The 72,089-nt window shown below is 41.0% G+C and overlaps 1 protein-coding gene across 1 annotated transcript; it reads left to right on the top strand.

Moving 5' to 3' along the window:
• The first annotated feature begins 25,305 nt into the window (after positions 1–25,305).
• Positions 25,306–44,870, top strand: LOC118259871 (nuclear factor 1 B-type). The gene is made up of 3 exons (XM_035569732.2): positions 25,306–25,536; positions 31,558–32,089; positions 44,755–44,870. Exons 1-3 carry the CDS (start codon positions 25,507–25,509, stop codon positions 44,763–44,765), a joined length of 573 nt encoding a protein of 190 aa, XP_035425625.1. The 5' UTR covers positions 25,306–25,506; the 3' UTR covers positions 44,766–44,870.
• The last annotated feature ends 27,219 nt before the right edge of the window (positions 44,871–72,089 follow it).

Here is a 72,089-nt window from a genome sequence, read left to right as displayed (position 1 = left end):
AGAAACCGGAGAACAGTATCTCATTTCATGACTACAGTAGGAACTAATGCTCTCCCTTTTGCTGGTTGCACACCTATACAAGCCTCCTCTGCCTAAAGAGACATGACGATGAGGAATTGCACACTCTGGGCCTTGTGGCGGTGACGGTATCCCAGTGCTAGCTCCTCTCTTTCACAAAATGGGATGACAATGGCAACCTGGCTGCCATCTGAAAGAGGTTGCATGGCTGAGGTAGATGGTAACTATGATGACCTTTGAACAGCCAGTTGATGTTCCATTTGAGCTGGTGAAGAAGTTAAGGGGGAAAAATGTAAACGGTGTGCAGAACATGATATCTCTTCATAATGGCGTATCTTTGGGGAGTACATGGAGCAAAGAAAATGACAGCTCTGCAGAAATCAAGTTGTTGGTAAGCCTGCCAGGATGATGCCACAGAGTGTTTCTTTCTTTTCTTAATTTTTTCTTTTTCTTTTCTTTTTTTTTCTTCTTTCTTTTTTTTTTCCTTTCCTTTCCTTTCCTTTCCTTTCCTTTCCTTTCCTTTCCTTTCCTTTCCTTTCCTTTCCTTTCCTTTCCTTTCCTTTCCTTTCCTTTCCTTTCCTTTCCTTTCCTTTCCTTTCCTTTCCTTTCCTTTCCTTTCCTTTCCTTTCCTTTCCTTTCCTTTCCTTTCCTTTCCTTTCCTTTCCTTTCCTTTCCTTTCCTTTCCTTTCCTTTCCTTTCCCTTCCTTTCCTTTCCTTTCCTTTCCTTTCCTTTCCTTTCCTTTCCTTTTTCCTTTCTTTTCTTTCTTTCTTTTCTTTTCTTTTCTTTTCTTTTCTTTTCTTTTCTTTTCTTTTCTTTTCTTTTCTTTTCTTTTCTTTTCTTTTCTTTTCTTTTCTTCCCTTCCCTTCCCTTCCCTTCCCTTCCCTTCCCTTCCCTTCCCTTCCCTTCCCTTCCCTTCCCTTCCCTTCCCTTCCCTTCCCTTCCCTTCCCTTCCCTTCCCTTCCCTTCCCTTCCCTTCCCTTCCCTTCCCTTCCCTTCCCTTCCCTTCCCTTCCCTTCCCTTCCCTTCCCTTCCCTTCCCTTCCCTTCTCCTCTCCTCTCCTCTCCTCTCCTCTCCTCTCCTCTCCTCTCCTCTCCTCTCCTCTCCTCTCCTCTCCTCTCCTCTCCTCTCCTCTCCTCTCCTCTCCTCTCCTCTCCTCTCCTCTCTTTTCTCTTCTCTCCTCTCCTCTCCTCTCCTCTTCTCTTCTCTTCTCTTCTCTTCTCTTCTCTTCTCTTCTCTTCTCTTCTCTTCTCTTCTCTTCTCTTCTCTTCTCTTCTCTTCTCTTCTCTTCTCTTCTCTTCTCTTCTCTTCTCTTCTCTTCTCTTCTCTTCTCTTCTCTTCTCTTCTCTCCTCTCCTCTCCTCTCCTCTCCTCTCCTCTCCTCTCCTCTCCTCTCCTCTCCTCTCCTTTTCTCTCCTCTTCTCTCCGCTCCTCTCCTCTCCTCTCCTCTTCGCTTCGCTCCTCTTCTCTTCACTTCTCTTCGCTTCTCTTCGCTTCTCTTCGCTTCTCTCTTTTTTCTTTTTTCCATTGAGAGGTACCATTAAGTGGTACCATTAAGAGGTACAAAAAGAGGGCAGGCCACTCAGGAGAACTATAAGGATGTTGCGAGGCTGTGCAGGGACAAAATTAGAAAGGCCAAAGCTCATCTGGAGCTCAATCTGGCTACTGCCGTTAAAGATAACAAAAAATGTTTTTACAAATACATCAGCACCAAAAGGAGGACTAAGGAGAATCTCCATCCTTTACTGGATGCGGGGGGAAACTTAGTTACAAGGGACGAGGAAAAAGCTGAGGTGCTTAATGCCTTCTTTGCCTCAGTCTTTAGCGGCAAAACCAGTTGTTCTCTGGATACCCGGTACCCTGAGCTGGTGGAAGGGGATGGGGAGCAGGATGTGGCCCTCACTATCCATGAGGAAATGGTTGGCGACCTGCTACAGCATTTGGATGTACACAAGTCGATGGGGCCAGATGGAATCCACCTGAGGGTACTGAGAGAACTGGCGGAGGAGCTGGCCAAGCCGCTTTCCATCATTTATTGGCAGTCCTGGCTATCAGGGGAGGTCCCAGTCAACTGGCGGCTAGCAAATGTGACACCCATCTACAAGAAGGGCAGGAGGGTAGACCCGGGGAACTATAGGCCTGTTAGTTTGACCTCAGTGCCAGGGAAGCTCATGGAGCAGATTATCTTGAGTGTCATCACACGGCACTTACAGGGCAACCAGACGATCAGGCCCAGTCAGCATGGGTTTATGAAAGACAGGTCCTGCTTGACAAACCTGACCTCCTTCTATGACAAAGTGACACGCTTAGCGGATGAGGGAAAGGCTGTGGATGTTGTCTACCTTGACCTCAGTAAGGCTTTTGACACCGTTTCCCACACCATTCTCCTCAAGAAACTGTCTGCTTGTGGCTTGGACTGGCGTACACTTCGTTGGGTTAAAAACTGGCTTGATAGCTGGGCCCAAAAAGTTGTGGTGAATGGAGTCAAATCCAGTTGGAGGCCGGTCACTAGTGGAGTCCCCCAGGGCTCAGTACTGGGGCCAGTCCTCTTCAATATCTTTATCGATGGTCTGGATGAGGGGATCGAGTGCACCCTCAGTAAGTTTGCAGACAACACCAAGTTAGGTGCGTGTGTCGATCTGCTCGAGGGTAGGAAGGCTCTGCAGGAGGATCTGGATAGGCTGGACCGATGGGCTGAGGTCAACCGTATGAAGTTCAACAAGGCCAAGTGCCGGGTCCTGCACCTGGGGCGCAACAACCCCAAGCAGAGCTACAGGCTGGGAGATGAGTGGTTGGAAAGCTGCCTGGCAGAGAAGGACCTGGGAGTACTGGTTGATAGGCAGCTGAATATGAGCCAGCAGTGTGCTCAGGTGGCCAAGAAGGCCAACAGCATCCTGGCTTGTATGAGAAGCAGCGTGGCCAGTAGGTCTAGGGAAGTGATTGTCCCCCTGTACTCGGCTCTGGTGAGGCCGCACCTCGAGTACTGTGTCCAGTTTTGGGCCCCTCGCTACAAGAAGGTCGTTGAGGTGCTCGAGAGAGTCCAGAGAAGGGCAACAAAGCTGGTGAGGGGTCTGGAGAACAAGTCTTACGAGGAGCGGCTGAGGGAGCTGGGATTGTTCAGCCTGGAGAGGAGGAGGCTCAGGGGCGACCTTATCGCTCTCTACAGGTACATTAAAGCAGGCTGTAGCAAGGTGGGGATTGGTCTATTCTCCCACGTGCCTGGTATCAGGACAAGGGGGAATGGGCTAATGTTGTGCCAGGGGAGGTTTAGGTTGGATATTAGGAAAAACTTCTTTACTGAAAGGGTTGTTAGGCATTGGAATGGGCTGCCCAGGGAAGTGGTTGAGTCACCATCCCTGGAGGTCTTTAAGAGATGTTTAGATGTCGAGCTTAGTGATATGGTTTAGTGGAGGACTTGTTAGTATTAGGTAAGAGGTTGGACTGGGTGATCTTGGAGGTCTCTTCCAACCTAGACAATTCTGTGATTCTGTGAATAAACAGTTCTCAACACTCACCACACCTTGGTAAACCAAGACCTGGTGTGGATTATGCACCCTTAATACAGATTCGTGCCTACAATCGGTATTGTGCAGTACTTACGAGACGGGGAATTCGAGTTTAAGTGCCACAAGACCAGAGTCGCTCCAAGCAGGGCACAGAAACCTGGTCGCTGCGCTCCTGGGCCGGGGTTGGGCAGGCTGGCGTGTGAGGGGCAGCACCCGGGGTGGATGCTGGCGGCAGGGCTGGGACCGACCCGCGTCCCCACCGCGGGAGCGCGGTGCCAGAGGCGCCAGGGGGCGCGCGGGGGCCGCGCTGTGCTGCGGTGCGGTGCGGTGCGAGGGTTGCGGTGCGATGCGGTGCGGCGCTGGCAGGCAGGTGCGGAACCGGTGGCAGTCCCGGCCGCAAGGCAGTGGCACCTCGGGGCTCTGACCGAATGGGAAGGTTTCTCCACCGAAAGGGACGAAACCTGCCAAAAATCACCGCAGCCGAGGCGGCGCGGCTTTGGGGTGCGGCTGCGGGGATTTGGGGTGTCCCCTGTGCAGCCCCCCCGGGCAGCCGCCCCCTGCCGCCCGCCTCGCTCGTAACCGCTCCACCGGATCCCTCGACGGGTTTTTAAAATTCGCCTGAATTTAAGTGTAAATGAGTAAAAGCCACGAAACGGTCAATAAGGGACGGGGGAGGCTGCGCCGCTGCCTGTCCGGCGCCCACCCGCGCCCCTCGGGCTGCCCTCGACGTGCGGGACCCCCGCGGGCGGGGACAGGTGCAGCGGCCTGGGGGGCCGGGGGGGCCGGGGGGACACGGGGGGATCATCCGCGGAGCGACGGGGTGGTGGGCGGCCGCCGGAAGGGCTGCGGACAGGCTGCGGGGGGTCGGGGGTGCAGCTCCCCACGCGCCGCAAGCCAGAGGAGAACACCTCTCCTCTGGCCCGTCACCCCCAAACTATTTCTTGCCTCGTGTTCTTGGGCTTCCCGCTTTGTATTTAGTCTTTTACGGAGGGTTCATTACCGAGCGAGGCTGGGAATGCGTTTCCGAGGAGCGCTCCGCTGCTCGCTGCCCACTTTATTGCTGCTCTCCTCGAGCCGCGCTGCCTTGAGTTTGCAGCCTGCGGTTCGTGCCAGCACGTTTTTTATTCGAGCGGAGCTGGCGACCGAGAAAGGGCTCGTGGAAAGCCTGCAGGACACCAGCTGGCTGCGCGCTGCCGGTGGAAGCGGAGACTCGCCACGCGTGTGCGTGGCGTTGTCTGCTCGGGTATAACAAAAGAAATCGCTTGTTTTAAATAAACCAGTCCGCCTGGGTGTTACAATAAAGAGATAAATAGTGATACAAATAATAGGTACAAAGAGAGAGCTCCTAACCTGAAGAACAATACCACCGTTGCACCACAGTTTTGCAGGTTTTCCCGTATATGTCTAAGTGATTTTATCCCCATTCTTCAAGGGCCAGGAAAGAGCAACTACGATGCACTATAAATATATAGGAATTAGGAAGTCTAATATTTGAGTGTGCTAGATGTGACCGTATGAAGATATTACTGCAGTTAAAATAGGTGTTGAATTTATTGACGCGCATATACAGAGAAAAAAAAAATAGTCTTTCTGTTATTTCTCCCTGCGTTTTCGGAGTGTTAGACAGTGCTGAAATTAGGGTAACTGGAAAGCAGTATACTTAATTAAGAGCAAAAAGACAAAAATGATGAGACAGGGAGGTTGCCGGCACACAAAACATCACGAAGACAGCAGACTTGTTAGATGTCGAGAATGTTTATCTGGATGGCTGCTCATTCAGTTTCTTCATAACAAACACCGTGTTTATAACAAAGCAGTTACTGCTTCTTGTCATAACAATAATCGCTATCCAAACAGGATTTTGCCCCCTTCTCTCGTGCATAATGATCTTGTTCTGTTGCTGCCAATGTAATGATTTGGAGCTGTAAAACTATGCGTTTCTTCTTTTCTATACGTGCCCCATAACACGAATTTCATCCTCCCTGTGCAAAGAAGCCTAGTTTGCACTTATTTTATTCATTTGGGTTGGTTCAGTCGCTGACCTCTGGCCACGGAGGGCACTGTACTGAGGATACCCTTGGCAATGTCAGAAAATCATACGAAGAAGATCGCAGTGATCAGGCACTTTATTCCATGCAGTATTTTTACTAACGTGTGCGGGTGTCCATTCACAAGTGGTACGGGAACTCTCCAGATCTATGAAGTTGAAACCCCTTGTTATCATTGCTGCACCTCAGACCGTACCTGCGTGCATTTACAAATGCGTATGTCATTGTAACCTCAAGGGCGCTAGTTTTTAAAGCCCGGATTACTGTAATTCGGTCTTTAGGAGGCATCACTTGACAGAGACTTTTTTTTATTTTTCTCTCTTTCATTTCCATTTACTTTGTTGTGTCCCTTCATAATGTTGTTTGCATTCATGTTGGCTAGCGTTTAGCTAAACACACAGCAAAGTGTTTCTAAAATGGACACATAGGTAGTCGTAGTGACAGCTGAAGCTCTCGGACAACGGGGGGAAAGATCACTTTAAAATATTCGATTACTGGAACAGTAGTAGCAGTGCAGAACTGCAACAATGGGGGGCGGGGGGGGGGAGGGAGGGACGGCAGGGATATTTAAATGGTATTAAAACCGGACCCACATTTTACTACTGGTTATGAAGTGCATCTGGAATTCCCCCCAAAACCGTTCAACAAATGCTGACTAAATGTATTTGTCAAGGGGACAAGAAGGCATAGCATTGTTTTAGTCAGATCTCATTTATTTTGATAGGTGGGCACACCGTTAAGGTGAATTTTGTGTACAGTTATCATAAGGGTAGCACCTACAGAGTAGATTTACCTGTTTATTATTTGGGGTATTTCCCTGCAACATTTTAGAAAGGTTTCTTTACTTACGCAAATGTTCTTGTCTACTTTTTTTTTTTTTTTTTTTTTAAGAATGATTTGCCAGGCTAAGGGAGCCATTTCCTATAACAGGTAGTTTGACAAGGAAAACCGATGGTCTTAAATATCAAAGCGTAGTCAAACCGCAATGAGATTCAAAGAAGGGAGTGTTGGTATATTTTGTTCCAGCAAACGAGCTAAAAATAACAGCCCCCACCCATGCTGGAAGGAGGTTGATTTGCCCACTTGGAAGGGACGATAGGAAATAGAAATTAAATTATTAATGTAATCAAACAGAGAAAAAAAAATCTGCCCGGAGACGCTAAGGGTGAAAGGGTTTTGTTCTGAAGTGTCGCTGACTTAAACAAGTCCGCGCGCAGAGTCGAGGCTCGGAGCGGGATTTGATGTGTTGTTCGGAGCTTTAACCTCATTTTATACCTTCCTCACGCCGCATCAGAATGCGTTTGAACAAGGTCATAATCGTGCCAAACTGCACAGCGCAGTGTAACCCTGCTGCTGTCGCCGTCCTGACACTCGAAGCCCAAAGTGAGCGTCTCCTTTTCAGCCCCAAAGAAAGCTCCTTCCACACTTTCACGTATTATACTTACCTGCAGGGCAGGGTCTCTAAAGGTGTCGGAACTACTTTGACATTCATTTCAGAGATTAGTGTAAACGTGGAGCACGTCAGTGAGGAAAATGCTTAACATCACGATTACAAAATCCACGTTGGTGCCATTTTGCACCACGCATCTCCCCTCGCAGTCCGCAGGAGAGAAACAAAACAAAACAAGAAGCCCGTAACTAGAAAAAGGGAGAAAAAGAAAAAAGAAAAATCACGACACACACACACGCACACAACGAGCCCCGTGTTTAATCCCCCGACCTCCCCTTTCTGCACGGAGGGCAGGCTGTCGCCCCCTGCACTAAGCGCGTCCCCCTCCGGTCGTTACTGCCCTGCTCTGGCGGGCGGCGTGGGTTTGTTTTAGGATCGGACCGCCGGGCGCACAATAGCGACCTCGTCGGAGGAGCAGCCCTCCGCCGCTCCCCGACAGCGCCGCGCAGCCGCCCCCGGCCGCCCGCGGGGCCCCGGCTGCCCCCGGCCCCTGCCCGCAGCCTCCTGCCCGCAGCCCCCCGCAGCTCCCCGGGGCCGGCGCCGACCCCCGGTGCTGCCGCCGGCTCCTGCCAACGCCGCGTTGCTTCGGTGTCCCCCCTCTTCCCAAAATCTCCCGCCCCCTCCCCGGGCCCGTGCCCACTTCCCCCGGCGCCCACCTACCCCTGCCCCGCTGAGCTGAGGGTTTGCTCGCCCCGCCGAGTCAGCGGGGGCCGGACCTCCCGCTGTTACCTCCCGCTCGTCCGCCGGCAGAAGGGGGGTTCCGCACCTTCCGCAGCCTCTCCCCAGCCTCCCCAGCGTCCCGTCTGCGGGACTCGGGCTTTTTTCCCCTTCTGTCCTCCCGCCCGTCTGCGTGCCTGCCTGCCTCCTTTTTATTTCCCCTGCCAGTGACTTAAGACCAAGCCAAAGGAGGCAAAAGGAAAAATACAGCCCGGGGCTCCAGGTCTATAAATACAGCTCAGAGCGAGCGCTCGAAAGTTTGGAAAGACAGAAAGGAAGGAGGCAGCACATGGAGACAAAAGCTAGAGCCGCTCCGCCAGCGGGGAGCGCGGAGGCGATGCTCCGGCTGCGCCGGGGCTCCGCGGCTTGTTCGGGTGGGCAGGGCGGCGGAGGGAGAGGGTTCAGTGCACTCATCATTCCGCGCTGAAATACAGGAATATTAGCCAAAAATAAAAATAAAAATAAATAAATGTTAGTCGATCGATAAGTGAACTTTGTATAGCAGATAGTGAGAGTGGAAACTTTCCTAAAACGTCTTGAGCTGGTAGTGGAGAAGAGCTGGCAGCTTTTTTTCTTTTTTTGGTTTCTTTCTTTCCTTTTATTTATTTATTTTATTTATTTATTTATTTATTTTTTTTGCTAGCGGGTGAATCCTAATTGGCTCAACGTTTCCTTGTTCTCTCTGTGGCTTGTGTGCCCACCGGCAAAGGAGAGAAAAATAATTCGAGGGCTCTTCAAGGCTGCAAGGGGTAGCTGCAACCCTACGTGTTTTATGTCATTGTCCTCAAAAGAGTGTCCTTCTGGACACTCTGAAGTGGGGCTGCAGTCCGCTGTGAAAGTGACACAGAGGTGTCAGAGAGGCAATGGCCAACATATATCTCCTGTATGCTAACTATACATTCATGTCCACTGCTTCCAAGTCTATCCTATCCTAAGGTATCAGATGGAAGGTATTATTCTTCCTTAGGATGTCAAGCAATCCCCAGTTACATCATGCATGGAGTAACAGCAGCAACAGAAGAGTCAAGGAAATGTGCATATACCAGATGAAACACAGAGAAATGACCCATTGACAGGGGTCTGCGATTTGGGATGTTGGGGGTGTGGGGAGGAAGCAGAGCTGGGGTTAGGAAATGAAGCTAGTAAGTGGAGAAAGTGACTTTCAGCCTGCAGCTCTTGAAAGCGTGCAGATGGACAACCCAAACCAGTCTGTGCTGCGGCTGCCAAGTGGGAGCAGTGAGAGGCCACAAGATGTGGTGTGGAAAGATGCTGCTGGAAGCGCCTGCCCGCTGTGTCTCCTGCTGCCCTCTGCAGAGGGAGAGGGCCTCGCCCAGGGGAGCGGCATCCTCAGGGGTTGCTGAGAGGGAGAAATAGAGGGAGCTGAGGAAATGAAGGCTGGGAGGCAGAAGGAGGTGGAAGGAGTTAATTGGAGGAAGAAACAGACTGCAGCTTGGCACTGAAGCTTTGCAGGAGTTTCTGCCTGCCTTGCACGCCAAGCACTAGGCAGAGGAAGATATTCAACCACTGAAGAGCTTTGCAGACTGCAGGTTTCAGAAAGGATGGTCTGGGGGCTCTCCTACACCTCACACAATTGCAGAAGGCACCTTTGTTGTGCACTGCTGCAAAACGGGGGCTTAGGGCTCCTGCTTGTCACCCTGCCTGCCCCATGCCACTGTCACCACGGAGGAAGGGCTGGAGATGACAGCACAGTGCAGATTTCATGGCAGGGGGACTGCAGAGCCACCTCAGCTTCACTGGTGACAGATTTCTGGTGACAGCAGAGTTATTTCTCGAGGTGGAGGACTGAGTCTGCCCTGCACCCCTCAGCCTGCGTCCCCCACCCCGGCTAGGTCGTGGCTGCCAGCCCTGCAGGAGCAGCTCGCAGCCAGGGCTGGGTCTATTTAAAGACTCGGCTGCTGCTGCAGGCTCCAAGCAGTGAGTGCCAATCCCCTTGGCTTGGCAGCATTACTTTTGGCTGCGGCTCCCTCCCACAGCGTAGGAAATACAATAAAATTAAAACAAACAGAAAAAAAAAGGGGGGGGGGGGAGAAAAAGAAAGGAAAAAAAAAAGAGGCTCCACGATTGCTCCCTGTGGGGAAAGGAGAGGAGCCCATGGGTGTCACGCATCTGCCCTGCCCTGCCATCTTGTGCTTGCTTCCGCTTGCCCGCTGCGTGCTGGCAGGTGTGGGGTGGGGGCGGTGGGGGTGGCAACATGGCCTCACACCTGCTGCCGTGGGGCCTTCCCCACTTCGGCACCCCTCCGGGGAGCATCACTGCCCCTGTGTCCCTGCTCTGGGGACAGTGATGTCCTGGGGCCTTGTGGTGCCTGTCAGGGTGGCACCTGGGATCATGGCTGCTGCGTTGGTCCCAGCCCTGACTCCAGGTTGGGTAGGACAACGCTCTCTGTGTGGACCCATCTGGCTGAGGTGTGACACTGGGTCCTGCCAGCATGACCTGGCTTCAGTCTTCACCCTCCTGCAGGCTTTGCTGGTGCAGGGGGAGCATGAGTTCTTATCTCCCCAGTGCCACTGGCACAGCTGGACCTTAAAAAAAGAGCAGTCGTGACAGAAAATATTTAAATAGATCCTATTCCTGAATCAAGGCTGTGAGACCTGTAGGCACAATGCACACCAGAAAGGAAGAAGCCAGTGCTTTCCCAGACAGCTTAATCAGTCCGAACTTCGCAGAAAACGAGAGGATGTGTTTCAGGGCGGGAAAATAAATCCACTAGGAAAACAAGAACCTCCTTGCACTGACAAAGAAGAGAACACTACATAACTTTATAGTGGGAAAACACTGCTTATGTGTTTTTTTTTTCCTTTAATCTGCCACCCTGCATTTCAACCTCTATACAGACAGCATGAATATATGCATATACATAAAAGATATTCTTTACTGAAAAATGGGTAGTGCTTCTCCTTACAAGCTCTAAGTTCTTTTTTTGCCACCTTCTTTGGCGAGCCTAATACATTAGTTTCCTTCACACACAGGAGAGTTCCATAGTCTCAGAGCTTCCTCCATGCCCTTCACACACCTTCCTGCTGCTTCATCTCGTCCTGCTTCCAACATTACTTTACTTTCTCTGGTCAGTGAGAAGCAGAAGGATGACAGGAAGGGCTAATGATAGAGATGATGGTGTGGGGGCTGGGAAGACAGAGAAAGAGGTAGAATTTGCTGTGCTTTGTTTTTGCATTAGCAATCAGTACCACTCTTTTAACAAAGCTTGCATTTGCTCATCCCAATCTGCCGGAGCTGTTGGCCGAGACTGACCTCCTGCTGCAGGCAGTTGGATTTTCCTCTGACTTTCTCTACTTCCTCTCCTCAAGAGCTGAGTGCTGTCCTGCTCTGTTACTTGCTTGCATTAAAGCATATCGTACTGCAAAATGTATTACTTCATTAATCAGTTCAGGTGGTTAACAGAAAGATTAATAGTTTTATCTTATTATCTTGAGTGCATGTGTCTCTATATTCAAAGTATTAAAAGAACTACAGGCTACGATTATGCTACAAAAAAGTTCCATTATAACCTTGCTTTCCATATGTTCAAAGCCTTCTGAAAATGTCGCCTTTGGAACTCAAATTTCCTGTGTCTAGTAAAAACTCTTAACATGCCAGGAAGTCTTCCTCCGAGCACACACCCCAGTCTCTTAGAGAATTCAGTGTATGTTTAAAGTACAAAGCAGGACTTACGTTTTGGCTTAAACACTTTCAAATATATATATATATTTTTCCGCTCTGAATTTACATGTCCTTGAGAGCCAGGATTGCTTGTCCAGCTGCAGGTACAGGCAGGATATGGGCTTCGTTTCAGAATGGGCTCTCAGAGGTTCTCTTTATAGAGTGGCTGCTACTGAAGTCCAAAACTCTCGTGTCAGGCTTTGGTAGCTCTTCAGTGCCATTTATCAGTTCCTTGGACCTGGACTGTCCACTGTTTCCTACTTGTGGCTTTCTTCTGTGCAGCAGAAATTACCTTGGGTCACTTGTGGCTTATACACGTCCTGTCACGCAGCCCATTTTTACAGTACTTGTCTCACCTCAAATAGGATGCTGAGGTTAACCAGCTCTTGACAACACCAGGCTTGGTTACCCCCTGGTGTGATCATGGCTTAGGACGCAATTTTGGTAGGCGCAAACAATCAACACAGAGAGTAAGGGATGGTCAGAGATGAAGATAAGAAAGCCTATGCTAATTTCAGGGGGTGCCATTCAAAAACAAAACAAACAAACAAACAAACAAGGACTATCAGTTTAGCCAGTATGATTTCTTGTTTCTCCTGACAATGCTCCTTGTAACGTTCACACCACTGCTGCAGTTAGGGTGATAAAACTAAAACATTGTCCCCAAGTCCAGTCCATAGATCACTATGTTCGTATGCAGTAAAAATATTCATCTAGGGCTGTGCAATTTGTCATATCTGAGGTTGTCGATTCACAGCCTCACATCTAGGGAGAGAATAAATATGACAATCTCTGTAAAACTTCAGCTTAGTCTCCTGTCAATGGCTACTAATATTCTCCCCCTTCTCTCTTGGGATATTAGTATTTACGTTTAGCATCTTACATTTTAAATATTAACAATCAGTAGGATTCTTGGCTAGAATAAATTGTCAGTATCTCACCAGCCCTCTCCCTACCATGGTATGCTTTCCACATGCTGCTGATGCAGTGACAGGTGTTTTTTTTACCTGTGAAAGTTGTTTTCTCATCAGTAACCACTCCTTATTAACAGCCTTGAATGACTCCTCCTCAGTACATTTCCCCGACTTCTCTTTCCAGCGAGTTAAGAAACTAATCTGAGATCCCTACCAAAATGCATCTTTGAGCTGGAAACCTGGTTGCTAGCAAAAAACTTACAGGCCAAAATGCAAGGATAAAGGAAGGGTCTGTGATTTTTCGCTGCATCATAGAATATAAAGGATAAGTTTGTTTGTTTATTTGTTTGTGTCTTTAATTAGAGGACAAATTATATGCTCTTCATTTTTTTCACAGAGGAACTTTCCTCCTCTTGGGCTGCGTCAATAAGCAAAACAGAATCAAGAAAATACAAGACAATAAAAAATACAATACAAAAAAGGACTCATAGATGCATGAAGACACATCAATTCTGGACAGAAGTTGGATGAACTTTTAATCCAGTGAAGTGAGGAAGAGCAATGACAAAAAAAAAAAAAAAAAAAAAAAAAAAAAAGCTATGGAAAAGGAGGATTTTATTTAGAAGAGTGGCCATATAGCTGTCTGTCCAGAACCAGAGGAGCATGCAGCAAGGCAGAAGAGAGAAAGGAGCTACTAAGTGGCTGGTCACTATTGCAGTTTACAAGCCAAGGTCTCCTTCCTTCCTTCCTCCTGAAGCATAACCAGCTCCAATATTTTACTAGTGTGCTCTTCATGCTGCCTTCTCATGTAGTCAGCACATTCTCCAGACAGTAGAAGATTTTAAGTTATTCCACAAGTGGAAATAGGTACTGCTCCCCATTCACTCTATTACCACACCATCAGTGTGGGGTCAGAGAGCAATGGTACCCTTCAGAAATCACTTGCAACTGTACGACCAGAACTTATTGGCATAGTTTAGCAAGTCTGCATTTTTAGACGTCATTATTCTAAGCAGTTGGAATGTCTGTTATGGTCCTAGAAAGGCATAGATAATATATTATTTGTAATATCTGTATTTTATTTGAATACTTTTAGAATTGTTTCATAATTTGATTAGAAAATCTTCACAGATATTCTCAGGTATGTGAATGTTCAAAAGAAAAGTCAGGAAGACTCTAGCATATTCAATTTCCTGACTGACAAAAAAAAGCAATGGAGAACGAATCTGTGGGTGCTGGAAGAGCATACAATGTCCCACCTCATTTCCACAGCTTGACTTTTTCTCTTGCACATTGAAAGTAATACAAGGGTGAATTGCAAACAGATCTTTCCATGTGTTTTTCTCTGTTTACTGGGTCATGTCCCACTGACGACAAGTACATTTTCCAGTGATCTGTTTCAGGTCTTCAGTGCTTTGAAAACTAATGGTGAGCCTTTGAGGTCTTTCTCCTTGGAGATACTGCACAGCATGCTGCAGAAGACAGGAGAAGAAATGACATTGGCCACACTTATTCAGAAGTGACTTGGTATAGGGGACTACCTTTTCTTCAGCCTGCTGTGTTCACACTTTACCACTCTCCTCCAGCTGAGTGTGTGTAATGCAGCCTTCTGCTGGTTGCAGAGGCAGCAGCATGAAGAGGGCAAGATAGGTTTCTTAAAATGACATGCACATCTTGCCAACATCCATACTCTTGGGAGGGAATTATAACCCTGCCGTTCAAACTGCTGTGTGTCAGCTCTGGGACATCATACTGGTCATCCTTCCTCTCCAGGTGATGGAAGCCTGTGCTGTCTTTCAAGCTGACATTGCTATATTTTCTCTGTGTTAGGTGAAGTGTGGTATCCACAGCGTTAACAGTGCGTGCAGAGCAGATTGTGAAGCCCGTTCTCTCAAACCTCAGCTGTTATTTTAAGCACATAAGCAATAGGAACAAGGGCATCAATCATGTCAAGAATCTTTGCTACCATAAGACCTTCTGCTGTTTTGCTGACACCAGAACGACACAGACCTGTAGAAGTCTGGTGGAAAATGCCACCGGGTGGCAAAATCATCCACTCTGGACTAGTGTTTCTGCCCTTACGGGCAGATCCTGGAGATGGGGGCCAGGACAAGTTTGTGGTCAAGTTTCCTGTGTATTTCTTTTTCATGGAGATATGCTGAATATCCCAAGACTACATGCTGAGACAATAGCTTTCTTTTCCACAAGCTGTCATTCTTATGTATCTGCAGAGAGCCCTATAGTAACTGCAGCATGCTGTAGGTGTCTGCCCGTCTGTCACATTAGCACCCGTCAGCAGAAATAAGCTCTCCTCTTTTTGTTGTTCTTGTTGTTGTTGTTGTTTTGTTTTCTTTGGGTTTTGTTTGTTTGTGTTTTGTTTTGCTTTGTTTTTCCTGGAGATTCCCATGTGAAAGTGAGAAGGTGAGATGTTCACATGAAAACAACTTTGCTGCCTTACTTAATCTCCACTGCATCCTGCTGCAATGACACTAAAGCCACATTTATGTGTGGTTGCTCCAGGTCCAGGCTGATCTAACAGGAAAGGACAGAAATGAAAGTGGGAAGCTGGAACTGCTTCCTTCAAATATGTTACTTGGGTGAAAACTCTTCTCACAGAAGCTTGGGAGGAGCAGGGAAGATTTTCCTCTGACAACTCTGAAAGATGCTCTGAAACTGAGGAGTGCTAACAGCCTTGGAAGACATGATCATAGTCCAAGCACCAAGACTATCCTAGCACCAAATCCAGTCACCTATGGAATAGTAACGAAGAGCCTGTAACATAAGTACGGGCTACATGTAGCTAGCTATTCAGGTACAAGTTCACATATGGGCTTTGTGAGCTCAGGTAAGCGTGCCTGCACCCAGAGCAAGAAATACTCTGCCACAACAATTTGTGTGCTATAAGACACATTTCAGAAACAGCTGAAAATGGAAAGCTCAGTGGAAAGAGACCCCTAACTGAAGCAGGAAGGAGACTTAGATCTGGTAGATTGGTTTGCAAAAAATAAGACACCAAAATAATTGTACTCTAAGGGCCTGCCCTGGCTCTGTTTCACAATGTTCTGCAATTTCTAAGCTTAAAAAAAAATCTGCTACAAAAATACAGCTGTTACAAAGTCAGTTAATGTGCTGCTGGTCTGTTCACATAGCTTGGCTAAAAATGCTGCAAGGCAAAAGTAACAACAAAGATGTGCACCCCTTCCCTTCCTGTGCACCTTAATGAGGTGTGAACTCAAAAGGCTCTGTATGCCATTTATATGCTACCATTAAGTCTCAGCTATTTTTTTTTTCTGTTAAAAACAATGATGTTACAGTTCCTCAGCAATCTTGTGTATCGAGTGAGGCAAGGATCTGGGGGAAGAATATGTTGTTGTATTATTAAGGACAGTTGAAGAACTGAAAGCAGCCTGTTGAAAGAAACAGACTATCTACTTTTTTAGTGCTTCACTTTATAATCTCCTAATCTTCTTTTAATTTGTTCTCATGGTGATGTGGTGGTGTGGCGATGCTGTGATTGTGCTTCCGAGGTATTTTAACAGAGGAAGAGGTTTAAACAAATAAAAGTACATAACGTGAGCCTACTAACTAGGCAGAAATAGATGGTGTGCATCAGGATTCTCTGGCTGTTTTCCTGGACAAGGGAAGTGAAATATGCTGTTGACTAAAATTGTATATGCCGTATTTCCTCTCAGAGGCATTATAATCTAGTGGATGAAACCTATGGTGCTGTATTGTCCAAGGTGAAAATTCCGGTCTGCTGCAATCAGTAACATGTTTGGTACCGACTGCCAAAGGGCCAGGGTTTTAGATGTGATTATGTGGCATACCCATTAATTCTCCTCTGCCCAATATGCAAGAGCAGGGCAGGAATGGATGGTACATGTCCCTGCCTTGGGGAGTGGGAACCCTAGGCCTTGCTTGGAAGAGCAGGGGATGACTAACACCAACCTCTGGAAATCTCCTGACCAGCACTCCCCCGATCTCTCTGCCCAGTGCATTTTACCCCAGACCGCAGAGTGTTTGCCTGGGGGAAGCAGCAGCAGAATCCATTCTGCCTGTGCCAAGCTCGGAGTTATATTTCTGGCTAGTTGCTAGGTAACTGTGCAGGAGGCTCAGTGGGGCCAGGAGTCTGTGCGGAGCAGCATGGCAAAAGTATGAACTTTCAGAAATAATGAGCAACTGTCGCGCACATGTGCAAATCCTGAGTTTTCCGTAGTGCATTGCTGAGACGAAGCTGAATAGGTTGCTGCAGGAGCAGCAAGCATCTCCTTTTTAACCACGGTGTTCTTCCCGTGAAAAATTCGAAGCCTCCAGCTGAAAGCTGGTGGGGCTACAGCAGCAGTTTTTCGCATTTGCAAGATGAAGCACGTGGCCAAATGTATCCGGCTTTCTCAGTTGGTGTGTTATGCATGAGGATGGCAGCACCTCACATGCACAGAGCTGAACTGTACCGAGACCTCGCCTGCCCTGTATGGTCCCTTAATATGATCCTTATTTGCTCCATTTATTCTGTGACTGCAGTACTCACAGACTTCATTGTTGAACCATCCATGTGCCAGACCTTCCTGCACTCATTTTATTTCCCAGTGCTGCTGAAAGCAAGACAACCTTGAAAATAAAAACAGAGGTTTTAATAGAGCAAATTATATTTATTAGCAACTTTGAAAATAAGTTCTGAAAAATGTAATCTATCTTACTAATTCTGTTATGGAGATGTCAAACAATTCTTCAGCTGTTACTTATTTTAGCAGAAATTCTTCAAGTGAATCGCTCTCCTCAGATTGTTGTCTGTCATATCCAGATGGGCAATTGAGAGTGTAACAATTAACCATAGATGAAAATTATTTACACTCTTTTCATATTTTATCCAGTGATAACATTAAAATGTATCAGGGGCTGTCAATATTTATATGCAAAAAACCTCAGAAGACTAGAAAATCCAGAATCAACAGAACTTAAGGTCAGCCTCTTACAAAATACATGAGCCTTTGATTATATATATAGAAAAGAAAGCTGTAATCAAGATATACTAGAGCAGAAATCAAAGGCAATGGAAATACTATATAACACAGTATTTGAATTTAAAAATGTGTTCAAGAAAGTTTCCTATGACAAGCAGTCTGGGCTTAAACTAAACAGAATAACCATTACAGGTTTGTGCAACACAATTTTTCTAAGACTGCAATATCCACAGCTCTCCTTTCTGCCATTACTTTTCTCATTTGTCATAGTATAGAGAGTCCCTAATTATTTGCTAAATCAGTTGCAGAGTTGGGCTTAGTAAGTGTACAGGCTCAAACAAACAAACAACAATAAATAAAACAAACAAAAGCAGAAAGCTGCAGATTGCAATGGGCTTGCCTACTAGTACTTGAATCTTTGGCAGCAATCATGACAAGAATAACAAAATTAAACCTAAACCAACAAAAAGCCTGGAAATCTATGATGAAATATCACCAAAGTTCTTGTAATAGATTCTGGTAAGTGTTGATGACCAGTGCAAATCGTTAATTGTCTGTGACTCTCTCACTCAAAGCATGAATCCTCTAACAACAACAACAAAAATGTAAAATAAATCAACACCCACAAATTCCCTCTGGCACGGAAAAAGGTCTGCTCTCCGCTCAACTGACTGTCACAGAGTTTACAAAATCTATGCTACACATAGCATGAGCAATCATTTCCCCCATTCACTGGGTGGAAAACATCGACAGTTTTTCAGTTTGGATTTCTTCATAAAACAATCAGACAGATAAAACTCCACAGTCATTGTTCTTGAGTCTAAAAGCTTGTGATTCTTTGTTATTTATTTTCATGTCAATTTGTGCTTCATTTTGAGGGCAGAACGGGGTTTTACCAGCTTAGAACGTTTTTGTTGAACCAGACAAAAGAAAATTGACTTCCTGAGGGGCCCCCGTGCCCCACCAGCGGTCTCCGAGCAATTACGAGGAGGACCCTTTAGAGCCTGCACTCGGCCGCGGTGTTTGGCAGGCAGGAATACATTTAGCAGGGACGCATGCGGCTCTGCGGGCCGGGGGCATACAGAGGGGCACCCCCGCCGCCTGGCGCCCCGTCACGGCTCGCAGCAGGCCTCCGGAGGCACGGCACCACACAGCCGGCCCGCCAGCGCCTCGCATAAAAAGTACGTGCGAAGAAAAGTTCCCGTCAAGCGCGGCCCGTGACGGCTGAGCTAAAGTATTTCGCTCGTTAATTTGGATATAACTCTCAGGGAGCTTGACTCTTCCTCCTCCACTCTCCCAGCCCCGGCCGAAGGCAGGGGCAGCGCCGGGCGGGCCGTTATAGTGCCGGCGGACCGGCCAGGAAACGGTGCAGTGGGAACCCCAACATGGCGCTAGCGGCAGCGAACCCCGCCGACCGCAGCCGAACCCAGCCGAGCGCTGCCTGGCGCAGCCCCGCCCCGCGCCGCCCATTGGCTGCCGCACGGCCAATATGCAAATGAGCCCGGCGGCCCCGCTGCGTGCGGCAGCCGCCAGGCGGAAGCGGAGAGCCGCGGCGGGGCCGGGGCAGGGGGCGTCCGTCGGCGGTGTGCGCGGGCACGTGTGGGGACGGGCACGTGTACACAGGGGCATGTATATACACCTATATACACGTCTATACATATGGGCACACATATATATATATGGATACGCACGCATATATATATACAGGTATATATATGTACATGCACATATATAAATACACACTATATATAATACATATACATACACCACACACACACACATATGTACGTACATACACACATTAAAATAAACTATTAAATCCTCAGCCTCTCCTGCACAGCGTTCAAGCCAGACCCCAAAACGTGCGCCCCAGGCTTGCAACTCTATGCGACTGGGAAAAGAGGCGGGGGGGATGAGGCGGCTAAGGAGGAGGAGGAGGAGGAGGAAGAAGTGGGGGTGCCCACCGCCTGCGGATGGTAACTTTACTGCCTCTTCCCCGGCTCCAGCCAAAAATTTTCTTCCCGTCCGCTGCCGTACAGAAAGCCAGCAACAGCAACAAAACCAAAACAAAGCTAACAGCCAAGCCTGAGAAAAAAAAAATATATATATTTTTTTCCTTGACACCCCCCCAGACAAAAGGCAGAAGGCCACTTCCGGAAATCCAAACAAAACAAAAGCAAAGCAAAACAAAAAGCACAGAGCCCTTGAGAAAAAGAACTGATTTGTAACCTGGGAAATGTGAGGCTAACGGCCCAGTGGTGTGTGTGACAGACTTCAAGATCCCGTTTGTTTAATGCAGTGCGCTGCAATGGTATGTGGCGCTGGAAATTATTTATATCCACATATATGTGTAATATATGACTTGCTTGGCTCTTGTTTTTTAATTCTTCCCGGCTGAGACTTTGTCTCTGTGGTTTCAAAGTGGATGTTATACCCTCTTCTTAAATGCTGATACTACTTCTGTTTTACAGGATGAGATATAAGTGGTGGATTGTTTATATTTTGCTATTTTGGCAGCTTTTGTATATGGGTCACACTTTTATGCCAGGAATCAGTTGATGGGAGTTTGCGTCCAAAAGTGCTGAACTTGGCACATTTCCTGCTCCAACTTTCTCCCCCTCCCCCTGCTTTTCTGGCAGGCAACTATCAGTTAAATGCTGAAAAGGATTAATGCAAATGCTGCTTTATTTGTACCTTGCAGACAGTTCTTTTTCCTTCTCTCTTGTTCATGTAGATACTGTTTCTTTCCTGTCATTTTAATGTAATATTTTCTCTCTGGCCGTGTTGGTGGTTTTGGTAGTTAATGGGCTGCAATGTTAATGTATAATGTTGAGGAAATGGCATCGCCATTGTTTATGGTCGGCTAGATAAATTGTCTGGAGCCTTGTGCTGGTCTCTTTCACACTATATTGCAGGATGCAGTGTTCGGGTGGCATTTCTGGCCTGTTTTTTAAGGTTACTTCAGAGGGTTTCTTTTTGTTATTCCCCCCCCCCCTTCCTTTTTCTTTTCCTTTTTTTTTTTTTTTTTTCCACTGCTGTTTTGTTGTGGGACCTGTGTGTGTCTTTTAATTCATTCCTTTCTCCTTCATGTCTGTGTGTATGTGTGTGTGTATGTCTGTCTGCTTTCCCTCTTGTCCTCTCTTCGCCTGTGTGTCTGGGCCACATTTTAATGCACAATATCCCATCCATTAAGTTGTGGTTGAATGCGGAGTGTGTGAGGACTTGGCAGCTCTCAGGTTGAAGGGGGTGGGGAAGCCAGTTTCGGCTCTGACACAAGATGCCGATGTGGCGTGATCTGAATTATTAGTAGGGCTGCGAACATGGCCATCTTCTCCTGCTGCTGGAAAGCGCTGCCATTGAACTTGAGACAGGACCGACAAGATCTCCAACTTATTTTTTTTTTTTTTTTGAAGTACAGTAGCTGGCAGGGAAAAGGCGCCAAAACACACAAGATTAAAGTTCTCTGAAGCAGTCTTGTGCTGCTATCCTTACGATTTTAACTTTGAATTGCAAGGAGAAAACAAAGCAAACAAACAGACAACAACAAAAGTTTTTTTTTATTCTAATTTAGACAGACATTTAAATCCAGCTTCTGTCCGTCCTCGCCCCACTCCTAAAAAACTGCGAAGTTATAAAAACCGGCAAAAAAGATGGAGGTGAAATCTTGTTCTTGCTGCTACTCTTTACGTCCAGAGCATTTAAGATCAAAAAATGTTATTTTTTAAAACAGAATTTACTGTATTGGGGTAAGAGGGTTTCCATGCCTGTGTAAGGCTGAGAACATGACCTGCAGTGAGGACAAAAACTGCACAGTTGTGTAACCCAAAACGTTGTGGTTTACACAGCTTTACACTTGAGGTTTGATGTTTTCATTTGCTGGTCTGGGAGCTGTGGAAAGCTTGAGTATTATAGTCCCCATCAAACCGTATGTGGACAGAGGTCAAGCGTGCACACACCCTTCATATATATATGTGTTTCTGTGTAGAGCCAGTAGTGGGTTTCTTTGCTTCTGCTTGTGTATACACATGCTTGTATCTGATCGTGCATTTATGCAGTTTGTATACAGAATACATTTCTTCTGATCACTGAGAAAAAAAAAAGAAAAAGATTAATAGTAAATATTATGATATATAAATTTATAGGTGTGATACTACACTAACTCAGAAGTTTTAGTGATTGCTGTTCGCATTCCAAAGGAATCATAAATACCTTACAAATTCAGCCGCATATGAAATAAATCAAGACCTCGTAAAACAGTGTATTATCAGTTTGCTTATTTAGCTAGTTGTGTTTCTTCCCTAAATGTTTGCTACCCAACTTTTTGTGTGTATATATATGCTAATGGATACATATACATCGGTATGCACAGAGGACAGAGTTCCTGTACATCGGGATACTGACCAAGGCTGTGACTGTACCAAACACAAGTGAAACTTTACTTTGTAGTTTAGTGTGATGGTACAAGAAGTCTCGCAAGGCATGAAGGCTAGTCATATAGGTAGACTCACCATTAGCTAACACTATGATAACTTAATGTGATTTGGGTTATTTTTTACACATAGTTGACACAACCTATATTTTACGTGTGCTGCACAGTATTTATATGTACACCTAAGTATTTGTGTATCTAATGGGTATGTGTGTGAGAGCTGCATTTTCTAACCATGGGTTAAAAAGAAGTTAATAGTATTGCTGTTAAACTGGATGTAAAAAGCACTGTAAAGCTTGTCTTTTAGATCATGGGGACCTTTTAAGTAAAAATTTTGGAGTTGTTTCTCTGATGTTGAATCTTTTGTATTAAATGCTGCATATCTTGATCAAATGCCCCTGATTTTGCATTGGAATTTTCATGAAAATATGATTTCTTAGAAGTTCAGCATATGCATGTTTAGACAGTCAACCCAATTGCCCACTTGTATCTTGAGAGAATCTGAGGTTACACATTTCAGTATTAACAATACCTCTCTCTTTGATTTCTGATGTATAATAATAGTCTTGTGCTCCAAAACTCAAAACAGTTGAGCAGTTGTCTGGACAAAGGGCATCAGCTGAAACTCTGCTTTAGGAAGTATATCAGTGGCATAACTGGCCTTTCCACTTTTTAACGTCATTATCTCTGAAGTTCAAGGGCAATGCCATTTCCCAGCATCTGATAACGTTTGCGAACACTGTCTGTGACTGAAGGAGGTGAAAACACTTTCAGTGCAAGTCCAGGGTACTAAAATCTCCACTGCCAGCTAAAAACTGCTCCAAAAGAGCTAGGGTGGGTGGTGGGGATCAAGACCATCTGTCCCAGGGTTGATGTGAGTAAGGACTTGGAGGCAAATGGACAGCTTTCGCACAAGGTCTCCGTGCAAGCCTAGGCCCAGACGCTACAGCTGCTGTCATTGCCACGTTAACACTGCGGTTATCCAGGCTAACCTGCTTGCTAGTGTGTGTGGGCCTCTCCCAGGGCAAACCCTCCCTCCCATGCAGGTTTCCACTGGGATTCACTGGGAGTAACCAGAGGGTTGAACCAAAGACAACCTGCACTGTGCCCACCTTGCCTCCTAGGGGATGTGCAGGAGAGGATGGTTCTGGAGCCCAGTTGGGCAGGCAGCTCCATTCCCCTCAGCATGCCTTCAGGTGTGGGGCCTGCTCCGTCTTGTCCCAGCAGCACCACCACAGGCTGCAGTGCTCGGCTCCACACTCTCTCCTGGTCTGCTTTGGGTCGGGATGCAAAATGGCTGCCACCAGTGGGGACACAAACCCAACCTCTCCGTGACTTCCCCTTGAAGAAAGCACCCAGCTTGGTGTCTTCCCTACCTCACTCCTTGCTCCATTTGCTTTGTCGCCCTCGTCTTTCCTCACTGGCGGGACTCTGCCAAGCATTTCTTGCTGTCACTGCACGAGTTTCTGCCTCAAAGCTGGCCCTTGGCCTGGACCTGGGAGGACGCGGGGCCTCCTGTGAACCCTGCCTGGGGAAGGGCAGGCTTCTGAAGCCTCTGCAGCTCTCAGGGCAGCCGACGTGGGGCTGGGGGCTCACCTTGGTCCTCGTGGAGGAGTGTGAAGGAGGAGGGGGTTGGGGAGCGCTTTTTGTGGCTTTAGATCAGGTCTGCAATAACGGCTTGTTGTGTAAGAGTTCAAGCGCTCAGAGAGGTGTGTTCAAGGACATCAGTGCATTTGTGCCAAGGGGAATGTCTTTTATGGTAAATTAACTCCAGTTAAATCGAATATTTATTCAAAGGGAAACTCTGGTATTTAAAGCTGGCGTTATCAGCTTTTTGCAGTGTCTGGGTGAAGGAAGAGATGATAGGATTTGGGGGGTATTCTCCACCAGATAGGAGAATAAATGTGCTCGCTGTCGTTAACCCCGAATTTGCCTCATCCTTTCCCGCCCGAGTGCGTGCTCTGAACTTGTCACTTATTAATGTGGTCTGCGGAAAGGAACAACTGTGGGTGCCGGCTGAACCGTGCAAATCCGAGGGGACTCTGCAAGTGCAGCCAGAGTCCGAGGTGCGGGGCGGACCCCGCAAGGGTTAACGCGTTGGGCTCTAGCTGTTTCCTTTCACATTACCTGTCTTGCACGGGCTCTCTCCTTCCCCCGCCCTTCCCCCTTCTCCTTTTGGTTTGTAAATTTATGTGAATTGCAGCTGGTAGACTTGGCAAGCTCCCCTCATTAAAAGCCCTCTTTGAAAATGGGCTGTGTTTGAGCATTTCCCTAATGAGGACAGGACGGGGTTAAAAAGTGACCATTTCATGGTTGACTTGAACCTGCCTGCTTTCCTTGATGTGTCGTCGTGAGATGCATGGCGTGAATAAACTCTCACTTCGGGAAAGAGGAAGCCCGTGGTCCCTCCAGGACACCGCAGAGCCGCCACCGGCAGAGGCAGCGCCGGTGCCGGGTGGAGGCACACGCCGCGTCCCCAGACCCGCCGTGCATTCAGGGGCGCACCGGGCAAGTTCCCTTCGCCGAGCCTCCTGCCTGGCCAGAAAACGCGTCCCGGGGCTGCAGCTCCCTCGGTGCCGCGGGGGCCGAGGTCGTATCCCGAAAGGGGGAAGGAAAGGAAACCCCCCGCAAACGGCAGCCCGATCCCCCCCTCCCTAAATCCCCACCCCGTGCCCCCCTCCCTCAGCCGCCGCCGCAACTTTTTTTTCCCACCGGAGAGGGAAGATGAGGGATGTTTGCAAAACGTGCTCGTTCCTTCTGCGGCGTTAGGTGGTGATTAATAAAGAGGGAGGGCAGGGGAGGGGGATCCGGTGGACAAGGAATGTGTTCGCAGGAGGAGGAGTGTAAGGGATCATTGTGTAATTAAATAATTAAAAAAAAATACTTAAGTCTGATTTGGGGAGGGAGCTGGAACGGGGTCCAGAGGGTGTAACCGGTGAATTTTTCAACTTCCAAGTTTTGAACAGTGAGAGGAAAAGCCAAGGGGGAGACTGCGCGCGAACAAATAGGGAGGGAGACCGAGGGGGAGATTTATCGTTTGAATTTTCAAGAGATCATTTTTATTATAGTGGGCGTTTGGAAAGCAGTCTCTTAACATTACCCACAGAGAGCGGGAGGGAGGGCGGAGGGAGCGGATACGCAGAGGGAGCAGGAGGCAGCGGCAGCCGCGAGAGGAGCCCGGAGATTGCGCGCTGCGGCGCTTTTCCACCCTTGGGGGACGCACACGCTCGCTCCGGCTTGCTCCCGCACACATGGTCGCTGCCGTGCAAAGTTTCGCCTGCCATCGCTCCGGGATTTTCCTGCGCCGCTCCGGGCTGTAACCTTGAACTTTCGAGAGCGTGGTGACAGTGCCATAATAACCCACCATAACCCACCACCAACTTCTTAAAAAAAAAAATAAAAAAAAAAAAAAAAGCCAAACAAAAAAATCCTCCCGCCCACCCCCCACCCCCCCCCCGTTCGAGTCCTGCCCCCCTCATCTGCAAAACAACCAGCAGCAGCAGCAGCAGCAGCAAAACCAAGACTCCTGCGCCGCCGACAACAAGAGGGTTAAAAGTGTAGATTGGATTTCACCCCGGGAAATCTAGCACACGGAGTGAACTTGAATCTTTGGCTATTTAAGGAGGAACGGGGTTTGTTGTGAAGTTGTGATCCAGGGCAGAGCCCCGTCCTGATTGATTTCATCTTCCTTGAGTCTCAGATGACTGTAAAATGAATAGATGAAATTATTCCTTTTTTGAGGCTTTTTCTTAGGGGCTCTTCGGGCAGCGTGGTCTCAAAGCGAAGTCATGATGTATTCTCCAATCTGTCTCACTCAGGTATAGACACATTTTGTTTCATTTCATTTATTTATTCGTTTATTTACTTATTTTCACGTGCTTTTTTATATTTGTGTGAGTTGTTAATGAGTCATTGCTAGTAGTGGTAATGGGTTAACGCGCAGTTGTAACTGCTTGTCAGATCCAAACTCCTCTCGCAGGAGGGGAATACTGGAGGATCAACTGTACCAGGCCATTGTTTTGGGGAGATCCATTCAAAGTGTCACTCGGAGACAAATGCTGTTAATTGCTAGTGCATAAGGAGTCAAAGGTTAACAGAATGGAAATGAGAGTAATTACGCTAAAAAGCAGGTTCGAGAAGTATTGATTTGATTGGAATCAAACGCACTGCGGTCTTTTCAGCCCACCGGCGTACGCGGAACCTAACGAAAGCCTTTAAAAGGAAAAGTGCTGTTTTTGACCGAAAAAAAAAAAAAAAAAAAGGCAGCGAGCGCGCTCTTGGCGCGAAGCGATCCCGTCTTAGGCTTAATTAGCAGCGCGCAGCCTGCCAGCGGCGGGGGCGAGGGGGACGCGGCTGCCTCCCGGGCGCGCAGCATCCGCGGCGGAGCGCGGAGCTCACCGGGGGGCTCACCGCGGGGCTGGCCGCCGGCAGGCAGCGGGGGCAGCGGGACGGGGCGCCGCGGGTCCCGGCCGGGGTCCCCGCGAGCGGGTTTGGGGTCTGGGGGCCGAGCGGTGCCCGGCCGCGGCCGCTGAGGGGAGGTCGCCGCCGGGGCTGCGCTGGGGAGGGGGCGCCCGGCCGGGCGGGGCGGGGGGGGGTGAAACGCCGTGGGCAGAAGGCAGAGGATAGTTTTGAGAAGCTTTTGTGAAAGTCTGTCTTAGGAGGATGTGATGTAAACTGATTAAGCGATAGCGGCTTGCTTCCACATTGGCGCAACAAATAGCTAAAGAAGGCGAAAACGTGCGAAAGTGGCGTCTCGCGCTGTACGGTAATTAAGCGGGCAGCGACGCGCTTATAGCTGCACAGCGAATAAATAAATACGATTTAAGTTATTCGACAATTAGAAAGCATTGTAATTCAAAAGGACTGAAGTATTCATAAATTGTGAATGAAGATGGAAACAACGATAAGGCTTATTCAGTGATTGGATGCAGTCCTGTAGCTTTTTGGCTGACACATTTTTTATTGTTTATATTTTGTTTGGCATCTAAGTGTGATTGACTTAGATATGGATATTTTCAGCAAGTAAACCTGAGCGTGAGCGGAGCAAACCTGGAAAAGAGTGCCGTAGAAATATTTCTTCCTCAAAAGAAAAATTACTGCATGTGGCAAGCATTTTGTCTAGCAGATACACGTACGCTTGCGGGTACACACAGAGAAATAATTGCTTACCTTTAATTAGCAAAAATCAATTCTATGTGGCCTGTCCGTCCTGTGAAATTACTGACAGGCAATGAGACCTCTGTCCTAGGATATATTCCTTACAGTACAACTTAACACAGAAAACACACACGTTTTCACTACCACCACTAGCACGGCGGGCAGTTCATTTTGTTGTTTTCTGCTCTGATGACATTTTTTTCCCATATCTTTGCCTTTTGGACTCAGATGCAATAGATTTCCTCACTTTTCGCAAATCTATGTTAAAATACCATACCTAGGTGCATACAAAAACATAACGTTATACTGCTGCAGTCACAGGTACAAGAGAACGATTCCTGGCTTTCGTGTGTTAATAACTTCTATCTTACATTTTGTAATCCTGCTATATCATCTGTTATGTAGGAGCAGTTCGCACTTAGAGGCACATGTATGGAACAGAATTGCAGCAGTTTGATTTTAATTTGGATTTTTTTCTCTATCTGTTTGGAATGATAAGAGCGGTTTTGAAATCGTCTTCCCTCTCCCCAAATTAAAAATTCAGATTATGTTGGAAATGAGAATGTATGCTTTCCACTATTAATATATTTAAAGCATAAAACTGATGAATCTTATTTTGGCTTACAACTGAGTTAAAACAATACTGCCAAATTTGTTCTCTCTATTGTTTTCTGCCTCTCTAAGGCACTACACCGATGCATGTTGACTGTGATAGGGTATGCTCAGTAGAAAATATTTTGGTAAAAGTTCTAAACACAGAACACCTGTTTGGACCAAGCTAGTGCACAAGCGCCAGTTCAGTTTGTGCCGATAGAGCACTGAAGCACCTTTCAGAAACAAGTCTAAAATTCAAAAGTGCAGTTTTAAGACAGCCCTTGGCATTTCAAATGTTACCCATCACTGTTTCAATAAAAGTTTGGTGGATGTAAAATAACTTCAAGGAAGAATGAAGACTTGGCAGAAGCACTTTAATTGGGGGGTGGAGACATGAGGGTCTTTTTCTCTGTCCCCCACGTCTCTTTCCCCCTGTTTGGGAATGAGTATAAACTACATTTATCTCTCTTGCTGAGGCATGATAGGATGCAGTTACCACATGCCTTTAAGTGCTTAGACTCCTGTGATATTTTTACCACGTTTATTTTTATGTTATGGTGGTCCAGGAAACTCAGAATATGTAGCCTTTTTCTTTTCCCCTTATAATATGTTATTTCATTATGCAAAAGGAAAATCCACATGGGGAAATTGAGTGCCTGAAGTTTTTGCTGTAAAATTTCTAGACTTCTGCCTTGTATACTTGTTGTATGATCCTAGGTCAAACTTAGATGAATTGATATAAAGTTTATAAGAGCGGAAAATATGAGAGTGGCACTGCATTTCCCCTTTACCTATTCCAAAAAGAAAAGCCGGCCTATCTATCATCATTATAATACAATTAGACTACTGGTATTTTTTCCTTTATTTACAAACTACATAGTTATCCTATAATAACTTCCATTTTAATTTAAATTGTCAGTGCAGAATGGTTCACCTGAGCCATTTGATATGACGTTTGAAAATCTTTCCTCCATAAATCACTCTATTGCAAGAGCAACTATGGCACATGGGTAAGTGCCACATAAAAATCATTTTTCAATATTGCTGTATGAATATTAAGGGGAAAAATCAAATTCTGTAGATGGCTTTTTAGGAGGTTTAGTGGAGAATGTGTGTGATTAATTGCAAATCTCCATTTAGGATCATTTTTATGGGCACTTCTTGTCAAGTAATGTTTCATTTGAAAGGACTCCAGATGCACAATGAATCTCTCACAGATATCTGATAATATTGCTTTAGAACAGGATGTTCTTTGCTGTCTTTCTCCTTCACACTCTTTCACATATATTTATAGCTTTAGGACTTAATGATATCCTGAAAGAAAAGCCTGAATACAGTCTTAAAAAGCTTTCCTTTTTTTTTTTTTCCATTCTTTCTTTCTTTCTTTCTCTCTTTGAAGAGGAAAACATTCAACCACTATTCAACCATTGGATACTGAAATTTGAAAACAGTAATTTGTCTATATAAAATTTTCATAGATATGAAATGCCATTGGTTATTATTGGTAACACAATGTGCAGCACCTGAAGGTGAAGCCATTCTGGAAGAGTTTGCCATGTCCATCTTAAAAAAGAAAAGTAGATCTGCAGTTTTTTAGTAGTGTAAAATTTCCATGTTAATTATATTGCCATTTAAAGTTATAAATGTTGGAGTCTGTTTTAGACATAGGGTAAATTATTGTACTTGGGCAAAAAACAAATTCTCTCAAAGCTCTTAATCCCCCTGTCTTTTTCCTTGCCCCACATTTAATCACAGATATTAGAATTTTCAAGATGTGAAGGAATTTTGTTTTGTTCAGTCTAAAATTAATTGTAAGGATTTTACACTGAAAAACCTTCCTCCTTATGCTTAGTTAAAATTTTATTAACATGCTCTGATTAAGATGACTTTCACAGGTGAAAAAATAAACTTTCTCTAGTAGTTCGAAATGAGGGGGAAAAAAGCATGGCATTGGAAAGCGTATGAAGATAGGGAAGTCTTATCATGGGCTGTGGTTACTCAGAGCAGTATTGCCTTCCCACACAAAGAACAGATTGTGGTTTAACTCTTTCCATGGCCTAGTTTCATGTGCCAGTATAGTATCAGAATTGTTCAAATCTCTGCTGGAAACTACTAGTCAGTTTAATTATTGCCTTTGTGACTTTGTCAAACATCGTACTGTAGTGCAATTGTTTATGTGCTGAATTATCTTCTAATATTCTCTCTCCTCCACCCCCCCCTTTTTTTTTTATTATTTTTTTTTTCTCTGTGAAGGTAACATGGGCATAGGGAAACGGCTTGCAACTTTTGTGTTGTTTTCTGTTTGATTTGAGGGTGGTGAGGGAAGAGAGGTAACCAGCTCCAGTAGGTTTTTACCATTCAGGAAATTTTAAAGTTTGTTTGAAATTTGAAGATTTAAATACTAAATTCTTGGCCTGAAGCTTCTACAATGGCAGTCTGAACTCTCTATAATTGAGACCATTGGTTATACTTTCATCATTTTTTCCCTAATGGAGTTAATCAACCTACTGATTAAACATAATTCATTCCCTGTCTAGCAACATAGCTAAAATATTAGTTTGTTAATTGTATTCTTGAATATAATTGTATAAAAAAGGTTCAGTTTTAGTTTGATTGCACCGTGCCAGGCAGTATGATGAACAATCTGCATGGTATTTAAAACTACATATGCCTACACACAGAAAGAGAGATATCTCCCCTAAGGTCTCCTTTGCAAACCAAAATACAGTAATGTTTGATAAGCAGATCGCGCTGTTTTAAACAGCGGATTTGTTCACAGAAGAGGCATTAGTTTTTGGGAAAGGCCTATTTAGATATTAACATGGATGTGTAGGATGGTACTTTAAGCAGACAAAACAATTTAATTGCTATAGGATGTGCTTGTAGACGACAACTAAGCATTACCTCCTTAATGCAATACACATTGCTGCTAGGCAGAAGATAAGAACTTTCAGGTGTAGCCAGATGATAGAAAGGGATATTTTGGAACTGTAAATAAATTGCATGGGTATCACAAAAGCAGCATTTGACCAGCTGTGCACTCGTAATGTCACTCTGCCACAGCATGCAGGAACACAGAGAATGCAAAGTTTGTGCCAAGTTGCCATTTTTCATTGTACACCTCAGATTGATTTTTAAGGGGTTTAGAATAATTGCCACACTCATGTGATCAGTTAACAAATTAACTGACTCTGTGGGGCTTCAAAACCCATAGTAGAGCTGCCAGAAGAAAATTAATGTAATTTTTGTTCTCAGCTTCGTAAACTTTTATTTTATGGAGTTTGGGGGTGGTGGGAGGGAAGCCCGAAGAGCTGAAAGTACAGAAGCTTCTGTTCAGGATTTGTGTACAACATGCTGTGTCTTTTCCCCACTTTCCCTTACTGTATACTGGTTTCTCTAGTTACCACCACTGGAATGGTGCTGTTTCAGTGCTGGAATGTTGGACGTTTGATAAGAAAATGGATCAAGTTTAATGGCGCATGCTCTTTGTGCCACCAGCAGTCTCTTGCTGAGAGCATGCTCCAAAAGCGGGAACTGTGTGGCATTACACTGAGCATGTATATGCTTTGTGTTTCTGTGCCACAGAGAAGAGAAATGAACTGTGGCATTCGCCTCAGCGTTCTGAACATTTCTGCTCAGATTTTTTAAAACCGTATAGTGTCCTCTTTGCACAATGGTACTTTTCTCGTTGTTAGCCCTTCACTCAGATATTTAAACGTTAGAAACAAAACATCTTGATAGCATCTCTTTTAAATGATGTAGTCTTTATAGCGTTGTGGGATGAAGTGAGGGGAGGCATACAGAATAAAATCTTCAAAGGGTTCTTTTAAAGAGTGAAATATAGAGAAAATGTGATTCTCTGTGTACTTTTGTCTGTTGCCTGATAGCGATAATAAATGCGTAAAACATATTACGCAGAATTTTGCACAGATTTTAACTAACTATTGAGTGTTTATTCTCTTCGTCTTGGATTTCACTTTAAGATTTTCAGAAATCTTTCTTGATGATGCTTTGATTATGAGAGCTTACTGACTCTGAGTTTTCTTCCTCTCTTCTTTTATCTTTTTTCCCTCCACTTCTTTTCACAGGATGAATTTCACCCGTTCATTGAGGCACTTCTTCCACATGTCCGTGCAATTGCCTACACTTGGTTCAACCTCCAGGCTCGAAAACGCAAGTACTTCAAAAAACATGAGAAACGAATGTCAAAGGATGAGGAAAGAGCAGTCAAGGATGAGCTACTTAGTGAAAAGCCCGAAATTAAACAGAAGTGGGCATCCAGGCTCCTCGCCAAGCTGCGCAAAGATATTCGCCAAGAGTTCCGGGAGGATTTTGTGCTCACGGTGACAGGGAAGAAGCACCCATGCTGTGTATTGTCCAATCCTGACCAGAAGGGTAAGATTAGGAGAATCGACTGCCTGAGACAGGCTGACAAAGTCTGGCGTCTGGATCTAGTCATGGTGATCCTGTTCAAAGGCATCCCTTTGGAAAGTACGGATGGAGAGCGGCTCATGAAATCCCCACATTGCACAAATCCAGCACTTTGCGTCCAGCCACACCACATAACAGTATCAGTCAAGGAGCTTGATTTGTTTTTGGCATACTACGTGCAGGAGCAAGGTAGGAAGCAGATTGTTGTGTTTCTATGTTAGTATGTCAAACTCTGGTTCTGAGTAGCCCTGTTTCCCCTATGGGCTCGCTTCCAGTGAAATATTATTCTGTGGTCTCTATACGTAATGTGGGTACATATCCATATGTAAATCAGCATGTATACATATATACACACATACACACGTACTCTTACAGACCTGTGCAAGTGACACGTATGTTTGACATATGTCTCTTCTTCTCTTTCAGGAGAGAGTAGGACATACCAGAGTAGTACTTTAGTTCTTCTGAAGCTGCCTTTTTTTAAAAAAAAATTATTTTTTATTTTTTTATTTATATTATATATATATATTTGTGATAAAGGGGCACAATATTGTGTATTTTTTCCAGTAATGACTTCAGGAAACATTCTTCTTCTCTTTAAAGTTTTTGTGTGTCCACCCCACCCAACCCACCAGTATTGTTAGTAACAGATGCAGGTATGTGCAATTGCACAATCACAATAAATAATATAAATATTTATTCTTGCATTTTCTTTTACAAATAATCAAAAATTCATCTTTAAGTTGATGATTCTATTTTAACTCTAAAAGCAATTATAGAGTTTCTCATGACTATTAAATAAAATATGAAAAAAATTTAACACAGGAACGCAGCTTAGTAAATACTTAGTAGTCAGAATTACAGCATACACTACTTTACGTTTTATTCATATTTTATATCATTAGCTCATGTTTCCTATCTGAGTTTTGAAAAACAAAGATACAGCTTGTAATATTTACAGAGAATTTTCCATAAAAAGTATATTTTCATAATCACACCAGTATAATTAATTATATTTGGCAGATAATTAAAATATGAAAAATCACAGAAAAGCTCCTTTAACTTAGTTTTGTGGAACTAAAATACAAACAGTGCTTCTGGTAATCATATCTCAGGGAAAAAATGCTATTCATTTTACATATTCACATAACAATATTCATATGCAGGTCCCCCAAAATCGTAAATGGCTGTAAGTAGATAAAGGTTTTCCTCTGATCCTAAGCTTTCTGAAAAACATTTTCTCTGCGTGCATCGTTTGAGTTCTTTCTGCTGATTATATCATCCTCTAGCCATCTTTGTATTGCTGGCTGATAAGCAGCAATAAAACATTTCTTTTTTAGCCGCAGATCTAAACTAGGGAAAGTTTGAACGGCTGCAGATGGTGGGCCATTTTACAACTTGGCCTGGTAGTAGGCAGAAATGGCCTGCAGAAGGGCAGATGGCAGGCAGTTATCTGATGCCCGATACGTAACTCTGGATCTAACCGAAAAATAAACTGAATGAATTTTATTAGTAACAAAAAAGTGAAATCGCACGTCGTTTCAATGTGTACTCATTGTTTTGAAGAACAGATACACAAGACGACCTTTTTATTTTCAATGAATTTTTCTGTTAGAAATTCAGTCATGTAAATGGTGCACTGTGTTCTTGTGAACATATAAATAGTGTTCAATTTTATTATTTATTCCTCAAGAAAAAATGCCTTTTTTTTTTTTTTACCTTGTTTGTATTTTATATATTTTCTCTCCACAGCAGTAGGCAATGTACTTAGAAATTTTGCAGCAACTTTAAGTAGTTGCACAGTGTGGTAAATCTGATCCTCAAAAGCATAGAAAATAAGTTTTCTATGATAGCATTAAACAAAATATCTTAATTACAAAATATTTTTAACTTCAAATTTCCTTTATGAAAAAAAAATAGAACACTAGTTTGAATGCAAATATTGCAAGACATAGCTTACTGATTAATTCTAACGGGTATACCTATCTGTAAAAGTCAAAATTACAAAGAGAGGCAAAACAGCTTATGTAACTCTTGAACCGAAGAAGCTGCGGTCAGGGTACTCACACTCTTGATTTTAAGTTGTTGGAAGCCAGTATCTTGAAATGGGGCAAGAAATTGAAGGGCATAGGTGATTTTACTGTTTTAAATGGATTGAGAATATGAGATTATTCAAAATATTTGTCTAAACAGAAATGAGTAAGATAAGCATGCCGTGATATTATAACTTCTAAAGTTATAAGAAGCTACTTCAGGAATATATGGGAAGATGAAGCTGGCTAATTTCTTTGTACCAAGCCACCCTTAGTAGACCCTTTTGTTTATTGTGAACCGCAAGTATTTTGTATCTCTCTTGCTGCTTTACAGTTAATCTTCTGTTAACATCTGTTGGCTCTCTTCTTGAAGAAGTCATATTAAGTTATCTTCGTATTTTTATCCCGTTTTGTCAAAAGTTGATTCTCTGTCCTCAGTGAAAGCAGGTTAATTGTGGCGCTTTGCAGTGCTCTTGATTAAGAGCACCAGGCTTTGCAAAAGATAAGCATGTAGTCAACCAAAATACTGCCTTTTACACATGCTGTTTTGCTTTTTATTTCTGTTTTGGAATACAAAAGCCGCCTAATAGTATCGTATAAAAACTAAGTAGAGAAATAGAAACAATTAAGTTGCTGAATGAAATATGAAGAAGGAATTAGCACACAAAATGAATAAAGGGGCCAAATAGTATGTTTTTTGTTGCTTTAAAAAAGAAGATTAGGGGAAAAAGGAGGAGGAAGGATGGTTTGAGTGCCAGTGATGGTTGCCAGTGGCACCAGGATTGGCATCAGACCTTCTTTGTTTAGCCTAGGATGCCTGTGATTTGTTGGTTGGCATCCGCATTGCAGTGCAGAGTAATGTTACAATATATTGACAATTTCCAGATCTAGAAGTGTCAATAATCCTTTCAGTTCCTAATAAAAAGAGCTTCTACTTCCACATCTGCCTTGAAGGATGAAATAAAGACTGACCTATCAAGTTCTGTCATTGACCAACTTCACCTGGTTCTGCTTTTCGCTCACCTCCCTCAGAATTCAGCATCTTTTTCTCCCTATTCCCTTTCTACTACCTTCTTGCGCTTTAGGAACATTTTTTTTTTAAAAAGAGGCTTGACATAGGTTGCAATGCCTTTGACTGAAATGGAGGAAGAAAATGGGAGGCACACAGTGATCAATGTTTAGACTCAAATAATTTTAAATCATAATACATTTCTACAGGGCTCTCCTTGTTTTGTGTTTCAAGTCCACCCTCCCCCCTCACTGAATTTTTTAAAAGCCCAAACCTTGAAAATGCCACAAATGTTGTTTCTAATGACAAAAATGCCCCCTCCCCCCCCCCCTTTTTTTTTTCTAGCTAGCATCAGAGACATTTTTGTTTGTTTGTTTTTCTGTCATTTGATATGAAATGCATCTGAGTCCATAAAATCATTTGATGGTATTTGACTCAATCAGTGCAGTGCTTAGGCTGTGTTCCCGTTGCTACAAGAACCGCCATTTTGTTTGTCAAGTGCCAGGAGAGGAGAAAAAAAAAAGGCAGACAATGTGCTTGATGCCAATAATGGTTGCCAGTGGCACCGAGGTTGGCATCAGACCCTCTTTGTCTAGTTGCTGAATGCCTTTGATTCGTTGGTTGGCATCCGCATTGCAGTGGGCACATTGGAAAGTTTTTGACAATCAGTGAATGAAAGCTGCAGTACTTGTTTGCTGCAACAGAACCCAGATAATATAAATCCCTTCTTCTGATAGATGTTTTGCTTAGTCTTACAATGGCTGATTAAAACAATAAATAAAAAAAAATCCATTGCTCTTTTTCTAAAACATAAAATATCTCATCGCAACGTCTTATCTGCAGAATTGCTAATCCTCATGTTGTCTCTGCTGTTTTTCTTCCTTGCAGCATAAATAAAATTCAAAGTTGATTTTAGATATTTTAGAAGATAGTGAATGAAGCACAATAGACCTTGAGAAATATTTTGGGAGCTTAAAGAACTGAAGCAATGGTAAATGTAAATGGTAAACATTTTTAAGTCTTTTAAATGTGTGCGCCTCTCAGAGTACATTTCTCAGATCAGTCATGTTGCTGTTTACACTCTCCTTTGTCCTTTTGCAAGACTGATATAACTGGGGGAGCCTGCATCCCCAGCTCTTAATAAAATCTGAAGTTGAGGGGAGGATCTTTTAAACTATCCAAAAAGGAGAGCAGAAAATAGATGCAGATGTCCTTCGTCTGGTACTGCTCAGGCTCTCCTGAGTTTTTAAAGTTCTTAAAACATCAAGACATAGTTACAGTTCCAGCTGCAGGATTTCTGCTACCACGAACTCTGCAAAAAGGCTAAATCATTTCTGTTGGAAGTTTCCTAGATAGTTAGCATTAATATTGCTTTCCGGTTAACTGCTATTATCTCGTTAATTAATAAGAAGGATTAGCAGCCCTACCCAAAGGGCTGCACAGAAGGAAGCCTGGCCTACGTGAGCCCCCAGCTCACCAGACTGTGTCCTATCTCTCCGGGGGTCACAGGAAAAAAGGGAAAAAGGAAGGATAGGAGGGAAAAGAAAGAAGGGGAGAGGCAGGGAGCGGGCTGGCTCCCCGCAGGTGAGGTAGGGGAGAACTTCTCCTGTGAGGATTCATCTGTTGGGCCGCTGGGAAGCACGCAGATCCCAGGAGAGAGAGGGCCGGTTGTGTGCTGGCAGGGAGCATGCACCACATGGCTGCAGCCGGCTGCCGCATCGAGCAGCCAACGCGGGCTGTGCCAGGTTTGTCATGCACGCCGTCACGATCCTTTGGCCAGCACCTCTACAGATCATCTCAGCCTGAGTGCAGGCATTCCCGGGCTGCACCTGCATGGATCCAAAACTGCTTCCAACCCAGCTAAACGCTGAGGAATCAGCAATCCCTTAGCGAGCAGGGATACCGCCTTCTTGCTTCGGCGGTGCTAGCGAGGTATGCGTGCAGTCTTGTGTTGGACATTGTGTCCTCTGTCCAGAAGGAACTGCGGGAACAGGCAAGCAGACTCCTGGTGGGTCAATGCCTTGATCCTGTTGTTAAACTTTTTGAATTTTGTGAGTTTATTTTTAAAGGGAGCTCAAATTTTTAAATATGTCTGTGTAGTCGTTCTTATATCACACTTCAGTTTACATATAGTAAGCATAGAAAACTGAGGATAGAGTAACATGGTGATAATACTTTTTCTCTTTTACAACGGTAAATAATGTATTTTTTTCTGTTAGTTTGCTGTAAGTATAAGGAATTCAATGTAAAATTGTACCCAAAATGATTTTTTAAACAGTCTCTTCTCTGTATAATTCCTATAATGTTCATACATCTAAATGTCACAACATCCTGAAGATTTGTGGACAGGGGTTTGCATTTCTTGTGTACATTGATGCTTCCACACACAATTAATAAATAAATAAATTAAAAAAAATAAATAAAAGAGGGCCTAGAAGAATCAATCATCTTGAATTGCTGATTGTTCCTACTTCCGTTAACTTGAATGATTTGCCTCCTTCTGAATACTTTATATGGGAACACACAATTGAACATTTAACCTGTTTTGCAGAAGGATATGTCAAGGCACAAGTAATTTGCTGGAGTTTACACAGCAAATTGTTAGCTGCACTGGGAACAACAGGAAACAGAGATTATTACTGCCTGTACCTTATAGGTATCTAGATGCTCTTGAAGCCTATTACTTACATGCTGAAATGGCATGCTGATCCCTTGCATTAAATCTCAATTTGGAATCAGAGAGCCAGTGCAGAAGTAGAGGTAGGAGTTTATGTTTTGTTTGTTCTCATATGAGAAGAGCTTTTTGTAGTTTAAGAAACTGATAGGGAACAATAAACACTTAAAAAATGTTGGATTACTTTGAGCAATTCCCATTTATTCAGGCATACAGAAAATATAATTTTAAAACACTGCTTGTGTCAGTTTAAAAAGACACCTTTTGACTTCTTTCCTAGTTTTCTAATGTAAAATGTAGGATGACAACTTTGTCAAGTACCTCAAATGTGCTGAAAATTACAGACAGAAAAAATATTTGTCATTAAAAGATGGGCGTTATTTTCATGTGTATATGGGCATGGGCATGTTTTTCAATTGACGATTATGAATATTTTGTGTATGGAGACACAGGAAAATAAAACACTTGAAAAGGTCACACATCAGTCAAACAGTAAAAATGAAGAATTCAAAATGTATTTATTTTTTGTTTTTAATTTTTATTTTTCTCAGAACAGTGTTGTGGGTGATATGACAAATTCATGAGAAAGAAATGGGAAATTTTAATATTTAATTTACTATTGCTATCAGGAATGAAATATATATGTTTTAGGAAGGAGCCTTTTACTTTTTGTTTATTCTGTTTTTTCTTACTTGATACACCAGGGACATCATTTTCACAGGGTTAAATGATATTAATTGTGTTTAAGACAAAGGAAGCTTACAGTTAAATACATTCTGTGCAACTAGTTGAAAATTTAGAATTTAGCATTAATTTATGAATCACATTTAGATCAACAGCAAGAAGCAATAAAGTAAAGAACAGAAAAGAAAACAGAAAATCCTTGCTTCACAGTAATTTCAGACAGAAGAATACTGGGAACAAAAAAAAAAGCTTCTAAACTGTAAATAAGGTCACTAATTCATAAAGGAAATACTTCAAATAACAGCAGAGGTTTATGTTTTAAATTTCTTATTTTTCGTGCATATTGGATTTGTTGTAACTGAAAACTTTATAAAGTAATTAAACACTAATACCACTGGATGTTGAATTTTAAAACTTATTGCACCAGATTGCTGTCAAATTGACATCTTTTTCTAGCTTTCCTATCTACCCTGCTTTTTCTTCTCCTCCTACTCCTGCTTTTTCTTCTCCTCCTCCTCCTGCTGTTAGTAGAGGAGTAGTGTAGAAAGCTTGAGGACTGGTGGCCCTGCCGAAGCTCTGGTCCTTGGAGCAGTACACAGCAGTGCCAGGCACAATAACCCAAGAAATTTCTTTAACAGTTATGTTCCAGCCTTAACTGCACAGTGATGTGTTGTTTTGCTTTAATCACTCAGGTGGGATGATTTCAGAATAAAAAAGGCTAATCTAACTGAACTAACCTAACTTTGATTTTGGGGTGGAGAAGAGACCCCTTATCTGGAGACACTTTTCATATGTTAAGTGAATGTGACAAAGGAAGAAGGCCTGTGCACTTAGCCAGTTTGTTTGACAAACATAAAATGAGATGTCATTCTTTATAGGGAGTCTTCATGTTTGATCCCTGTCTCTCGTTTTCTATTTTTTAATTTATTTTATTATTATTATTACTATTTAACACTAGTGGAATTTCTAGAAGTGCTTGCTAAAAAACTGGCTCAAGGCCAGTATGAAGTATGGATTAGAAGAGGGTTGAAAGGCTCAGGAACTAGTAAAGGAGAAGTAAATCATAGATTACTAGCTTTGTCCAAGAGAAAAGAGAATTGATTTAGGTGTGTACATTGTACTATCTGGAAGCAGTGAGTTGTGTGTGCAATTGGGAACAGTCTTCTTGCAAAGCTGCTAATCTTCCCCCCCCACCTTTTAATTTATAAAGGTATTAGTTTCCTACTCTCTTATCCTCCCAAGCTCACCTTACTGAGAGTTTCTTTCCTTTTCTGAGTGTATTGTGCTTTTCCTCCACCCTCCCTCCTAAATATATTTCTTTAGCTGTTTCTTAGGAACCTCAGTATTGACAAGTGACTTTTGTTCTAGATTGTTTTTCAATCAGTGGGAGATGGACACTTCAGTCATGGCTTTTGTGGGGGATTCTGTCTGAGGAAGGGCTGAAAGTCTTGAGTGTGTTTATCAAACATAGCATTTTGGACATTTCTAGCCAACCTGACTACTAGAGATTTTGCCTGCAGGCCATGTGTCACATCCTCCTGGTTCCCTGTGCCCCTTCTCATGTCACAAAAAAGTGACTTAAAACTGTACAGACACTGAAATCATTTAATGTTAGGGCCCCTTTCACTACTTATGGTGTTTAAGAAGTTTTAAATATTTTCTTTCTTTTTCTTCCTTCCTTCCTTCCTTCCTTCCTTCCTTCCTTCCTTCCTTCCTTCCTTCCTTCCTTTCTTCCTTCCTTCCTTCCTTCCTTCCTTCCTTCCTTCCTTCCTTCCTTCCTACCCTCCTTCCCTCCTTCCCTCCTTCCCTCCTTCCCTCCTTCCCTCCTTTCTTTCTTTCTTTCCTGTGTAGGAATCAAATAAAGAGAAATGACTATGGTACGACACTGGGTAGAGAACTGTAGAAAAGCTTAGCTGAAGCTCATTCAACCATTGAGTATTCTCCCTCAAAAAAACCTTGCACATTTTCACACTAACTATTTACTCCATTTACTCCAGAGAAAATTTAGGAATAACCTTAAACTGAGTGTTCCAGCGTCCTTCAGTGTTATAAAGGTACCTTCACTAAAAGCATCTCTGTGGATTTAAGGTGTCTTTTTATTGCTTCCTCCTGGCAAAATATATACAGAAGTGCAACAGAATGATTCTCCGTTACTTCTTTAGAGATCAAACAGGAAAGTCAAACACAAAAGTGAACAGATAGTGAACTCTATTTGAGAAACTCATTGTGTCTGTTGGGAAATTACAAAAATGATATTTTTTCTTATATTGGTTAATGCAAATGATGTGCACAAGTAAGTATATTCTATACCATTTGCAGTTATTAGACTTTTGAGAATTTTAAATAATTAGTTTTTTAAAATATTGATTATATATTTGCCTTTTCAATCTTCAAGTTAACATTAACCTGAATTGCTACACATAATTTCAAAAAGAATACTTTTATGCAAATGAAAGATAAGTGTAACAGATATCTTTAATCTAGCATTATATTTTACTCTTTAGTCAGTCATCTTGATATATTCTTCAGAACATATTTTCTGATGATTACATATAATTTATATATTTTTTATTTAAAATAGAAAAAAGTGTACATATTAGAATACAGTAATACAGATTCCTTATCTTTAGAGATTGAAAATTAAATATTTATTGTAATTTTTTTTTGTGAATACTTTAGCCTAAAGTGACAAGCTATTTTCAGCCTTTTTGATAAAACAAGTAACAAGGAAATGCTGGATTTCCCTAGTTGATTTTTTTGGAAGGGTCTTGTGTCTTGTAGATAGCAAGTGTATTTAGCATAGCATCAATTTTCCATTTCATGATTAATGCCAATGATAATGATGCCAGATACATTGAAAGGATGTCTATAAACCTGTACTCTGATTTCAAAGTGTGAAAACATCTCCTAGTCAAGTCAACTTGTATTTTCTTATTCTGACATCTGGAGTTTCTGGACAAATTACCTTAAATTTGTTATGCTGTGTTAAAAGACATGTTTTATGAGGCCAGCCTCAGCTCCTGGCCTTAGTGTCAAGGACCCTGCTACATGATGCAACATGTCTTGTTAGGTTTAATTGACCAAAGCCGATTTGTTAACACAATTCATTTGTGCTGTAACTCATGCCCAGGCCAAGTTGCTACCTGAATCTCTTGACCTTGAGTTGTCTGGGTCATGAAATGGCTGCGAACAGCTTGACCTCCCCATTGTTCAGCAGTGTTGCTGTTTCCTCTGATTCCCTGTGGTAGTTGTTGACAAGAAGGTCTCAGTCCCCACTTTTCACACCAGCAGCATCCATCCAGAGCTGCCCTGTCCTCTGTTGGAAGTGGCTGGACTCTCAACATCACCACCTTTTTTCTGCTGCCAGCGATGGGGACAAAGAGGTGGCCCTCCTCTGCATAAGAAGTGATGATTGCTAGAGGCTAGAGTGAAATTTTGTCCTCCCTCAGGTTGTGATGCACTTCTGTTCTTTGAGGGTGTACAGGTTCACTGCATTTCTCAAGGGCAAATGCTTGTAAGTCTTCATCAGCCTTGTCTTGCTTTGAGCATCATTCGAGTGGTATATATTGGAAAAAAGGCTCAGTTTGGAAAATATTTTGCAATCAGGGTGTAATGCACATGCACACTAGTTCAGTTTTTGGAAAAAAAAAATCAGAGTGATCTAAATAATTTATTGTTTTGGAATGGAGGGGCATCCTGTAAGTAGCTATGATTTCTTTAGTATCAGAACCTTATTTTCTCAAAGACTAATCTTGTATTCAAGTGCAATGATGGTCTCCAAAGCAAAGAACTTCCAAAGGACTTCATACATAATGTTTGATGCAGGGTCTAAACTTATTAAGAGGAGACAAAGAACAATCTTTGTTTTCTGCTTTTTTTTTTTTTTTTTTTTTGGAAACACTGTCTCTAGGGAAAACTGCTTTTACTTTGGCTTGACTCTTGGTGAGAGGGGAAGTCATCAGCACTGTATCCTGACAGGCTGCCTACCGTGAATGTCCCTGATTCTAATGTCAGCTCCTTGATTTAGGCTTTGTGCTCTCTGTAATTGCTTACAATTTGATTGTTAGGACAGTTTAGTTTTTTGAGATGGGTATTACATCTAATCATCTGCTGCATTGTGCTGCAGTTTTAGGAAGCATTGCCTTTTGAAATCAGTGACTGGATCTGTTTGAAAAACTGATGGCATGATACAGCCTCGATGATTTAGGAAAGCTCATATGACAGTACTGGTACCGTTATAAAACAGGTAAATTTGTAAGCCAGTACTCATCAGATCATTGGCATGTTCTTAATTTAAGGCCTTAGCCTGAAAACTTTTCTCACTTGAGCAAATTTATTCAAGCAAATCTACTTCACTTAAAACATACTTTATTCCTGGTACAATGCGCTGACTTTACAGCATGTGATCAGGTTTATTTCTGCAGTCTGGTTGATTTCTCTGTCAACTCATTTATTTTTTTTGGAAAAAAAAATCAGATAATATTTGCACATACAGTGTTCCCATCAAGTTGTAAATGACCATACTTTTTATTTAATTCAGTGGAGGTCTGGTTTTTGATTGCTGTTATATTATTCCTCTGAAGGAGGAGGGTGGGACTGCTGATGCATGGAGGTTGAATGGTGTCCCTGTAATGACAATGTGAAGTATAAATCAGTGCTTAGATGCAAGGACTTCAAAACCCATGGCTTAGTATCCAGTTGTGGGTGACCACAGGCAGGTTTCCTCAGGTCCCAAGAGAAGGCAACGCTTGCTGTAGTGTTGTCTCAGTGGGGGGATTGCGAAATGCCTAGATATGTACCAGCTGAAAAATTATAAACCTTCATGTATGTCACTGCAAGCAGAGTCTGCCTGCTCGTGCCCAGCCCCCAAGTGGGCTCTGAAGAAATGTTTTACCCCGTTTTCTCATGCCCAGATGGAAGAAACTTGCCCAAGCAGGGAGGGCCAGCACAAAGCATTCCTCCACTGCAAGCCCTGCGGTGGTACTCTGCTGTGGGAGAGGGCGGCAGAGGGAAACCGCCCAGAATTATCTGACACAGAAGACCAGGTCTGTGGTGGGAGCACTCTTCAGATTCACCTGTGTTTCAGCTTCCTTGAGGCTGCCGTTGAGGATGGAGCTATGGTTTTGGTGTGCTTAACAAGCTGTCTGAATTTTGCTGCCTTGTGACAGTGGAAAGAAAAATGCTTTAGAAAGAAAGATGAAAGAAACAGTAATCACAGGCAGTTATGTATGTGTTCATATAAATGACCAAGCACACAGAACGAATCTGTAGTGTCTGTAAGGGTGGCTTTTGAGTTCAGCCTGGTTCCCCATCCCTCTCACCTCTCTGATGCCCAAGCATTTCAGTCCAGTGGGTGAATAGCTCAGCCCAGAGCACACTGACATGGGAACAGGATGGATGGTCAGGAGTTTGGTCCAGGGTGTGAGATAAAACTCATGTAACAGTGCACTTGTATCTGGAACATGCTGGTCATCCTGTTTCATCTTACCGGTGATTACAGGTCTTTGTAAGGTAACTTAGACAGAGCCCATTGCTCAGATTTATTTAATAGCCTGATCTTGTTTTGTAATGCTTTATTCCAGGATATTGTCTTGAAAGGCCTATTTGTAGCCAAAGCCCCTACTGATTGTACTGAAACTCTCCAAAATACTTGATATGTAACTTGTCCTTTTTGGACTCAACATGCCAGCTACTTTTCCTTCTGAAGTCATTGTTTTCCTCATTTTCTGCTTTATTATATTTTGAGGTTGGTAATGAGCCAGATGTAACATCAACACCTACAAAATGACTGTGCCTAGTTCTAAGAGTGGGAAGTGACACTAGTCTATGCAAAGGAAAAGAAGTCCATCCATGCACTTTTCCCAGGTAGTACTGAATCAGTGCAGTTTGGAGCTAACAGAGGGTTAACATCAAAAGTTATTCTATTGTTTATCTTCCAGTTAAAGAATAACTAGCCTATGCAGAAAGGAGAATTGGAAAATTGATTGGGCTGTCTAGATTCAGACACATAATTTAAAGTAAACTATATCAACTTTTGTTTTTGCCACATATGAATTCATAGTCTGCAGTTCAGCCATCTATAAAGGTTTATGTTGAAGGAGTCATGGACTTCTTTTATTTTATTACACCTGACTTTTTTAAATTTATTTTTTAAGCTATGTGTAATTACTGCAACTGGCTTAATTGTTACTGGAGTTATTTTTCCTTGTTACGGAAACAGATATCTTATTGTTACACAGAGCATAAGAATTGTTTGTGCAGTTTGACTATAGTGAGGACTGCTGGTTAATTTTAAAACACATGCCTAATCTTGCATTGTCATACACAAATACAGTGTGTGTATATAGTCCTCCCTGGCCTCTTGCACATTCTTTACACTATACTGCTTCTGTAACTTGAATATTCTGGTACAAGAATTATAGTTGTCATGTAATCTTTTCTGTTCTATTTTCAGTCTCCAAATAAAGGAAAAGCTGCTTATAGTAAAATGAGGATCACTGGTCTTTCAGTAATTAAATAGACTTGTTATACTGCATTAATCCTTTTTGGAACATTTGGAATGACTTCTTAGCACTCACAAACACAGCATTACGGTGAGCAATTAATCTGTTGTTTGTCCTCCAATATTTGTGTGATGTAAAGCATGTGTGTTGAAAACCATATTTCAGGTTTAGGACCAGAATCCTTGCAGAGTTAAATAATATTGATCATTTGGTACTGTGGACCAAGACATAAATCTGAGTTGCTCTGAGTTGCAATAATTGTTCTAATGACTAGCAAAGCACTAACTGCATTCTACTGAAAGGGCTTATGGTGCAATGGTGTTCAATAATGTAGAGTTTTGGGTGAAAAAAGAGTAAATTCAGAAAGCAAGTGTGAATTAGTTAGAGGTAGCCAAAAGCTTTCTAGATTTCTGATTAGCCTGCCTTGTAGGTAGGTCGAGAAATAAAGGCTTAACATTTCATCAGAAAAGATTGTGTTTTGGAAAAAAATCAAATTCAGTAACTCTCTAATGATTATAGAAGTACAAACTGGCCAAAGGAGAGTGTGTAATTCTTATCAAGGACAGGTTTAGGAAGCATCTACCAACATGACACACTTAAATGTGATCAAGTTGTCCAGCAGAGAGGTGGTTCAGCTGACCTCTTGATGTCCTTCATAACCTCAGGGTCCTGTAATGTTAATGCAGTAATCAAATTTGCTCCTTTTCTGAGCTTCACAAATAGTGAACAAATAAAATCACCCAAAATTTATCTCAGAATTTTGCAGTTTTGTAATTGCTTTCCTGGATGCAGTCTGCTTAGTTTTCTTTGGTCAAAAGGGCATATTAATTCTCTTGGTACTGTGCTGGAGTCTTGTGCTGTTTTCCTGCATTGTTCAGCAGTAATTAACTTGAAGCATAGTGGAGAGCATTAGCTTCTGAGCCTAGGTTAAATCAGCAGAAGAGTCTTATGTTCCTGCAGTATATAGTCTTAGAATACATTATCCTATTGCAGAAAGATAAAGGTGTTTTTAAATATAGTCCAGCCAGTTTGACCTTGTCAGAATTCAAGCCATATTAATGGTAACTTGAGCTTGTTGAAGCCTTTCACAGTAGGATGAGCATTAACACAGAACTCCCTATTCCATCTGGTGAAGAACCTACAGAGAAGGCTATACATAGACTTTTCGTTAAATTCCATACTAAGGTATAATGAGATATTTATTATGTTTTCCACATGCTCTTGACACTTCTCTTGCCTTTAATAGGCACCCTCTGTCAGAGACCAACAGATACAGTTAAGAAGAAGCACTGTAAAGCAACACTATTACCTCATGCAGATAAGACTGCTGAATAGTAATAGTTATGGGCTGTATTTTGGAAAGCAGTGATTAGTGACAGTTTTATTGTAGCTAACATATGTATGAAGTCCTGGCTTTCATTGTAATGCCCTGGAAATGAGTGTCAGAACACACAGAAAAATTTAACGATTAATCTATTTGTTGCTTTTAAGTAGCAAATAAAGGCTCTAGAATTTAATCCAGAGGGATCTTGACAGGCTGGAGAAATGTGCTGATAGGAGCCTTATGAAGTTCAACAAGTAGAAGAGTAAAGTCCTTCATCTGGAGAAGAACAACCCCACACAACCAGCTGGTGCCACCTAGCTGGAAAGAAAACTTGCAAAAAAGCACTGGGGTGTCCTGTGTCCAGTTCTGGCTGCCCCAGCACAAGAGAGACATGGAGAGAATCCAACAAAGGCCACAAAGATGATTAAGGAACAGAAACACCTCTTCTATAAGGAAAGGTTAGGAGAGCTGGGTCTGGTCAGCCTATAGAAAAGAGTTTTCAGGGGGTTTGTAACGACATAGATAAATACCTGAAGGGAGGGTACAAGGTGTATGGAGTCAGACTCTTTTTCAGAGGGGTCCAGTGACTGGCAATAGTCACATACTGAAGCACAGCAGGTTCCTCTTGAACATCAGGAAACACTTTTACTGTCAGAGTGACGGAGCACTGACACAGGTTGCCCAGAGAGGTTTGTGGAGTCTCACTGCTTGTAGATATTCAAAAGCCATCTGGACATGATCCTGTGCAGCTAGCCCTAAGTGGTCCCTGTTGAGCAGGAGAGCTGGGCAAGATGGTTGCTAGAGGTTCCCTCCAACCCCAGCCGATATGTGATTTTGTGAATTCTTTTAAATTGTTTCTGCTGAATTTTTCATACACGGTGTCTAACACAGTGATACGTAAAGCCTACTTGGTCCTGAAAGCAGCACAGGTACAGTGATAGGACATCTTGTGGTTTTATGTACCCTGCTATTGTGGGTTCCCCAAAAGGTGCTATGGACCTATGCTTGAAAAATATACCATAGCAGGCTCATTCGAACTTCTCTCAGCTGAATGTTTTATTTTGTAATTATAATAATGTATGCATATGAGTCTGATTATGTTTGTTGACTTGTTGTTTCATAAATTTGAGTGAAAGGTTTTTGGCATACTTCCTAGTTATTATGTGTATTATTGACAAGGATGCATTAGTTTGGTTCCCAAGGCTGGTTCTAGTTTCTGTATCACTGGTAGCACGTGACCTATTTGAAAGTGACACATGCCAGCATATTTCTTGTTGCCTAGTTGGTGCTCGCTTGAGCTGTGGAGTGCATCACTGGACATCACTGTTGATGAACAAATGTGCCAGGCATTTCCGAGGTAGCTACCATTGAAAAGCTTTTTTTGGTGTCCGTCACCATTTGACTATTTGATGGCCATGGCCTGTGCGTGCATTCTTGCCAATGAAAACTACAGCAATTAACCAGCTACTTCCAGAACCTGGGGGAATACAGGGACATAAGAGAAAATAGTGCCTGCAGGGCCAGAGAGAAGAAATGGGGAGGAGGTGAAATGAAGAGTTCCCAAGTGTGGGTGTCAGGAGGGACTAGAAGATGAGAGTCCTGTGCCAGAAGTGTGATGCTCTGGGGCCTTTGGGCAATTGGGGAAGGAAATTACTACCGCCATCTATGAAGACAGACTGAAGGAGTTGAAGTTGTTCAGCCTGGAGAAGTGAAGGCTCTGGGGAGGCCTTTTAGCAGCCTTTCAGTACCTAAAGGGGGCTCACAGAAAAGCTGGGGAGGGACTCTTTTTCAAGGGGTGGAGTGATAGAACAAGGAAGGATGGGTTAAAACTAAGGGTAGACTAGATAGTAGGAAGAAAATCCTTACTCAGAGGGTGGTGAGGCACTGGAACAGGTTGCCCAGGGAAGCTGTGGAAGCCCCATCCCTGGAGGTGTTCAAGGCCAGGTTGGATGGGGCTTTGAGCAACCTGGCGTAGTGGGCAGGTGTCCCTGCCTATGGAAGGGGGCTTGGAATTAAGTGTCTTTAGTGTCCCTTTCAATCCAAACCATTCTCTGATTCTCTGATTCTATCTTGATGAGGAAGTCTGGGGTTCTTATTTGGGGTTCCTGGTGCTGACTGCATCTGTGTCTGCCATCTGCATTGTCAGTGACACTAAAAAATTTTTTTTGAAACCCCTGTGCTATACAATTGTGTTGACTTCTGAGCAGGAGCTTCTCCTTTTCAGTCTCCATGGCAACCCAAACTTATTGTATATTAAATGTTTCCAGCTCCAAGTTTTGGTGTTGGGAAAGGACAATATACATACCTAACCTGTTGATCCATTGTTGGGGAGAGAAAGAAGAAAAAATAGTCTTTTTTTTTTTTCTTTCCCCTTTCTCTGGTTTTTTAAATGCAATGGACATTCTTGTATTTTGTACATTCATATGGATCAACTGATTCTTTTGAACTCTATTTGATACAGTAGTATAGAGATCCAATGCTGAATTCATGTTGCAAGGAATGTGTTCAGATTCATATTACTTCTGTAAAAAGATATTTGGCCTGTTCAGGAGTTATTCTGATGTACTGGGATCCCAGGCAACAAAACTAGAACAGATATGACTGAAGTACTGCAGACTCTCTAGACTGTAGACCTAATCCCGCAAATCCCTATTTACATAAATCCCACTGATTTCAAAGAGTGTGCACATGAGAAAGCAGGTTTTACAGGATCAGGCCATTCTTCCTAGAGACCAACATCTGTTGCACCAACTGTGATAATCTCAGGACTGTTAAAGGAAACTCTGAGGAAGCATTTTATGTGGCCTAAAAGAAAACAACAACAAAAAAAGTAACAGTTTTCTGTTGCTATACAACTGATTATTAGCAGAAGCAAATCCCTGTGTATTCTTGTGTCTCTCCTTTATTTTCTTCCTGCATAGTTTGATTTACATGAGAGAAAAATGCTTTATGCAACTGTGTGCTGTCACTGCTGTTCTTTACCTGTGTTATCTATTGAGAATTTTTTAGACACTGAAAGAGGCCTCTGTCTAATAGGTTAATGACTGTCAGTGTCTTGTTTTTGGAGCTTTGGGAAGCACAGAAATCAATGCCTTCAATAAAATTTTGAGGCATTTTAGGTCTTGCACTTAAAGCCTATGCTAAGGTTTGGCTCTGTCTGAATTAAGTAATACTTTCAAAGAGTTTTCTCGGCACACATTTTGGAGGTCTATTTATAAGACTGCAAGGAGAAAAAATATCTGAGTAGGAGGAGATGGTGGTCGTGTTGGGATTAATACAGGCCTTTCATAGAAAGGCCCTCATGAAAGGCCATAGAGTCTAGGAATACACTTCCTTTGCTGTCCTCTAAGAAGAGAACATCTGCATAGTTGTGGTTGCATTTGCTGCAGATGGAGTTGAATATCTTTTGTGACCTTCTCTTGGATGTCTGTTGTGGAAAGGACATTAGGCTACTGCCTTATCTTGGTTGCCTCCAGTTCCTGTGGGCCTGGTATTGTTATACACAGGAGCAGGTGGAGTCACAGTGCTGGGTTCATTTGACGTGTAGTCTGTAGATTTCACTTGTGTACTTGCACTTTGCATTGGGCCATCCAGCTGAAGGTAGAAAGATGTTATTTCCTGTCACTTCCTGTCCACAGCACAGATGTTGTAATAAAACATCTGTAGAAAATTTAAGAGAAAGAGCTTGGCAGGTGAGTTGGACCACATTTGTGGGGAGGAAGACCAGCCCTGAAGTCCAAAAGAAATTAGAGTGTACATCAGTGATGAAGTGCATGAACAATAGGTCTAGACTCTCCCCTATTTTTGGATTCACTGCATTTAAAATTTACGGTCAGTCTGCACATGACAAGGAGAGTGGCCTGGGATTTCAATAAGCCATATAATGGTCACTAAGCTACTGCTACTCAGGTTAACAGACTAACACAAGAACATGGCAAGGTGGAAAACATAGAATCCTAGCTTGCTGTCAGAAGCTGCAGAGTTGGTAGACAGAGGCATGCTATTCCTCTAGACTATGGCATATACTTGAAACTTTTTATGAATGTTTCTAATATTTAAAATGATTACCTCTTCACCTTTCTGAAATCAGTCAAATAATGTTCAAAGCCCCAAAGACAAGGCTTTAGGAGCGTGCATTTTGACTGATATACAAGAGCTAGAACATAAATAAAGCCTTTGAGCAGTTCAATGTGAGAGTATTAAGATGTTCAAGGATGGTGCTTTTAGTCATAAGGAGTAACTTCACATTATCTTCTCAGTGCTTTTTTTTTTTCCTGGATATTATGAACCAAGTTTCTTTAAATGTGCAAGATGCATAATTAAACAGTCTTCTTCTTAAAGGAACAAATGTATTCCAATAGATTTTTCTCCCATGCCACCTGCAGTTATCCAAATTCCTCCTTTCACATCAGAAGTCCACATTTTGCCTGATGCTTTAAGGTGTGAAGTCATTGGGAATTACGTTCTTAATGTTTTTACTGAGTTTTTAACTGTCCACTTTGCTCACAACTAATTGCTTGTCTGACGTGGAAAATCCTTTTCAATGTATATTTTCTAGATAGAAATAGAGAATTTCAGACCTATATAGAATGTGCTACTTAAAAGAACTCTACAGAAATAGCTTAAAAATCAGAGCAAAATAGAGAGAATTAAGTAACTAATAATTGTAAGATGTAAACCTCCATGGAATAGGTCTCTTAACTGAAGGCAAAAAAATTGCACATTAATTTTCACAGACATTAATATTAAAGATTTGGGGAAAAAATAGAAGCAAAATCTCAGTAAAGTTTACTTTTTACTCTTGGAGCTCAAATGTCCTGTTCTGCAAAACTTTTGGTATTGTATTAGATTCCAGTTAAGAATGAGTTCCAGGTGTGCAACTTTCTGTAGTAGTTTTTCCCCAGTTTTTTAGTTAGAGCAATAATTTAAGGAATTGCAATATGCTGTAGATAAATTTGTCAGACAATGCTTTAGTTATTTTGTGAGAAGTGGAAGAAGGCAATGAGTACAATGGAACATCACTTTGTAGGGAACTGAGTTCAGGTCAGAGGAAAGAATGCTGCAGAAAATATAAAGAAATTTTGAAAAAAAAAATCCCTTATGTCTGCAGACATTTTTGACTGTGTTAGAGATATGAAGCTGCAGTGTTGAAGTCTTTATGGCCTTAGGTTTTGTGCCTGGCCTAGCAAGCATGTGATCTAAAACTAGTTAAAAGAACAAAAAAATAACAAGAGATATTGTCATCTTCATTTGGTAGGAGCAATTAATTCATTCAGTCACTAGATTTATTTATTTATTTATTTTAAACTGCACAGAACAAGAATTCTCAAAATAGCAAATGTATAAGATCAGTTTACTCTGGCATAATTGTGCACACTATTTCACTCCTCTTCTCCTCCCTGACTCTTAACGAATTCCGTCAGTGCTTTAGGGGCCGAATTTGTCTTTTGTTTATGTTAGGTTAAATCCAAATATTGTGACAAAAATTTGTATTTCATTTAAATTTTACATAATGGTTTTTGTTTTGTTTGTTTTTTGACATCTTAGAACAATCCCTTCTAGGATCTGGAAACAGAGCATTACAGAAGATTGTGACAACATAGGAAGAACGAGAAACTGATTCTAAATAAGAGGGAAACTAACTAGTTAGTTTTGAAGAGTAGTTTTTTTTGTTTGTTTGTTTGTTTGTTTGTTTTTAAGTACTCATAGCAAGTGATTCCATGTAACATCCTTCATAGTTTTCTACACTGGAATTTCATATCTTAAAACAAATAATGTTCTTTTTCATCAGAACCAATGTACCTCGTTAAGTCATTAAGATAACAGGATATCCTGTCATCCTGCTGTGTTAAGGGTCTCTTGCTGAACATGAAGACCTTTGGAATGCAGAAAGAGTTTCGCATGATTTCCCACTTAAAATAACATGCTGTCTCCTGGCTATCTAAGTGAAATAACAGATAATTATATAAACATGCTGTTTTATCTTGCTGTTTCTAGAAATGCTTTTACATAGATTTGAAACTCAACATCTGAGAGGATAAGGAATGCAGGTGTTAGAGATCAATGTCCTTCTGTGCCTCATTTCAGCACCAAGCACAGTAAGCTCTTCATCCCAGTTGTGATCGTGGTTTGTAGTGGTGTTTCAAAAACTTTCTATGGAGTTGATATGCTAATGGTGTACGCTGCACACTGCAGCTTTATTCCAACCTGCATTCTGTATTTCCCAGCATTTAATTATTATTGTACAAAACAAATTATTAAAGTGTTTGTGTCCATTCATTTGTGGTAATGTATTCTGAACATATATTCTAGAGGACTTCAGATATGAATAAGAAAATATTTTTTTCACAGACATGAGGAGATAGGTATATTCTATTTCACATTCTTTATTACAAACATTATTTTTGCATATTTACCTCTGGCACTAAAATCTGAAGTCAGTAGAGAAAAACTGCTCTCATGCTTGTAAATGGTAAGATTTTTAACATGTTTTTGCTTGCAATAGCTGTCAAAATATCTATCAATAGAGGAAACTTTGGAAAGTAGCTAAGGTTTTGCTTTAGAAAAAGCAGATTTGTGTGAATTGTAGTGAACACTTAAATTTCTTAAGCTTGGTAGCTGGTTGCCAAAGCTTAATACTCAATCCTAAATGGCAGAAGACTTGTAGATAAAACAGTTAAGCATTTATAACTTTACTAAGACAGAAATGAAATAATTTTGATTAAATTTTATTTCTTTATATGAAAGCAAACAGAACATATGTACAAACTTAAAGGACAAATTCACGGGTTGTGCTGGGAATGCCTGGTACTCTTGAGAGTTCCATAGATGGTGCTTGTTCTCATAATGGCATCATTGTTATTGATGCAAATAGGATAATACGCTGATCCTAAGAAATTCTAGGACCCAGCACATGTCGCCATACATTTTCATTAGATCTAACATTATATTAATAAATTCATAGGATTTAAAATGAAAATATGTTTCTTTGTTTTTGAAGTAAAAAACTCTTGAAACAGCTGTAGATTTTTGGTTTTGACTGTCAAAATGCATAAATTCATTGTCTTCAGAAGCAAAAATATCTAGAACAGTGTTTTTCAATCTGTATTATAGAGGTTACTTGTTTAAATAGTTTACTGTCAGTCCATAGAATCATATTGAACATTGTTTTTAATAGATTTTTAAATTATTTATCAAATGATCAAAGTACATGGTGGTTTATAAGAAATGGTGAAGATTAGTAGAATAACATTCATTGATAAAAAACGTTTGGGCAGCATGTTCTTCTGCCAGCAGTTCAACCTCTCAGTAGAAGCATGAAAAAAGTCACACAATTCAAGATAATATTTCCTTCAGAACACTTAAGAGTTTCATCTTGGAAACCAAATAAGTACAACTGGTGCACAGTTTTAATCCAGATAATGGTATTGAAGTGAAAATCTCTTAAAGACTTAGGAGTTGAGGACACTTTTTTTTTTTTTTTTTTTCCTACACAAGGTAAATATTTGAACATACACGGCAGGTACTGTTGTCTCAAACATCTGTTGAAAAGTGAGAAATGTGAGTCATCTAAACCAGTCCAGATTTTTAAGAAGTTATGTTTGGCCTCTGCTTTTTAATGTATTTTGTTCATGTGAATTAAACTTATGGTCTGCAACAATTAATGTAATCCGGAAGTGACCTTGATGTGCTTTCTGGCTTGATCTTTATAATTACTGTGGTTAGCTTTCCTTTTGGTGTTTTTATATTTTTTCATCTCCTTTACCTATATTGTCAAAACATAATTATTAGTAGTGTGCGTATTGACTCATAGCAGTTTATCTCTGCATGGTTTATAGAAGAAATTAAAAGCCAAAAAACTATGACTATATCCAAGCTTACAGATTAGAAGCAAGCTAGGAGAACGAAGTTAAAGTACGCTATTGATGCAGTACATCCAATAAGAATTACAGGGTAAAATCATTGCTATACATTCTTTTGGTTTTCTGATAATTGTTACTCAAGTTTTGTTTTGGGGGTTTTACTACTGTAGTTTGTGTTTATATGACCACATAAAGAGTGCTTAAGTTCTGTGTTTTGTGACTTTCTTTTGTTTTATTTGTTTACCACTTCTTCCTTCTGACTCAGCAAAACTGTAAATTACAGGTAATAACTTTCTACAGTAACCTGGCATTTGCACTGTGTAGAACCAATGCTGTTTTTACCACCAGTGGTGCAAATATGTAAGCAGAGGTACAGCAAGTACATCAAAGTCAAACTCTGAGCTGACAGAACTGTCATAGCCACTATCCTCTACCTAGCTTACTCACTAACATTTGTTAAACATATTTAAATGAGGCAGGTGCCTCTAAGGTTGAAATGAGTGCAATTGAGACTAATATACAAAAGGTTTTCTGTAACAATGAAAGTCTTAACATCTAGGGATTAAATTCTATTGCACAGATGCTCTTACAGGTATAATTGTTTGTTGTTTGGCAGTTAAATTTAAATGTTCTTGGAGTACATACAATATAGTTTATTTGTTGTGGTTCTTATTTTTTCCCCTTTCTCTTTTCCATAATCATGGGATTATTCAAATATTATTTGCTTACTGAGGTGAACTTGAATCCAACACAAGAAATATTTAATTTCCTGAAAAAAACTCTATAACATGTAAAAAGATGGAAATCTTTCATTATTTTTGTTATGAAAAAGTTTAGCCAAACACAGGAGAGCTGTGCAGGCACACATGAGAGAGTTCTTGTCTTGAAGCTGTTGAGGTCTAATTGTACATGACAATCAGTGAGAGGTCTGTAAAACATAAAATTTCTTCATTTAAGGTATTAAGTGACTTTCTTTAGGCCAAAGGTCAATAGCAAAACTGAAAGAAAACTCTTACATCCAGTGTATGGTTCCAGTGCACATTCAAATAAGCCATGTTACTGCATTCTCAGCTATTGAAAGTTGGAGCTGATATTTACCAGTATGCTTCCTGTTGGTTCTGTGACACTCCACCAAACTCTCTTTTGCATTAAGCTCATGTGGTGCTGCTATCTTGCTGGCATCTAGCTGTAGGCAGCAAAGTGCAAGTACATTGTTAAGGATGTTTCTGGGTGCTGCTGTGAAGTCTCTTTCAGCTGGGTATTTCTGTAACAGAATCCTAAACTAATACTTACACAAAGAGGGCTGAGCTTACCTTCCAGGGAGATACCAGAGAGGATTTGACAGTAGTTCTGTTAAGAAAATTGAAGCAAAATTAGGACATATTTGTACAGTGTTTTGTAAGCAGACACAAGTAAGTTTTCTCTATGCTCTGAGCCAGCCAAGCACGTTGTAGCAACTACAAGGCACTCAGTTCTGGCCAGCTGGCTCTTGGCACAGTCGTCTTGTGTATGGCTGGCTGCAAAATACCATGTAAATATACCAATCATTTTAATAGCAATATGAACAGAGGAGTGGTCAGCTCTGCCCTCTCAAATAGCTCCTTTCCAATTCAAGTGACAGGGCTGAGGTTGGTCTTGTGTCAGGGGTGGGTGCTGGTGTTGCTTTTCAGATGCAGTTTGTGCCTTGGAGCTGGCTCCCTTTGAAGTATCCAGCTGCCACTTAGTAATGTAGTCCACCCTTGTAACATGGCCTAGGACAGCAGTGTCAGGGGTGGCTCCAGTTAATTATCTTCACTCTTCACAAGACCTGGTTGGCCGTTTACATAGGAGGACAGGCTTGCTCTAGACTACTTCGTTCTCTGTGTTTCTTCATTGTAGTGGTATCTCATTTAATTTCACTTGTAGTCCCCCTGATTTTATTTTGATTTGTAAATAAAATAAAACCCAAAAAACAACAACAAAAACCACCACACAGAATAAATGTAAGTTAATGTTATTTTCAGAGCAAAATGCTGTACTTTTATTGAGTTATGGATGGCTTTGATTTAAAAGTTCTTAGTTTCTTAAACACTTTTGGAGAAACAGAAGAGAATTTACCAATATTTAAACTTCAGTTTTCTTATGTTCCTATTTTTGTACTCTCCAAATACCCAGTTTTCATCTGATGGGAAAAAATGTTTCAAAAATGCTTATTGTCATAATAAAGAGGGTGTGTATATATATATTTATATATATATATATATATACATGCCTGAAATGAATGAATTCCCCAGGAGTAACAATAATTTTTCTCAATTAATATTTGTCATAGAATTTAGTGTGGTCATTCTTTTTTGGGGGACTGAACTAGGAGGCTCAGATTTAACATGTGTACCTTGTTAGCAATGTTTTGACAAATAGCAGCAGCTGTATAAACTAATCTTTCTGTAGCTTTCACACGTGGGACTCAATTAACAATGAGCCACTGTCAGTATCTAATCCTTTCTACCTTTTTTTTTTTTCCAAAGTTTCCTGGTTTCTGTACATTTTTCCATGTGTAACTCAACTATTATTCTTTCTATAAATGGAGGAAAGTGACAGACTGTAAATGGAATGACCTTGCATGACATTTTATATATGATTTATAGAAGATGATGGCACTTGCGTTTACACTCCTGGTAAATTCAGATTAAAGTGAAGATTAAAGTCTGTTATTTGCAGAATGTTGTAATGATTGCAGAATCTAGAATAAAGCTTTCTTTGAAATTCCTGTGTTTCAAACTCTGAAGTGTGGAGAATCATGAAATACTGCCCTAGGTATGTCATTCAAGATTGTGGTAGTAAGTAAGAAGAGGAAGAGCTCTGTGGGTGTTTGTTATGGTAAGCCTGTGAATCCATGGTATGTATTGTGCAAAAGTCTCTATTTACCTATGGCACAGTCCAGGCACAAGACTCTGACATGCCAAATAACTTTTAATTTAACTGATTTCCGAATAGATCTGTGGGCAGAAGTTGAAGTATTAGAGACTTCCACAGTGGGACTTCTGGAATTTTTGAGGTGTCTTAGAATAACAGTGAGTACAAATGCAAACTCCATTTAAAAAGTACTCGACATTTGAACCTTCTATTTGAAATTCCTGAACTAGAATTATCTAAAGAGGGCCTTCTGGAGTTACAGGGTCTTCTTTTCTTTTGCAAATGAAGAAAGGGATATAAAGATGGACCGCCAAAAATAAGTCATTAATTTTTTCTTTCACCTAGTAAAACTTAAGAAAATATTAAATTACTAAATTCAGAGTAGGGTATTGTCACTACTCGCCAAATAGTACATGCTTGTGCATCTGTCTAATCCATATTTGAAAGCCACAGACAGAAACACATAATTTGGCACAGCACCAGAAGCATGCCTCGGCACACTTCTGGAGATTCTTCCAAATAACTTACTGATTCAAAAAATCTATACTGTTTGCCTATGTTCACGCGCTGAGTATCTGGAGAAACTTAGCATGAGTTCTGCCAGAAAAACACGGGCATTATTATTGAATTGGGGATGGGATGAGTTTGTATCCCTATCCATTTAGCAGGAGTTCTAAATGTATTGTGATAATTTTTTTTCTTCCTTTTTCTGCACGTTTATGTGTTCAAGGAAGAGAGTTGTTTTCATTTACAGGAAATTCACAAAGACAGTGTGTGTGAAATGGGTTGAAGAAGATCACTTGTTAGTCAAAATTGCCTTTTTCAGTTGCTTTATTTTTTAGTATTTCTTTACTTTCTTTCTGTTGAATTCTTAAAATCGGAATTGGTCAGTGCTTAAAGACCTCAATAGTAAGCACAAACTCCTTCATAAAATGAATTCCACAGTCAAGAAATTAGTTATTATCCTACCATGGTAACCCTTGTTCCTTAAGGCAATTGCCTTAGAGTTTAGGACATCTTTTATTTCACAGTGAAGTGCTTCAAATATTCGGATAAATTTAAGGGTGCAATCCCGTGAAATAGCTGAGATGACCTCATTAATAGCTGCTTCAAAAAGAGGCCCTTCCCCATGGGTCCCTTTCCCTTAGCAACCTTCTCTTGCCCTGGCACAGGTGGTTGTCTGTATCACTGCTTTGCTGATCTCTATTCCATGCTGGCAGGAAGTGTTTGGGTGGTCAAGGAATGAACTTTGTCTGGGAACTGATCTGGTGGAAAATATTAAATTTAAAAAAGCAGCTGTAATGTTCTAATAGTTTGAAATATAGTGCAATGAAACAGCACAAAATATTCAGCTATTTCATTTTTGTTGAAGGGGCTTGAATTTATCCTTTACTTTAAAATACATGATCTTATTTCCCACTTTGTTGCCACTCTAAAAGTAAATATAAAAAATCCAAACAAATTTATTCAGTAGTATTTATTTCAGAATAAATTACTGTTGTATGCACAGGTGTTATAAAAGTGGGAAGCAAACAAACCAAAAAAAATCCTTTAGAAGAGGGAAAGACACTTTTATTCCAGCTTTCCAAAAGGGGTATTATGTTACATCAGAATAGCTGTTTTGGTAGATTTGCTAGGGTAGACAAATCTTTTGGTAAATGAATATTTTTTTTGTATTTGCAAATTGTATGCACAGGAAAGTAAGGTAGGTAGGTGCATCTGTACTGTTTGTGCTTCATATTTGCATCTGTACTTCAGTAGAACAGTGACAGATGTATAAAAACCTAGATAGAAATCTGTATTTTCCTAGATTTCAAAACCTTAGATGTGGAAATACTGTCACCTGAGATCTTTCACTTTTCTATTTTTTTTATTAATTTTTTTTTTAATTGATGAGCAGAGAGCGCTTAAAATGTGAGGAAAGATGAGAGTGATGAAAGACAACTTGTGCCATAAGTTGAGTTTATGGATTTTGGTCTGCACACTACTCTAGGACAGACACCCTAATACAGGGTATTCTGTCACAAGAAGAAAAAGACGAAGCCTGTTTTGTCTTCTCTCAGTGTGGTGGGTTGACCTTGGCCAGCTGCCAGACCCCCACCCAGCTGCTTTCTCACCACCGATCTTCAAGGGGAGAAAGTAAGATGAGAAAACTTGTATGCCAAGATAAAGACAGGGAAGACACTTATGAATTACCATCATTTGTAGAACAATCACAAAGTAGGCAATATTAATGTAACTTATTGCCAATTATAATAGAGTTAGATGGTGAGAAACAATGACAAAACTAAAAGACCTGGCCCCCACCTCCCCTTTTACTCAAGTTCAACTTCATTCCTTCATTTCCTACTTGTCTACTTCCTGGCCTACCTTGTGGCCTCAGGGGTATGGGAGGTTGTGGTCAGTCCACAACAGGTTGTCTCTGCCACTACTTCCCCCTCACACTTTTCCTAGCCCTTTGTCCATTATCTCCACAGGCTTCAGTTCCTTCAGGGCATATCCTCCTGTTTTGGCATGGGATACTCCGCAGGTTGCAGTGTGGATATCTGCTCCAGCATGGTCCTCTCCACAGGCTGCAGGGAAATACCAGCTCTACTGATGTCCTAGAGCACCTCCTTCACATCCTTCTCTGACATTGGTGTTTGCAGGTTTTTGTCTCACAGATTTTTCCTCATTCTGTTGTGAGAGTGTTTCCTCACTCTCTTTCTTAAACAGCTGCTCCCAGATGCACCACCCATGTCGCCTCTGGGCTCACATGTGCCTGGTGTTGGAACTGGCTGGGGCCACCTGTGTCTGGCAAAGGGTGGTCTCCATCTCCTCACAAAGGCTAACTCAGCAGCACCCTGCACTGCCAACATCTTGACACCTACACCTGGTACAGACAACATATGAGGACGTTCTTTCCTGTTGAAAGAAAACTTCATTCACTACGTAGGCCATGGGGCATTAAGCCTTCCGTTAATAGGTAATGAAGAAGGAAGTGAGACATTCTTGTTTGTCCTTCATGGTTCCTTCACACTAAGCATATATCAGGTATGCAAAGCACGTGATATGTATTCTGCAATGAATTTCTCAGAGGTATATAGAAAATACTTTAACAATTAAACTCACAGCTTTGAAATTGGTTTTCTAATGTAGCTCTGCGTGTAAGGAAGATGAGATGTCAGCAGTTTCTTAAGCTGAGGTTTTGGGTGAACTTACATCATGGATGTGTAAGTGAAATCTGTGTTAGTGTGGGTAAACAGCTATTTGGCATCTGTGTGGGAAACTGTGGTTTGCTATTTCAGGACTGATTTGTTAATTTCGAAACTTTTGACATAGAATTTTGCATTTGCCTACTTTCATGTTGTGGTTGGAGACTCCAGAACTAAACGCCACCATTCTTCAGTCAGCACTCTTCCCCTCCTTCCCTTGTTCCTCCCCCCCCCCCCCCCCCCCAAACAATAGAGAAACTCCAATTAGTAGTGTGATATATTTATTATTCTTAAAATGGGATTAGGGTTTTCTCTCCATACGGAAAACAGTTTACAGTAAGCTAAATAAGCACAGCTGCAAACTTAGCTACTCTTCTACACACCAGTAGAAACTTTGTACCAGCTCTTTGTGTGAACACTCTCAACTTGTGCTGAGTGCCTTTGTGCAGTGAAATTTATTGCACTGGCAGAGCTTAGTAATACGATGGCGTTGCTAACTCTAGACAACACTGCAGTGATTGCCCAGTGTAGACAGGCTATTAATGACATACATCTTGGAAGCAATTACAAGGTCCCCCAAAATAGAAAAGCTACCATATTTTTCTTTGTAAATGCTGTGGATGGGCTGCTGAAGAGAGAACTTAGCTGTTTATATGATGTCCATATTTAAGACTTTTAAAAAGAAGGCTAAATCTGACTTATTTCATCTAAAATTTCATAGACAATGCCAAGAATAAAATTCAGACATTTTTTTCTTTGAATATTTAGTAGAAAAAAACTTCCCCAGTTGTAACTTTTATGAGGCTAACATTTAATCATCAACAGACTCTGGAGTAAAAATTTGTAGAACAAGTACATGGGAAATAGCATGAAAATGTATGTATTAATTAATGACATTTTGCAGTTACACAATCACAAAAATGCATCCAATATAATGAAGACAATTTTTATATGTATCCTATGTATCCTTAACTTCAAACCAGATGAATTATTTTCCTGAGGTAAATTTCTTTTAAAATAATATAAGGGTTGACACTTGGCCTACTTTTCCATTTAATTTAGTCAAGAATTATTATTTTTTATGATTGGTAATAAAAGTAATACACATTTGTTTTAATTCATTTATAGATTTCTCAAATACTGAAAAGATTCATTTTCATTATAAACACACCATTACAATTCATAGTGTTAAAATGCCTGACTTAGCTTCTGTCAGTCAATGGTAAGAAATTTGGTTTCTATACAAACAATTATCTGAGAATTTGGGTCAGGTTCTTCAGTTTCATTAGTGAGCTCCTCATTAATTCCTGCCTGAATGGAGGTCAAAGGCAAAACTCCTTTGGACATCAGTAGATGCCTCAGCTGCTCAGCTATTAGACTAAAACTCTTAATACATTTGCTTATCTTCCAGTCATGGTAAGTCGTAATCATGCTTGTAAGACACTTTGAAGCACTTGGATAAAAAACACTGCAGTTGTTATCAGCATAAAATCTGCAGTTCTCTGTGGTTATCGCATTGTGCTCTCTTGGATATTGCTGTATTACATCGGTTCTAAAATAGGAAATTACTGTGGTATTTCAGAAGTTGCGGTTTTGGAGCTGTCAATAAATGTTGGTAACAAGGTGTGTAAGAGTCCAGAAGCTATGGACCTTGTTTTTAAGTGGTCTCTTTTGGCTTACTGTTTTTGTACAAGCTTTTCAAGTTTTATTGCTACAGTATTCATTTTAAGCTAATAAAAAAAAAAAAAAGATATTTTTTCTTGAAGTCTAAAAATTTAAAAAGAAAATTTGGGTATTCTGGTTGACCAGCAAAAAATATGAGATTGTTTTCTTATTTAAACTAATACAATCTTTATTTTCAGGGGCTTCATTGTCAAAACCTAAGTCCAGTTTTGTAAATGCAGTTTTGTGTTCACAATTATGCCAAAAATCTTTTAAGTGACTAAAAATCTTTTATGTCAATTAAAGTTGGGGGGAGAGGGATGGAGGAGGACTTCTTGTCATGTCCAAAAATGAATTTGCAGTTATGTGTCGCTTCAGGCAAACTAATTCCAGCTGCTTTATTCCACAGACAGAGAGGAAGAATGATCCCACAATGGGTGGTATAGTCTAACAGTAGACAACTGTTGGCAGTGGTGCCACATTTGGCACTGACAGGGTTTTGGTTTGGCTTAATGACAGTGACCTACATTGCTTTTTAAAATAATTTTGGCACCCAGCACCAGAAACATACACCCTGTTAGTATAATCTGTAGTTGAGCATGATTCAGAACAGAAATAGAAAGTGTAGTTACAGGCAGGACAAACACTTTTGGTCACTCATTATCTAGCAGTGGTGTAATGGGCATTATAGTGGCTCCTCATCTTTAGTACATAAGGAAGCTGTACCAAAGAGGCAGAATACACAGAAACATGAAAAAAAGTAATATAAAGCAAAACAAGCAAACAAAAAAAAAAAACTCCTGGATTTTTTTCCTCTTTCTTCTGCAACGATGAGGCTGTGCCAGTGTTGGATGTCCCGTTCTCTGATGTCATGCAGTTCAGCAGAGGGCTGCCACAGGGCTGGCTTGTGCAGTGTTCTCTTCAAGCGCTGTTGTGGTTGGAGCACACACTAATTAATGATGTTGAACATGGCCAAATGTCAGTCTGAAAATGGTGAAAACTGCCCCCAAAAGACTAGACACTACCACTGTGATTAACCAGTTAAAATCTGGATTTTTTTTTTCCCGTCAGAATTGCCTGCAGAAGAAAGAATGTGGTCTCACTGGTGTAAAAGAGAAGATTGAGGGTTTAGTCTGGTTTCTGGTGGACTGGTGTCTGCTTTATAGAAAAGCACCACTGAAGTGGTTGATAATCTCAGCAGAGAAACCCAAGAATGAGTAGGCATGGTTAACTGAACAATTGTTTCCCCTTTTGATGTGGTTCCTTTAGAAAATCACTAAGGCACACTGATAGATCAGCAAGAGGTAATTGTACTGTTTGTGCGTGATTTCCTCTGTAGCTGGGGGATTCAAACCGTTAGCAGGCATGTTTCATGTACTACTTCTATTTGTTTGTTTGTTTTTCACCTTTTCACTGACACACAATTTGAATGAACTGAGTCCATAATGCATTTGGTCCTTTTTTATTAAATCAAAACTGCATAGGAAATGTGAGACATTGGAGTACTATCTACAAGCTTCACGATGAATAGGTGCAAAGAACTAAATATTTGCAGGACTGTCTTTAATTCTCCACTTTTAAAGTTACTTACAGCACAGAGGCAACAGCTGGACAGACAGATAACAGAAAGAAAAGTGGTTCAGCATTTTTCACAGAAATAATGTTACTTAAAGACTGGAAAATGAAGAGTTTTCAGTCTAAACCATCTCAAATACCCAAAGTGACAGTTTTAGAAATATCCTTTCCAAATAAGGGAGGAGGAGGGTGTGTATAAAATCAGGAGAAATTCTGTGGAACCTTATGGGACCATGGGACCCTATTTGTATGCTGTATGTCTTGTCTCAAATTTTTTAATAAAAATTTAAAGAGGAAGAAGTAATTACAGGACTTTTTTTTTTGTTTGTTTTCCTTTTTTCTTTTTCTTTTTGGCTCCATGTTAACATTATTGCTGCTAACAATATCTGCAGATACAACTGTTTTTGAGCAGGTTTGTGTTGCTTTGATTTTTTGTTGTTGTTATTTTTTCCTGATTGCTGCACAAAATGTCACTCCCTGTCCCTATAAACACTTTCTTGATCAGACACCTTTGCGCCTTTAGATATGATCTGGAACTTATTGGCTTATCTCTTTAATGCCACTGGAGGTGAAAAAAAGGCTGTTTCCCTCTTGCTAATTATGGTGAAGTGCCACATTATGTTGTACTGTAGTTAACAACTTCAGGGGCGCCAAGAGCCTCTAGCTTTGCCTCTTGGGAGTGGGACTTCCTCTTTAGCTCAGCTCCAGGAAACTTGAACATTTGTGTTTTCAAGACCACATACCATTGGGAAGGAAGTAGGGGTGGAGATGTGTGCAGAGATTAAGTGGATACAAGAGGCAGTGTGCTTTGTAAAGATCTAGGAACTGCAGAATTTTCAGAAAGACACACTGGCATGTCCTTTGGTGATTTTGAGTTCAGAGATAACATTGCTAAATCTAGCAACCTGCCAGAAAATTCTGTATAAAACCTTTTCATGTGTGGTTGTCATAGACCACATTTTCATGTATACTGTTCCTGTTTTGCACTTCAGCATACATAATGTGTGTGTGTGCCTGTGTGCGGATGCACAAGCTTTCATATTCACTAACTGTGTTTTCTGGAATGTATAGTTATTATTAACCATGGTAAAGGAATTCCATAACTCTGCAACTAGCTATTAAAAAATAACTTTAAAAATATTTTGACCAGTTCAGCATTAACTATTCCCACTCTGACATTGTATCTGAAAGTAATAGTCTGGTAAGTTTAAATACAGACACAGAGTTTCTGTGCCTCTGCTTTCTTCAATTTCTGATGGGATAATATTTTGGGAAAAGTAGATAAAGTGTTCAGATGCAATCCAGATTTACTGGGTATTTTGTATCTTGATGGCACTATTCAAACTTATTCTGGTATGCATGCAGTTGTAAATTCAATTGCCAATGTACCAGTTAAGAACAAAATTTCCTTTCCTTTTCTATTAGAAACCCCCAAAGATGTTAAGTCAAGGCCAGACTCAGTGTGTTTTGTAGCTACACTTAAATGCTTCTGAAGGGCAACATGTCCTACAGCAATATGTACTTTGTGAGTTCTTACAATGAGAAGGAAAGCAGTACAATCCTGTAAATATAATTAGTTGAGTTTATACCAGTGAAAAAAAATCCTAAATATCTGTATATGTAGTATTTTTCCTTTTTATTACGTAGCCCATTAAACTAAAATTGGTGAGAATCCTCAATGCTCTTCCCTGATTTATTTCTTCTCAGTTTTCCTTTTTTTTTTTCTTTTTTAAAATTTACTATTTATTTATTTGTTTATTTTTGTGATGTGAAGGAGCAACATGTGCATGTGGGTCAGGACAGAAGCAGGCTGCAGTGACGGCAGTACAAGCATTCGGAGATTATGAACATGGCAGGGAGGAGCATGCTCACTTTTTCTGTCTATAGACTTGATCCTACTGCCAAGTTTTGTCATAGGCTTCAGTATCAACACATAAAGTCCAAGTTCTCAAGAAGTGGAGCTTTGGAGAAGGCTGAATGGTGAAAGTCATCCTCTCAGGCGTATGAAGTTGGGCAGAACAGCCTGCCAGTGTGATGAATATATTTTCTGATTCTGCTTTATTCTGGTTCTGTAGCACAGATACATTCAAGTGAATGTATCTTTTTAAATATTTACCTTCTTTTTATGTATCTCTACTTTGGGATAAATATAAAAGATGAGTAAATGAAACAAATTCTTCTCTTGAATAGGAAAAATATATAATCAACGTAAAAACCAAATACAAGTGGGTAGGTAAAATGAGATTCCAACGTGGTTTTCTCGATAATTAGCATATATATTACTTAAAAAATACGAAGAGGCTAGACAACCAGTATAGTCTTGTCTGAAAGTTAACTCTACAGCATTTTTTCACCAGAAATAATGCTGGAGGTCTTTATTTGCAAAGGGTGGTAGTTGTTACTAACACAGTGAAGAATATGTATTAATGGGTGAAATGTTGTAGGTAAAGCTGACCTGTAACAAGCAATATCCTATCTATTTCTCAGAATATATTTCACGGCTTATTTATAAATATTTTCCGCCTTTCTAACTTACATAAAAAAGTACTTGTAGAGACATTTCTAGAAGTCAGACTCTTTGTGACAGAAAAGTTACACAGCTATTCTGTGTGCTGTTCTGGAAGTGATTTTGACAAAGAATGAGTTGGGATTAATAGAAGATAAACACTTTTATAGTATTTACATATTTAGTGCCTGACTTTTTTTTTTTTTATTCTCTAACCTTAAGCACAATAGATGAGTATGTTAATAGTTTGTTTACCTATAATTTAATTTTGATAACAAAAAGTCTGAGAATTACTTAAAACTAATTAATCATGTGTTAGAATTTGTATCTAAGAAATGCTTTCAAAAATGAAGTGCATAGTGCGGTGCTTTGTTGTATCATATACAGTGAAAAGTCATTATTCTTTTCAGAAAAGTGCTATTAGATATAGAAAATGCACACCATGTCTACAAATGCCACAGAACTTTAGAAGTGCAACAAGCGAATGCATGGCTTTACATTTTCAGTTGAAGTCATACTTGTGATTGAAAGAAAAGAACCATCATCTATTATGAATTCTTGCATAATAATTAGCTTTGATAATTGGATTAATAGGCAACATCTGAGTATGAATTGTGGGACAACTTTATCCTTTACTGTCTAAGTTTAGTGAGATCATACTTGCAGTTCCTTTACATTTTGAAATTTTTACTTCTTTTGCTATTTGCCAGATTTAGAGAAATTTTGTCTTAGAATTGAAAGTGATTTTTTTGTCCCCCTGCCCCCCTCCCCCCCACCCCCCAGTATTTTCCCTACCTTAGTCCTTGTTAAGTTGGAAAACATATCTTGACTAAAGATATGCTTGTTATATTTGGAATAACTGAATTTTGGGAGAAAAAGAAAAGATGATATGTGTACCTCTCCCACCAGGTTGTTATGGAATCTTACGGAAACAAGATTTCCTACGAAAGAATATGCTGATTTACAGTCCTGCTGTGAGGAACACTGTGCTAATATGTTTTTCTTTTCCTTTCCTTCACAAAGCCCATACAGAGGCGTAGAGATGTGTTCTGCAGGAAAATTTTTTTCAGTCCCAGCTTCTCTCCTTTAGATTTTTTCCTTTGGGGTATTAATAATGCACGTTTTAATGACTGAAAGGTGAGAGTTATATATTTTTCTTCTAGAACTTTTTGCCTTACATTTCCCTCCCTGAATGTGGAGTGTGTTTATTTCTACATGTGACAAGTCTGCAGTCGTGTGTTCTTTCTCAGTTATAATGGCTCAGATGTCATAATTAATTTGATGAGCAGGTGGGGGTTATTAGCCTTGTGCTTCACTTGCTAATAGCTGCACAGCTTTTCTAAAGTACTCTTTCAACTAAGGAGGCATTTCTTCACACAGAATAAACAGTGCAGCACAAAAGCCTCAGTTAGATAACTATCCATGAGTTTGAAAAGCTGCCAAGCAGATGTTGTTATTGGAGCGGGCCCAGACGAGATTGGGCAAGGCAGATGCTAGATGGGGGAGGAGGTTACACACAGCCGAGGCACTTTCTCTGCAGTGGCTGGAGAATGGGAGGCTGGGAGGTGTCTTACCATATACCAAATCCATAGTTTGCTGGCCTTATGCTCATTCCTAAAGACCCACCCTTTGACTGTAAATAAATGAGGAGGAAACCCTCTCCCCTCTTTGTCTTAATATCCGTGTGGGAATGAAACCGAATGTTCATCCAGCCGTCAGTGACTTCTGGTTTGCATTAAATCGGCTGTGTGCAATTTTTGAAGGGCCTACAGAGACTTTGTTTCATACCTATCAACATATGTAATGAACATGACTGCACTGACGTTTACCAGAACTCTTAGGTCCTGCTTTATTTCTATAAATTAGGTTGTGCAAATTTAAGGCAAAATGCTGTTTTGTTTCCTGTCACCTCTCAATATAGTTTTGTTTTTTCTTAATGAGTTTTTTTCTTTATTAAAAATTAAATATCAAATATCAATTTTTCTTTTTCATATGGAAGCACTTTGAAAGTCCTGTGGATTTGTAGGCAAGGGACAATTAGATTGAACTGAAAATGAGGCTGATCTGTCTTTTACCCTCTAGATTTTTTTTTCCCTCTGTGATCCCAAGCTTTTTAGAACACATCTCTCTCTCTCTTTCTCTCGATTAGATTGTATACTCCCATTTTTCTTTGACTTGATCTCAAGCCAATGGTCTGGAGTTGTATTGTTGAGGGATAATTTTTGATAATGGGCTATTAAAACACTTGGAGCTTCCATCCTGTCTTTCAAATCTGTATAAACATAAATTGCTTTTCTGTGGAGAAAAAAACCTCTCAGTTGGCAGAAATCAATGGATTGTATGTGTGAATAGTATAAATAACTTAAAAGCAAGAATCTTGTTTAAGCTAAATATGACATTAGAATATCGTAAGACATAGGTGACTCTACAGCAGTTTCAAAATTCAAGCAATCAAATATTTTTATGAAAGAATGGAAAGGCACAGCTTTTATGCATGTTCATGTGGCAAACAGGTTGACCCAGAAATGTTTGGTTTGTCACTTTTCCTGTTACTCAGGGAAGCTGAGTTTGTAAGACTCTCCATACATCAGTTATTACCTTCAGACATTAACTCATTTTTTTCCACCTGTATGGCTCACTTGATTGGCAAATATCATATGTGAACATCTAGCTGATGGTTCCTGAAATTAGTTCCAAAATAGTCCTAGTTTCATGTCTCATTCCTACTTATTCAGGTGCATACATAGGATTATGACCCGTCTTCAGTCTAGGCCTGATTAAAAAAATAATAAATCTATCTACTGACAGAAAATCTGGTGGCAAGGCAAACAATTTTTTTTTCTTTCTAGAAACAAAACAAACAAACAAACAAAAAACAACACAAGAATTCATTATCAGATTGTCCACTAGGAAAAAGTTCAGCCTGCAAAGAATATTTAGTAAATACTTCGTTGTTAAGTGCCTTATACAGTTTCAATTTAGCTTTTTTTCTTTTTTATTTCCATCTTACCTGTTTTGAAGTTAGTGAGAACTTTGTCTGAAAAAGAAACAAACAAAAATTAAAAAAAAAAAAAAAAGAACTTATGATTTGGTTAGCTTATACTTAAGACTTTATAGCACACTGAATGATTTGCTGTATATTTACAGCATGATTCCTTCTTTTTCTATGGTCTTTCAGTTTCTCTATTGCAAAATGTCATAGTTATGGGGAAAAATTGAGTCAAGAGAACCTTGAAGTAAGTACATTAAAATAATTTTAGTAGTCCCCAGGGCACCCATATGATTGCTCAGCACCATTCTAAGGAAAAATTGAGAAAAATGAAATTGAATGTGGAACAAAAAGTTCCTTCACAGGTAAAAGTCCAATTTATTTTCCTTATATTTTATTATATTTATTAAATATTGCTGTCACCATCTCTGCAATAGTTTTGAAGAATAACTTGTGGGGCTGGTGGACAGCTGAGACACTACTTTGACCTTATCCTTTGTCTCTTAACAGTTTCTGGAGCTGACCACTTTCATATAGGAAATAAAACCTTCTTCAATGATGAAATTTACAGATAGAGTTGGAGAGATGAAATATAATAGAAAACAAAATACTGACATTTAGCAATCTGGACTGGTTCATATGTTAGTTCCTTTATGTCTTTTAACATGTCCAAATATAAAGCTGCATGGAGCAAACAATAATACTAACACTTATAAGCATGAGAAACAGTGACCTGGAAAAACAGTAGGTAACTGACAACACAGAATAAGCTGAAGGTGGCAACAAGTGTTAATTGGTTATATGTAAACAAGAAAATCCTGAATTCATTTAGTTTGTGGTGTTTTAGCTCTCTCTGGTCCTGAAGTAGTCATTGATACTAGGCTTAGTTACAACAATCATGCTTAGAGGAGAATGGATTTTAAATTCTTTGATAAACATTGCTTGAGGTAACAGTTTATCAACTAGTTAGAGCTAATCTGGAGTCAGTGACATTTTGAAATGGGCAAAATAGCTAATTGAGCTTTCACTAATTTATTTATTTGTTTATTTAATTTGGCATTATTCTCCATTTATTTTTCAATCCAGGACCAGAAATGTTGAAATATTGCAAGTCAGTGTATTTTTACGTTACTTCTGCTCCAGTTGGAAAAAGAAAATATTGGCTTGATCTTGTAAGATTCCTAGTCCAACATTTCCTGAAATATCTTCTTATGAGACAAAGGCCAGATCTACAGAAGAAACTTTTGCCAGTTGAATAATGCTGGTTAGAGGCTGTGACTTATTGCAGCAAAACTGTAGCCCATGCTTCATTCAGATGCAGAAATATGTTTCTGTTGGAGTCATCTGTCGTTCTCCAGCACTTCCCTCAGTTAGATAAGGCTTCAAGTAAGATACTGCTCTTCACAGTACTTTTCTTTAATTAAGTTCAGTAGTAGCTTTCAATTACTTTAAATCTCTTTGTAATATTACACAGGTTATGAAATTCTGATTTCATTAACTTCTTGAAATCTGGCAGTTGGCAAACAACTGATAGACAGGCATTTTGAAATACCTTTCTATTTTTGAAAATCTTAGCCTCAGTCCTTCCTCCCCATAACGTTATATATACAGCCATCTTATGCTAAATAACGTAACTAAATGTGAGGTAGACTTCTGGGTTTGACTACACAAAGTTGGAAAATGCACAAAAATTCCTTGATATCCCATGCCAGAGTGGACCACTTTGTATAGTCTTCCAGTTCCTCATGTACAAGCACTAAGTGGAGCTAGGATATCTGTGGTCTTCAGTCTTTCCAGAAAGCAGAGGGTTTCTGAGACTGGCTACAATGCACAGTCACAGAAATCCTCCAGTAGAGATGGTACTTTAATAGTTGAATTTGTTTCTACACATTTAGAATATCGGGTCCAAAATGCATAGGTTGTTTATTTTGTATTTGCTTAAGAAATACCTGCTCTCTGTGTGTGGGTGCGTGTGGGATCATTGGCTTGTGTGATTTAGATAGTCTTTTACTGTAAACATTGCCACCGTCATACATATTTTTTTATTGTATTAATATCATGTCTTTGGCTTACCAGTGTTCTCAAAAACACATTTGCAGAGGCAAATCACATCATGGTGGGTCAAGCGTGCTGACTGTTTCAGGAGACTTCATGGATTATATGAGAACAAGGCTTCTGCATGGCATTTTCACTTGGTGCAACATTGGGCAGAGTGCATTTGGGGAAGGTATTTTCCTACAAGCATCACTGGAGGAGTCACAAAGGAGCCTCCCTTTTTAAGGAGCGGAGAACGTGGTATGCGTCTCTTGTAGGCCTTCTTAGTGTACCTCAAAGGTGAGAAGAAATGTCTCCATTCATCATGGAAATCTTAAAATCTGACCTTGTCTTTTCCATATTGCTATGGAGAAGGTATGCAGAAAGAGAGAAATGCAATAATAGGATGTCAGCCAAGTACCATTCCCATTGACCAGCACTCCTTAAAAATGGTGAATTAGAAGTGCTTCTCAGGATAACAAAAGTGGCTCAGGCTTCTGCTTAAAGCAGCTGGACAGAAAATGAGACAGTTCAACTTATTTTGAATTCAAAAGTTTGTCATCCAGAATCATTTCAAAGACAAATCCTTTAAGAGGGTAAACACTGTCACTTGTACTCTGTGAAGACCCGTATTGGATATCAAGCTTGGCTACTATTCGTTGTCTCTTTGGTAGGAATATGGAAAGATATTTTCAGCTCTTGTCCCAAGTAAATACTTTTGCTGTATTCATGTTACTACAATTATAGAATATCTGAATTAAAGGTGCAGTTACTTCCTTCTTTTTTTTTTTTCTGAAAAAGTTCATATTTTATTTTTTTTAAAGTGGAGCTGGAAACACTGTTAAGAGTTGAGATGGCCAGGATTTTCCCGTTTAAACTCTGCTTCCAGTTCATTATAACTTGGTCAAGCTTTATTTCTCTGAGGTTTAACTTTTCCATGCAGACTGTCACCTCAAGCTGAAGTTTATTTTAAAGTTTCAGCAAAATTGGGTTAGACATTTCTAAAAATGAGATTAAAGAATAATATGTTGAATTGTAATAAATATGCCTTACAGCTGTTTTATCGAGAAGCTATGGTGTCTCCATGCTTTGGAGCAGAGTCTTGAAATTTGGCATAGAGGTCACTCCAGTGTCAGGGGATGCCTGTTCCTGTGAAAAAATGCCTGAATGTGGCCAAGTTGTAAGCCTTTGCAAAGACTCACTTTGCATATGTTAACTTACAGTCACATCAGAGTTCAGATAAAT

This window comes from Cygnus atratus, chromosome Z, assembly GCF_013377495.2.
Source record: "Cygnus atratus isolate AKBS03 ecotype Queensland, Australia chromosome Z, CAtr_DNAZoo_HiC_assembly, whole genome shotgun sequence".
Classification (NCBI taxonomy): domain Eukaryota; kingdom Metazoa; phylum Chordata; class Aves; order Anseriformes; family Anatidae; genus Cygnus; species Cygnus atratus.
Note: the sequence above shows the minus strand (reverse complement) of the source record. Positions and strands in the feature narration are given on the sequence as shown.

Bases quoted from the DNA above. Each gene is read 5' to 3' on its own strand.
- LOC118259871 (XM_035569732.2), top strand. From the start codon at position 25,507: ATGATGTATTCTCCAATCTGTCTCACTCAG. The intron at 25,537-31,557 runs GTATAGACACAT...TTCTTTTCACAG, and splicing joins CTCCAATCTGTCTCACTCAG to GATGAATTTCACCCGTTCAT.